The 72,089-nt window shown below is 42.0% G+C and overlaps 1 protein-coding gene across 2 annotated transcripts; it reads left to right on the top strand.

The window, feature by feature from the left end:
- The first annotated feature begins 15,906 nt into the window (after positions 1-15,906).
- LOC101931762 (rap1 GTPase-GDP dissociation stimulator 1-like) lies at positions 15,907-71,531 on the top strand. 2 transcript variants are annotated; one of them, XM_005293952.5, is made up of 14 exons: positions 15,907-16,212; positions 34,225-34,329; positions 40,306-40,428; positions 40,599-40,724; positions 43,747-43,875; positions 45,348-45,473; positions 46,846-46,989; positions 49,110-49,241; positions 54,284-54,418; positions 58,655-58,780; positions 64,852-64,991; positions 66,129-66,255; positions 68,299-68,427; positions 70,519-71,531. In XM_005293952.5, the coding sequence occupies exons 1-14, from the start codon at positions 16,209-16,211 to the stop codon at positions 70,668-70,670; spliced, it is 1,698 nt and encodes a 565-aa protein (XP_005294009.1). In that variant the 5' UTR covers positions 15,907-16,208; the 3' UTR covers positions 70,671-71,531. The 2 variants fall into 2 exon arrangements, with proteins under 2 accessions (XP_005294009.1, XP_065407863.1); XM_065551791.1 differs by lacking the exon at positions 58,655-58,780.
- Positions 71,532-72,089: the final 558 nt, after the last annotated feature.

The raw sequence follows: 72,089 nt of genomic DNA, 5'->3' as shown, positions 1-72,089 counted from the left end.
GAGCCAGATTAAAATGTCTGAAGGGCCCGATACGGACCCCGGGCCCTAGTTTGCCCACCCCTGTGCTATAGTAATACAAATAATAAATAAGCATCATGAAGGATTCCAAATGGAATCAATTTAATCAACAAGGTGCTTAAATATGTGCCTAACTTTAATCTTAGGTTAGGCATGTGTTGAATTGAGGCCTTAATGTTCACACAGCACTTTGAAGATAATAAAGTTCTAGTACCTTGTCTACATACGAAAGTTTTACCAGTTACACCAATTCTGCAGTTACACTAGAATAGCTCCCGTGTGGGCACTTGTGGTATGAGTTACTTTACTGAGCTTAGCTTAAACCCCTTTCCTAGTTATATGCCAATTTAGTGACTGTTTGGAAATTTGAATTGAAACTGAAACATTAATACTTTAAAAGAATATACAGTGTATGATAAAATACATGTATCTGAAAAAGTATAATAGATTTGAAAAGTATGAACATAGACTAGCTTCCTTATACAGCTGTTTTTTATGACAGTGCATTCATTTCGGTGATGTTGGTGATTGATGATTTTTAAGCGAAGTCTAAATGAGCTCTCCCTGACAGCTAGTGATGAGCTGGGGCTGGGGGGAAAGGCTCCAGGACCAGATTGTATTTACATTCACACCTAATCTACCTAGGTATCCAGCAAACAGAGCTGTGTTGCCCAAGTGATAGATTTTGGTTGGGGTGGGGGTGAAATGTTGTTGTTCTTATTGTATGAGTACAGGGCAGTAGAACTGTACTTAGCCTGTGCTGATTGAGGGCATCAAGAGAGAGGGTGGGGACCTGTCCCTCTCCACTGTTTAAAGACAGAGCTGATTAGGCTCCATAGATAGTCTTTTGTTCTGTTAAGTGACCACTGCAGCTGAAATCCCTGATAATCAGGTCTAAGTGCTTAGTTGTGCTGTGGGGTCAGTGTTTCTGTGGAAGAGACAGCCCAGACTGCACTAACAGCGAGATTTCTCCCCTCCCCGCCCCCCCCCCCCCAGAGCTCAGCTGAAATCACTGAGAGCTGGGTGGAACCTCAAGAGACCAACTCGCAGCGGTCACAGTGGCAGGTGGCAACAGAAGGTGACTGCGCAGGGCCATTGGCAACAGAGTGGTGGAGTGAACGGTGGCAACAAATAGCAGTGGCCAGAGCGAACAGTGAGCAGCTGGAGGAATGAGCAAGATGCCTTCTTGCCCCCCACCTGGGAGGTGTACTCACGTGAAAGCACCTTTGAACTCTGAGTCTCCACTGACCAAGGACAACACCGATGAGTGGGGTGCGATGGAGGGAAAAGTGTGGGGGTACGTTAAATAAACATTTGTTTGTTGGACTATATTTTAGTGACTTTGCTCCAGAATGCTAGATTTGTGACTGGGAATCGAAACCTATATAAATATGTTTCCTAATAGGCCAAGATTTTTAAAATGCATTATTTGCCAAACTTATTCTTATCAAACTGTCTGTACTGGGCTATCTTGATTATCACTTCAAAAGTTTTTTTTCTCCTAATTAATTGGCCTCTCAGAGTTGGTAAGACAACTCCCACCTGTTTATGCTCTCTGTATGTGTGTATATATATATCTCCTCAATATATGTTCCATTCTATATGCATCCGAAGAAGTGGACTGTAGTCCACGAAAGCTTATGCTCTAATAAATTTGTTAGTCTCTAAGGTGCCACAAGTACTCCTGTTCTTTTTGCGGATACAGGCTAACACGGCTGCTACTCTGAAACCTGTCATTATGCAAGGCACTGCATTTAGCTGTATGGAGTGGAAATCCATCAACCTCGTGAAAAAACTCGTACAGATACAGACAGACATCATCTTCCTTTCCAAATGCAAGCAGATGGACGTCATACCAAAAGGACTAAAGGTAAAAAATCCATTACAATCTACATATCACACAGACTATGCTGAGAGACTGTGTCACACACTGTCAAAGAAACTGCGAAACCACCTGATCAGCATCCTATACAGCAAACAGGGAAAGATTAAGAATGAGCTCTCAGAACTGGATACTCTCATAAGAAACCAACCTTCCACACAAAATTCCTCATGGATAGACTTTACAAAAACTAGACAAGCCATTTACAAGACAAACTTTGCCTCTCTACAAAGGAAAAAGAACACTAAACTATCTAAACTGCTACATGCCACAAGCAGCCACAACAGTAGTTCCCTTAACCCATCCAGCAATATTGTTAATCTTTCCAGCTATACTCTTAGCCCAGCAGAAGAGTCTGTCCTATCTCGGGGCCTCTCCTTTTGTCCCTCCAGACCCATGAATATGATACAGTTCTGCGGTGACCTAGAATCCTACTTTCGACGTCTCCGACTCAAAGAATATTTCCAACATACCTCTGAACAGCATACTAACCCACAGAATCCCCCCTACCAGCACTACAAAAAAAAAAAAAAAAAAAAAAAAGGATTCTGCGTGGACTCCTCCGGACGGTCGAAACAACAGACTGGATTTCTACATAGATTGCTTCCGTCAACGTGCAAAGGCTGAAATTGTGGAAAAGCAACATCACTTGCCACATAACCTCAGCAATGCTGAACACAATGCCATCTACAGCCTCAGAAACAACCCTGACATCATAATCAAAAAGGCTGACAAAGGAGGTGCTGTCGTCATCATGAATAAATTGGAATATGACCAAGAGGCTGCTAGACAGCTCTCTAACACCACATTCTACAGGCCATTATCCTCTGATCCCACTGAGGATTACCTAAAGAAACTACACCATCTGCTAAAAAAACTCCCTGACAAAGCACAGGAACAAATCTGTACAGACACATGCCTAGAACCCCGACCAGGGGTATTCTATTTGCTACCCAAGATCCATAAACCTGGATATCCTGGACGCCCCATCATCTCAGGCATTGGCACCCTAACATCAGGCTTGTCTGGTTATGTAGACTCTCTCCTCAGACCCTACGCTACCAGCACTCCCAGCTATCTTCGAGACACCACTGACTTCCTGAGGAAACTACAATTCATCGGTGATCTTCCAGAAAACACCATCCTGGCCACTATGGACGTAGAAGCCCTCTACACCAATATTCCACACAAAGATGGACTACAAGCTATCAGGAACAGTATCCCTGATAATGTCACAGCTAACCTGGTGGCTGAACTTTGTGATTTTGTCCTCACCCACAACTATTTCACATTTGGGGACAATATATACCTTCAAGTCAGCGGCACTGCTATGGGTACCTGCATGGCCCCACAATATGCCAACATTTTTATGGCTGACTTAGAACAACGCTTCCTTAGCTTTCGTCCCCTAACGCCCCTACTCTACTTGCACTACATTGATGACATCTTCATCATCTGGACCCATGGAAAAGAAGCCCTTGAGGAATTTCACCATGATTTCAATAATTTCCATCCCACCATCAACCTCAGCCTAGATCAATCCACACAAGCGGTCCATTTCCTGGACACTACTGTGCTAATAAGCGATGGTCACATAAATACCACCCTATACCGGAAACCTACTGACCGCTACACTTACCTACATGCCTCCAGCTTCCATCCAGGACACACCACACGATCCATTGTCTACAGCCAAGCTCTAAGATATAACCGCATTTGCTCCAATCCCTCGGATAGAGACAAGCACCTACAAGATCTCTATCAAGCATTCTTAAAACTACAATACCCACCTGCTGAAGTGAAAAAACAGATTGACAGAGCCAGACGAGTACCCAGAAGTCGCCTCCTACAAGACAGGCCCAACAAAGAAAATAACAGAACACCACTAGCTGTCACCTTCAGCCCCCAACTAAAACCTCTCCAGCGCATCATCAGAGATCTACAACCTATCCTGAAAGATATCCTATCTCCTAGAACTGGAAGGGACCTTGAAAGGTCATTAAGTCCAGCTCCCTGCCTTCACTAGCAGGACCAAGTACTGATTTTGCCCCAGCTCCCTAAGTGGCCCCCTCAAGGATTGAACTCACATTGAACCCTGGGTTTAGCAGGCCAATGCTCAAACCACTGAGCTATCCCTCCCCCCGAGAGATCCTTTGTGAGAGAGATCCTTTACTCTCACAGATCTTGGGAGACAGACCTGTCCTCGCTTACAGACAACCCCCCAACCTAGCGCAAATACTCACCAGCAACCACACATCACTGAACAAAACCACTAACCCAGGAACCTATCCTTGTAACAAACCCCGATGCCAACTCTGTCCACATATCTATTCAAGTGACATCATCATAGGACCTAATCACATCAGCCATACCATCAGGGGCTCGTTCACCTGCACATCTACCAATGTGATATATGCCATCATGTGCCAGCAATGCCCCTCTGCCATGTACATTGGCCAAACCGGACAGTCTCTACGCAAAAGAATTAATGGACACAAATCTGACATCAGGAATCAAAATACTCAAAAACCAGTGGGAGAACACTTTAACCTGTCTGGTCATTCAGTGACAGACCTGCGGGTGGCTATATTACAACAGAAAAACTTCAAAAACAGACTCCAACGAGAGACTGCTGAGCTGGAATTGATATGCAAACTAGACACAATCAACTCCGGATTGAATAAGGACTGGGAATGGCTGAGCCATTACAAACATTGAATCTATCTCCCCTTGTAAGTATTCTCACACTTCTTATCAAACTGTCTGTACTGGGCTATCTTGATTATCACTTCAAAAGTTTTTTTTCTCCTAATTAATTGGCCTCTCAGAGTTGGTAAGACAACTCTCACCTGTTTATGCTCTCTGTATGTGTGTATATATATCTCCTCAATATATGTTCCATTCTATATGCATCTGAAGAAGTGGGCTGTAGTCCACGAAAGCTTATGCTCTAATAAATTTGTTAGTCTCTAAGGTGCCACAAGTACTCCTGTTCTTTTTGCGGATACAGACTAACACGGCTGCTACTCTGAAACCTGTCATTATTTGCCACGGTTGTTATCTCACATCGTCGCTATTTTGAGAGGTCATTATGTTGGGGAGTTTCTGTACTAAACATTTTTATTATTATAATTCATTTTTACGTAAGAATGGTCATACTGGGTCAGACCAATGGTCCATATAGCCCAGTATCCTGTCTTCCGGCAGTGGTCAAGGCCAGGTGCTTCAGAGGGAATGAACAGAACAGGGAATCATCAAGTGATCCATCCCCTATTGCCCATTCCCAGCTTCTGCCCATGCCCATTCAAACAGGCGAGGGACACTCAGAGCATGGTGTTGCATCCCTCCCCATCCTAGCTAATAGTCACTGATGGACCTATTCTCCAGGAATTTATCTAGTTCTTTTTTTTAATCCTGTTATAGTTTTGATCTTCACAGCATCCCCTGGCAAAGAGTTCCACGGGTTGACTTATGTTGTGTGAAGAAGTACTTCCTTTTGTTTTTTTAAAACCTGCTGCCTATTAATTTCATTGGGTGACTGCTACTTCTTGTGTTATGTGAAGGATTAAATAAGATTTCCTTATTCACTTTCTTCACACCAGTCAAGATTTTATAGACCTATATCATATTCCCCCTTAGTCGTCTCTTTTCTAAGCTGAAAATTCCCAGTCATTTTAATCTCTCCTCCTGTTTCATACCCCTAATCATTTTAGTTGCCCATCTCTGTACCTTTTCCAATTCCAATATATCTTTTTTGGGATAGGGTGACCAGATCTGCACACAGTATTCAAAGTGTGCACATACCATGGATTAACATAGAGGCAATATGATATTTTCTGTCTTATTATCTATCCCTTTCTTAATGATACCCAACATTCTGTTTGCTTTTTTGACTGCCGCTGCACATTGAGTGGATGTTTTCAGAGAACCATCCACAGTGACTCCAAGATGTCTTTCTTGAGTGTTAACAGCTAATTCAGACTCCATCATTTTGTATGTACAGTTGAGATTGTTTTCCAATGTGCATTACTTTGCATTTATCAACATTGAATTTCATCTGCCATTTTGTTGCACCGTCACCCAGTTTTATGAGATCCCTTTGTAACTCTTCACAGTCTGCCTGGGACTTAACTATCTTGAATAGTTTTGTATCATCTGCAAATTTTGCCACCTCACTGTTTACCCATTTTTCCAGATCATTTATGAATATGTTGAACAGTAATGGTCCCAGTACTGACCCCTCAGATACCACTATTTATCTCTCTCCATTCTGAAAACTGATAATTTATTCCTACCCTTTGTTTCCCATCTTTTAACCAGTTATTGATCCATAAGAGGACTTCCCTCTTATCCCATGAGGGCTTACTTTTCAAAAGTCAATTTAAATTAAATAGATTTTTTTTTAATTTGTATTTTTTTTAGAAATCTAGACTTGTTATGTGTTTTGGTGTAACTTGCATTATCCTTATGTTAAATTTGCATTATCCTAACAAAAGGTTTACTTTATTCATATCATTCACCTCTTGCAAAAAAGCTTACGAAGAAGGAAAGCTTCCCAATGCTATAATTGGTAAAAGTGGAGGAGCTTGGTTTGTCAAACCGATCAGCAAAGCCAATGCTGACAAACTACGTGAAAAGGCTGCAAAACACCAGGCCTCTGGAGTGTATCAACATGCAGAAAGCCTTATAAGCCCACTTTCAAAGCCAATTTTAGAAGTACTTAATGAGGCTGTTAAGAATGCTGGAGACACAACACAGTTCATGCGAACAAACATGGCTGTGGCATCCTACTTTCTATTTAAGCAAGAGATACCACACACTGGAGGCCAATGTTAAGTGCATTGTCACTTGGTTCATCCTGAAGTTGAACACTGGTTCCGAACAAGACCAGCAAATGCTCACTATCTTTCTGCAAGAAACTCAACTGACTGGCTAGAAGCATGCGGCGCTACAGTGAAAGACTCAACAGTTGAAAAAGTGAAGAACTCTCTCACGACATTCAAAAAATTTGCATACATGGCTGATGAATGCACTGATGCAAATGGGCATCAAGTATTAAGTCATTGTGTACGTTATCTTGATGTCAGGGGTAGACCAGTAGATGCATTTCTAGATGTTCAAGTTATAGAAGACACATCGGCTGCATCTGTGACAATCCACATCTTAGAAGAGTTAAATGCTTGTCAATTAGACCCCAAACAGATGGCTGCTTGTGCATTTGATGGAGCTGCAAACTTCTCTGGAAGACATGGTGGAGTACAAGCTTTGCTCAGAGAGAAAGTGTAACCCTAATCTCTCCTATACACACTGCAGAGGCCATCTACTCCAACTAGCATGAGCTGAAGAATCTTCAAAAGACATTAAAAAAGCTATAAATGTAATGTCTTCATTATATTCTTTTTTCAGCAAGAGTCCAAAAAGACTGAATATCTTGGAAAATGTAGAAAATACACTGGGACTGAAGTTCAAATTAGTCCAACCTGGGAAAACCCGCTGGCTTTCTCATGAGCGATCCTTGGCTGTTGTCTTAAAATTACTCCAGCCATTATTACTGGCTTTGGAAAGTATCTACCAAGATGGGATGGATCTAAGTAGTGAGGCTGGTGGATTACTTTTGCTACTATGTTCAGAGAAGACTACTGCCATTCTCTCTCTCGTAAGTCTACTGTTGAAACCACTTGGGTCATTAAACAATGCCATCCAGGCATCTGCTACAACAGTAATAGATCTTTGTCCATCAATAAAAGCTACATTTGGATCAGAGATCTATACATTGAAAAAGTACTGGAAGAACCAAAGACTTCAGTCCAGAAGTTGACTAATGAAGGCATATAAATGAATCCTTAAGTGAAGAAGACAAGAAGTGTTTGTTAAGACAACTGAAAAATACACAGACTTGATTCTTTAAAAATCTACAACAGCGACTTCTAGATTCTACTCAACCTCTACGTAGGTTTTACAGATGCTTGTCCCATAAAAAACCAACAGTTGAGTGAAGTGAGGCACTACCAGCAATGGGGCTGCCATGTGATTAGGACAGAATAGAGAATTTGAACACAGAGTGGAATATTATACGATGAATGAATGAAGATTTGACTTCAGCTTCTTTTTTATCATCAGCTTTGCTTTGCTTGACCCGATCTTTGTGTTCTGTTTCCTGGGATGAAAGAAGTAGGAATTCATCTCTTGCTACTCCCAGTCACAACAGCTACAGTTGAGCATTCTTTTTCATCATTGAATAGAATTTTGTGTTCTGAAAGAAGTCGCCTTCTGCCTGATCATGTGAATGAACTAATGAGCATATCAACTGAAAGAATGGAAGTACCGGACACACAAGAAGTCACCAAAGATGAACGCATTGCATTCAAGAAGTTCATTAACGGAGTTGTGCAAAATTATAACCAGAAACCAAGAAGGATGTAGATGTAGTGCTTCATAGTAGTGCTTCATATATATAGTAAAATCTGTCCTGGGAATTTTACATCCATACCACATGCAGAGGTCTTTACAGTACACACCGTAGAGTAATACTTCTTTTGCTTAAGGGACTGGTCAATATCCTTCAGGATTGTCACTAATTGCAGTTACCAAATATTTCTTCCACAGAAAACTCAGTGGAAGGAAGGTAGAAAACTTCAGGAAGTTTCTCTTGGGGAGTTTTCTGGGAAGCATCCACTTATGTAAAAAAGGTTTGGAGACCGTAGATTTGTCAGGAGTGATGTCTCCCCACTCCACAAAGCTCAGGACCAATGGTGGAAAGGATTCTCCCTCTTGCTTTGAGTAATAAATAAAATACTGTAACAGATCCATGGTAATCTAGCACTTCACAGCTGTCTGTGTGCTGCACATTATGACATTCAAAATTTTATAGTGGCAGTAGGGAAGAGAAATCTGATCTTTCTGCTCCATAACAAAGTGCTCTACTACTTCAAGTAAAGGAGAAGCTCCATTAGCTGTTAGCAATACAAGGCATATGACATAGATGAGCAGCTCTTATTCCGTTCAGTATATAGCAGGGGTGTGCAGAATACACTCATTTTCCCAGTTCATCACAATTCTGTACTTTGGACTTCTATAGCATCTGAGGGCTTCAAACTGCTCAACAGATACTAATCAGTTAGGCCTCACAATGCTCCACTGAGGTAGGCAAGTAGTGTCCCAATTTTAAAGTTGGATACACTGAAATACAGAGAGGCTCCCAAGGTTTTCCAAAGCCACACAGCAAGTCAGAAGCACAGCTGTGAATAGAATCCATGTAGTGAATATTCTTAGAATAAGCTTGAAGGCAATATATTCTCGGCTACTTTAAGAAACCGCCAGAGAATTTATGATAAAACCCAGTACAGGCTCACATCACCTTAGAATTATATAGTCTCTTTCATGGTCACAAACTACTTTACAGCTTGAGGTCCATATATGTATGGCCTTTGCACGAAAAACAAAAACCCTATTGAAGTCAATGGGAATTTCACCTGGGATTAATAGTGCGTGAGTGATCTTGTGTCTCTACTTTAATGATCCCTTTCCCTAGTGCTGGAATGCAGCCTCATGAGGGCTAGAATCAGAGCAGCCATTCTGCCGCATCAGCACTACTCAACAAGGTTTTAGGGAAGGGAAGAATAATTGTCCAAATCCATAGCAAGAGCAATGTAGTCCCTGTATTGCACAGGAATTTGGCCAGCATGCTGAGACTAATGATGCTTATGGCTTTGAGAAAGCTGCACTGAGCTCCTCCAGTGACACTCCCGCAGCCCCAATCAAAGGAGGCTAAGAATAATGTTTTGACAAGTCTGAGAAATGTTAGCATGTGGGCCTTGTGAAAATGATTCACGCAGGAAAAGAAAAACGGTAGCATAACACAGATACCACTGGCTTGAATCCTTATGTACAAACTTCCTAACTAGAGCTAAATTCAACCCGGATCACACGCTATTATGCATATTTCTGTTAGTCACTTGTTCGCCCTCCAGGAGTACTCTCTTTCTTAGCAGCATGGTGAGTCTTCTTCATCTGCATCTTCTCAGAAAGGGAGTTTCTTATTGGCCCCAAAAAGCATAACTTCAGCTCCTCCAGGCCTTTGCTTGTCATCTTAGAACTGCAGATAAGCACCTTATAAATTTCTCCGTCAGCTCATAAAAAGCATGAGGGGAGGAAAAGAGAGGATAATAGTTCTTTTTTAAGTTGTGGAAATAAGATAGCAGGCTGACTGGAAAGGGGTATGTGGTGCTTTTCCATTGTAGCCAGGCACTTTTATTCTGTACTAAAGAGCATAAAAATCAGTGCATATATATTTTTATTATAGCAGCAGCACACTAAATTCACACAAAAACTAAACAGGGCATAAAATGTGCTAGTTAAAGCGTTGCAGTAAGGGAAACTGAGGAAAGACAAACCATCAGAAAGCAAGGGCACTTGACAATCATTATCCAGTAGTAGTAGTAGTAGTAGTACAGTTGAGATCAAGACCCAAATGTGCTAGGCACCGTAGAAATACTTAGCAAGAGACAGATCTTGCTGCTAACATCTTAAATTCTAAATAGGCAAGATAAAGTAGAGGAACATAGAAACAAAAGAGGTGAAGTAACTTGCTGGAGGTCACACAGCAGGTGAGTGGCAGAGGCAGGAATAGAATCCAGTGCCAATCCAGTGCCACACAGCAGCATAGCTTCAAGGGTTTGGAATGCCAAACTATGAGCCCTGCCTAGCTGTATTTTTCTTTTCTTTTTTTAATGTAAGTAGAAGTTTCCACATGGCTCAGACCCACAGAAAATGGATCTTTGGCGGGGGAGGGGGTGGAAGGGAGGATTAGAAACGGGAGAGAAATCAGCCAGCAGAAAGAATTTTTACCCCGTGTCTCTAGTTGGCATGTTTTTATTTGTAGTACATTCTCAACACTTCCTTGATTAATGAATTTCCTCTCCATCAGACTAACAAAAGGTTAAAAAGAATAAGAAGTCAGCCCTTACTTTTCTCATGGGATATCCATGAACTTATTATTTGAGCAATTTGATTCCCACAAGGGACATTTTGCTTAGAGATGTTCTCTAAGGTTCCAATCCAGTTTATACAAAGTACATGCCTGGTCTCATTGTGTCAGTGACTGGGACTGGGGCACATCATGCCCAGTGGTTAGAGCAGAAATCAGGACTCGGAGCTCAAGCTTAGGACCAGGTTACCTGGAATGAGGCAAGGTGGGGGCGGGGCTCTAGAGGACTTAAACAAGGCTGGAGCAGGGCTGGGAGCAAGCAGGCACATGCACCATTACAGCCATGGGCAAATGCTTTGAGTAGCTGCTGCACTGCTGCTATTGTTGGGCTTAAGATTCTCTCTATTGGCTACAGCCCCTGTTTAGAAGAGTCAATCAGGCAGCCTATTACAGGCCAGATTTGCTTGTAAGGTGGCCTGGAGACTGACTCGCTGTGCAAAATGCCCTGCTTCCAGACTGGCTGTGCTGCATGCCCTGATTCCTGACATATTAAAGTCAATGGGATTACTCACTTGCTTACAGTTACACATGGGTTTAAGTGCTATGCTGGATCAGGACATAAACAGGTACAAAACAAAACCATAAACCAAATCCAGTGTGGTGCTTTGTGCAGAAAGCCTGCCGTTTACAAAGAAAAAAAAATGGAATATACGAAAACCATATTGCTCAAAATGATCTACTGCACACTACAGGAAAACATTGTTCCAGAGAAAGATAAGTACTATACACTTACAAATAGGAGATTTGCCAGAGTAAGAATTCCTGGATTTGGCCCAGAAGATTGTTTACTATAGTGCATGGTTTAAAAAAAATATAATAATGTACTTCTAAACTGTAGATAAGACTTGTAGTTTAGGACATCACCTTCAGTAGATGAATAGCCTTGTTGTTTACATTAGAAAATCATAACTGTTTGCCATAAATCATTTTGTAAAGAGATTTATTTAAACCAAAGCAAACACCTTTGTACCCTCTTATTTCAGTTTAAGATGGCTTATTTTGATTTAGCATTCATGACTAATTGACTTTAGTTAAACCAAAAGAAGCCCCTCTTAAACTGAAATAAGAGTGTTTGTACACTCTTTTGCATCAGATCAGTTTAGAATAACAGCTTTAGTTCAACCAGTGCAAGAGTCTCATATAGACAAGCCCATGGTGGGCTCCTTATATTACTGTATGTGCTTTTGTGAGTTATTTACACAAATGAATAGCATCCCTAGTTATAGATATTACTTAAAACTAGTGATCATTTCATTTATACAGCCTGTTTCTGAAAAGGATCTCTAAGCACATTATGAGCATTAATCTAGACTCTTCATTTTCATGCTTCAGGAGATAAACTGATTGCCAGTTGCAGGCAGAAAGTCATTTATTAATAAGTAATTTCCTTAGAGAATGTTCTAAGGGCTAATGCAGTAGGCTTGCTTTCCTGTGTCCTGTGGAGGTGTGGGAGGATTGTGCATATCAGACGCACAATCTCTCCCAGAGCTCCACATGGGGTAGTACATCTCTGCACCACCTCCAGCACACTGCGGTGCTTTTCAGACACAACTGGGTCCTATAAAATCCTTCAGGGTGAAATTCTAACCCTGACTGAAGTCAATGGGAATTTTACCATTGACTTCAGTGGGGCCAGGATTTCACCTCTAGTTTTCTAGAGCATCACATCTTAACTCAAATTCCCTTGTAAGTAAGTGTGTTAAAGCATGATCCTGAACCCTGCTTCTAGCCTCTACCATTCTCACCCTCTGTTCTAACGCCTCCGCTTTCCCTTCTGTTTTACTTAGATTTATTTTAAACTCAGTTATGGAAACGGCATGCTTTGCAAGTGATGGTTTCTAGTCTTAAAATATTCAATTGCCCCCCAAATAATTGCATCTATTGGAGCCATGAACAAATTAGAGTGTCCTTTTCAAAGGTATTCAAAGAAGAAGAAGAAATCTGATATCCTTCAAAGGAGGTACTGTATGTTACCCAGTGTAGAGGAGGCCTTTGGTAACATTCTTTTTGTTTCCTAGTTTTCCCTTTTCGTATTAAAACAGGTGTCCAATTTTGTCTGAAATGAGGCTATTTTACTTACAATCATATAATAGAATGCATCACTTTTTTCTCCCTTTAGAAAGTTCCAAATGCATTTGTTGACCAATTTATGCGGGGGTGATATACATCAATCACATTATCAATATGTTAGTCACACCACATATTAATATGCATTGAGTGCACAATATTATATTGTATAGATATTTCTAGCAATTACATGTCCAATTCACTTCACCTCTGTGCTTCTGTTTCCTCTCCCATCCTTTGTCTGTCTTGGCAATTTAGGGTGTAAGCTTTTCAAGAGCAGGGACTGTTTCTCACTATGTCTGTTCAGCCCCTAGCACAATGGGGCCCCAATCTCCTTTGGGGGAGTTAGGTGCTACTATCATATAGTTATTATGCAGTATGTCCAATTCAGTGTGTGGCTATAGAGAGCAATATTAGAGTTGTAATATAATTTTAGATTGGCTCTGTTCTGGCAATCTGGATTCCCATCCTGTCTTATTTTGCAGTAATCTTTGTAGCTGATTTGTTTGCACATAGAACCACAGTTAATTTGGCACAGGATTTCCAGACCTGGCTGCTTGAGTGCTTTGTGCAGTTCTATGAACCTCTTTGTCCCATTGATATTCACTGCATCTTGGTGTGATACTGAAGATGAGATCATCAGATGTACTTTCCCCTTTGCTACAGCCATATAACCATATACTTTATTTCGCTGTTCTTGTTGTGTGCAACCTTTTGCAAAGAAAAACTAATCTTACTTTCTAAAGATATCTCTGGGCCTGACCCAATGCTCATTGAAATCCATGGCAAGATTTCCACTGGATGTTGGATGAGGCCCCTATGTAGGCTGGATACTACTGGCATGCTCAATGCTATAAAACCACCACCTGTATTGTGACTCTCTGTATTGGACTGTGCCTCTGTGCTGGTTTTGCACTTGAATTTTGTCACTCTTTGGCCTATGTAGTTTATTGTGGCTGTCTGTGAAATGCCAGTATTTATCCCTCTCACTTGCATTTATTCTGAAATTCTACTACCTCTGCACATGTTTGCAGCATGTGGCAATTCTAGTTTGGATTTTGTCAGCAGCCTAGACCCAATATCCAGATCTTTGATGCCCAGCACCATGCAGTTATGTATCAATTCATTATGCACACTTCCACATTTGCACACGGCAGCAGGCTCTCTGCATTTTGTGACATACTCATCTACAGCACTGACTGTTCTCAGTCTCTTTTAATACGTCATGCGTATCCATAATATTCTGAGTGCTTGGAAACATTTCTCCAGTACATTGATGCCTATGGAACATGCTGTTTTTTCTGCGTCTGCCAGCATGACATGCTGATAAATATGTAAGCAGCTTTCCCCATTATTGGATGTAATGGAGCTTAGGACCTTTATTTTCCAGTACACTTACAACTTCATAAACATCCCATTGTGACTGAAAAAATATCCATTTACCAGTCAGCTTGCCCTCCTGGCCCATGTGGAGTGGAGAACCTTTTTTTAAACTTATCAATAGACACTCTTTAACAAGTCCAGACTTCCTGTTCCTTTACTGGATTTCCAAGCTTGAAGCTGGTTAAAATAATACCCATTGTCTGTAGGATCGAGTGATTTAAATACAATAAACAACTCAGTGGTCCTAGCACCATGATTCAACATAAAGTATCAGTAAGGCTAAGATTTAGTCAGTCATGGACAGGTCACAGGCAATAAACTAAAATTCACAGCTGTGACCTGTCCATGACTTGTACTATAAATACCCATGACTAAATCTTAGGTACTCTGGGGAGGCCCTGGGTGCCTCTGCTGCTCCTCTGGGGGCCTGGGTGCTGCTACTGCTCAGGGGCACCCAAGCAGCTGGTCTGGCTTCAGGCCCGCCCCAGCTGCTCAGGCAGCACTGGGGTCAGCTGCAGAAGTCACAGAGGTCCCGGAAAGTCACAGAATCCGTGACTTCCATGACCTCTGTAACAGACTTGCAGCCTTAAGTATCGGTAACAAACATAATTGAGCATTGTGCTACTATAACCAACACTAACATTTAATGCCTGCCAGGTGGTACCACACATGGCAGTTCAATCTACTTTCTGGTATAATCTTTAGAGTGTTAACATACAGTTTTTCCCTTAAACGCATACTAAGCCACAGCTCAGGGTTTGTACCTGGTTACAACTGTCCCCAGTGAGCCAAATTTCACTTCATTTGTTCAGCTGTTAGAGTCTTGCCTCGCAAAATAAAGTAGGGCTGGTTGAAAAATGCAGGGAAAAAAGTGAATTTTTAAAACTATTCATTGAAAAATAGCAACATTTTGTCTTTTAATTGCAAAACATTTCAGAAAATGTTCTAGCAAAAAAATACAGTTTGGACAGGGCAGTTTCATGTTTTGACAAGATGTTTATGAAAAAAATATACAACTTTTTGTAGAATGTATATGAAGAGTAAACTATTATCAACTGAGTTCAAATACTTAGGACCAGGCTTTTGAAAGAACACAGCACACAACAGCTCTAAATACACAGACAGGGACGACTCCAGGCATCAGGGCTCCAAGGGCGTGCCTGGGGCGGCAAGCTGTGGGGGGCCGCCTGCCGGTCGCTGTGAGGATGGCAGTCAGGCTGCCTTCGGCAGCATGCCTGCGGGAGGTCCGCCGGTCCCGCGGTTTCAGCAGAAATTCGGCGGCGGGTACTCCGAAGGCGCATGACCAGCGGACCTCCCGCAGGCATGCCACTGAAAGCCGCCTGACTGCCATGCTTGGGGCGGCAAAATACATAGAGCCGCCTCTGTACACAGACCAGATTTTCAAGAATGCTCAACACTGAGTAACTTCTGGGTGCTGAGCACTTTTTAAAACTGCCAGAGTGCTAAGGTGCCAAATGGGATCTGGGCTTTTTTTAAAACTTGGCCCTTATTTAGCTCAATTGTCACGCCCCTAAATGAGAGCAGAGGCAGATTCAACAGAAATTATTTTAAGTTCCTAAAGGTTCTCTGCTGGCATAGTAATTACTGTGTTTCCATTTCTGTTAATGACATCTAAGAACTGGAAACACAAGCAGTGGTGGGGGATTAAGTAATTAGGGAGTATTAGATGCATTTGAAGATCAGGGTCATAGAAAAAGAGGAGAGAGAGAGAGAAAGAGCTGTGGGCTGCTTGTCTGCCTGACAGCTATAAAATATTCTTCTTATCCACAGCTTGGAAGCTGTAAAGGACAGAGCTTCACGCTACAGATTGGCTATTCTTTATTGTTTCCAGTTTGGAGATCTGTGTTTTTTATGGGTGAGTGAAGCTTATGCTAAATATAGATAGAAATGATATTTAATACATGATGTTTAATTTTCTTCTTCACACAGGAATTGCAAAAATGTTTGGGATTTTATATATAAGATTGCCTTGGGATTATTTAATTATGGAAGGTTGATATTCCAGTACATGCATTACTAAAGTGACCTGAAATCTTTTGTGTCGCATATCAAACATTCTTGGAATAAAACAAGTCCCAAAAGAATGCAAACAATAAGGTCTATTTGAATATTAACAAGCTGCAAGAAGGCATAAATTTCATACGGACTTACCAAGTCACACCAATTTGTAAGAACAAAATAAAATACAGCATAGCAGTTTGAGGAGGGAGGTTAACTGCTTCATTGCCCATTGGATGCACAGAACAAGATACATCAAGCAAAGTAGCTTGTATATTAATGGATCTAGATATGTGTTGTCAAGTGCCATGAGGGGGAAGTGCTGAATTTAAATAGTCTGGTCTTAAGTGTGGGTCAACAGGTCTCAGCAACTGGCTAGGTAAAGGAGGAGGGTAAATCCTAACTTTGAACTGTCCAGCTTTGTGAAAGGGGTCACATTTATAGTAGAGTTAAAATATATTTGAGATTTAAATTCTGCTCTTCTAATGATCACTAAAAAATACCAGCAAGCGCTAATCAAATATTAAGGGCCAGATTCTGTCACCCTAAATCACATTATAGTAATTTACTTTTCAATTAGACCTAATGACATCAATGGGACTAATCTCAGAGTCAACATGAGTAAATGTGAAAGAAGCTGTCCCTAAATGGATTATGACAACTGAGCTGTTGTTGAGAACAATTACCTTAATAAATATAAATAATAAAACAAAGTAATTTAAAAATAAACTATAAGCTCTTCCCCTGTAGCATTCAAAGCATTGCACACACACATTAAAATACAATTAAACAACATAAGAGCCAGATATTATAATAATAATAATGATAATAATTAATAATATCCTATATAGGGTAAACCAGTATAATACAAGCTTCTTTGCACTTGGTTCTAGCCTAAAGGGTAAATGCTAGAGATGGTTGAATTAGAGCTTTTTTTTATTTATGCATTCTTCATCAATTAGTCCCATTTTCTGTATTCAGTGAATATTTCAAAAGAATAAACTGCATATTATGTGTTGCTTGCAAATTGTTCACTTCTCCTCTTTTGTAATTGCTAATCACAGTATGCAATAGGTCACATGACATTGTTTCTGGTCCCTGGTTAGATTAACAAAACTCTGAACAGCAGAATAGCAAATAGAAAATAACACCCCACTTCTGGTATGGATTTGTGAACCTTTCATTTTTTGAAAGAAACATTCATTCTTTTGAAACAGTTTAATACTCATTTTTTCAGCACTATTGCAATCTAATCTAGATGATGCTGGCAATTCTTTACATGTGTGGCTCTCAGATTCCACAGTATCTGACCATATACTGTTTACTTCTTCAACAGCATTACATTAACACACCAATCCCACAGGGAAATCCCATAGCTGCTGCCTTTGGGTCAAGATTTTTTCAGAGATTGGGGGGAGGGTGTCAGATGTGCTTAATAGATTGGAGTCAACAAAGCTTGTTGTTGCCTGTGCCTGAGGGAATGTCAGCTCCCCTGAAGTCAATAAAGTTATACTGATTTAAGGCAGCTGAGAATCTGGCCAGTTCCTATTGAATGAGGATGCTCAGCACCTTGCAGGACCTAGGGCCAGATTAAGTTACAGGGAATTTAGGTTTCAGAGTGGTAGCCATGTTAGTCTGTATCAGCAAAAAGAATGAGTACTTGTGGCACCGTAGAGACTAACAAATTTAGGCCACTTTACTCCTGAGTGACAGCATCCACATATAGGGGGGTTAATGTGCTTTAAATTGTTCTCATTGACTTAACACCTTTTAGTCGATTCACCTTAGTTGTCCTAAATGTCCCCATGTAGACAAGCCCTAAGTCTTGTGTAACTAAAACTTGTCAAGGTCCCAGGCCCAGCAGCCCCTCAATCTGCTGGTCATCATGTGATTTATTTTTTAAACTGGGTTATCTTTCTTTCATCACATTCACTGATAGAACTTGAAAGACTTTCATTGACAGACTCTTATTTTTTTCTGTGCTAATCAAAGTTATCTTCATCTTCTTTAAATATAGTTCCTGTGGTTTACTCAATAGTGAATGGGTATTGTAAAAACACTGTTTTACGACACTTTTATGTTGCATTAACACTCTTCTGCTTAGATACCCTAATATCCAAAATACGTGTTCTATATTTATCTAGACCATTTAATAATATATAATAATCCATTCATCCAGGACTCAGTCCAGCAAAATCATAAGCATGTGCCTAACTTTAACCAGGTGGGCAGTCCCATTGATTTCAGTGCTTTGCTAGAAGAGCAAAGGCAGAATAGTCCCAATCGCTATTATTGAAAATATGTTGGGTCAAATCCTTCTTCTGGTTATCACTGATGTAAAGCTGAAGAAACTCCAGTCATTTGAACAAAGACAGCATCTTCCTGGTACCCTGGGCCTACCCAGAAATGCAGCTATTACAATAAAATATCCTCATGTGTCAAAAAGTGGACTGTCAATTCTGCCTATAGTGGATGCTTATTCATAGTTACTCCGACTTTACATTGGTGTAAATAAGAGCAGAATTTAGCAGCATGGTTCTCGTATAGATGGATCTCAAAATACTTTACAAACCACATACAGACCAGAATTCCTTTGTCCACCATGGAAATGGGTGTGATTATATGACAACTCTTTTACAGCAGTCAGAAACACAACTGTTTCGGAAACGTGTCTGATTATAATAGTATAATACCGGAAAGGGTCCCTAAGTGTCCCTTTATGCCAACTGGCAAAGGGAACACCCTGCACTCTCTTGTCAGAATATTTAGCCAAACAGTGCCTTGTAAGGTATCGTAAGCAAACTGGTGACATGCTGGTAATGAGTATCATTTTGTGATTATATATACAAGTTATGTATAAAGAGTTATGCTGGAAATAGGTTATGGAGGCAACTGATAAACAAGCCTGCCCCAGACAAAGGAATGTAGCTTTACCTGTCTGCATGGATCAAGCTAACGGGTGGCTAAGAAAAACAGCATGGCTTCATTACAAGCAAAGGAAAATAGTACATTTGTACCTAAGGTAGATAAAGTGATCAAGCCAAATCGAGAAAGCAAATTGAGCTGAGGATGAAGAGCTATGAAAAAGGAAGAAAAGGGACTCTATCTGTCTCTTGGGGGACACAGGGGACAGCTCTCTTTGAGTCTGGGAGAAGTGGATCCTCCTAGCTGAGGGGCTGGATATGCTGATGACTTGATGTAAGTGAGAAAGGTGCTTAGGCAAAGATTGTGGCTTGCTGAAGTTAAGTTTTAGACCCTAGAAAGCATGTTATTTTTGGTTTGTTTGTAACCATACCTGTCTCTTTCTCTTGCTAAGTATCACTTAGTATTACTTAAATCTGTCCATTTAAAATAAACTTGTGCTTAGTTTTACTATAAACTATCTCTGTGCTGAGTATTAAAGTAAAACGTTTAGGTGAGGGCCCACAAGCTGGTGTGTGCATTGTCTCTTTAGAGGCAGCAGACTTGGTTAATTTTCTGTGAGTGTCACAGTGAGAGGGACTGGACACTGCAGAGAGATAGATGTCTCTGGGGAACTTGGGATTCACTGAATGTTAGCTACAAGGCAGAATCTTAAGGAGTTTGCTGGTGAGACAGACGGACTGGTGTGGCAGGGAGCTGTCACACAGCTTAAGCTCCAGCAAAGCTTTCTAGCGGAGGCAGACAGGTAACACAATGGCTTATGGTTCTGGGCTCCCTGAGGAGAGTGTCACAGGGACCCACACAAGTAATTTAAAATGTAACACAGTACTATGAGTAAATACCCACTACTGTCAGAAGAGGTAGCCCACATCTGAGAAGGGAGGGTATTTCACTGTAAGAGCTGCATTTCTGGCAATGTTAGGAGTATTGGAGAGATTCTCCTTGTTTGACCTGTTAACTGAAATAAAAAATATTTTGCATACCTGAAGTATCATATTCTACCTAAACTATTTTATCATTCTTGAGTCACTTCAATTTTTAAAAAAAATGCCTGTGTGTTTATGATTTTTAAAGAAAGAAAAAAAATGTAGACAGAAAATACCCAATATCCTGAAGAAACAAAAAAGGCCAGACAGTTGCATTTCTCACAGTATTGTATGAGCTCCAAGACAGCCCTTTTGTAGAGATTCATATTATTCTGTCTCCAAGCTCTAATAGCTAGAGAAATCAGATGAAGAAAGGCTAGTAGTTTATCCTATCCTATCATCAGTTTACCAATAGACAACTTGTTTACTGTCAGTTTTTGGAGGCACCGTCAGTAAGACATACAGAAATGGACCTTGTCCAAACACTCGAACAAAAGGAAAGGTGAATGATGCCATATCAGAGCATTGAGGAAGGGTATGTGTCAAAGCAGAACCTTTGCCACTCCATCCTCCAACCCCCAATTATCTGATCAGCTTTGTTCACATAAAAAGGGAAACCACCTTGACCTGAGGAAAGTGTAAGGAATGTAGTTTTCTCCCTATTTTGAGGCCTTTTAATTTTGTAAGAGAAACCCAAAAACCCGTCCCAGCAGGCAAAAGCATTTTCAGTCATTTTAATTGTTAGTCCTTTCTTGTTTCTTCTCTTAACATGTATCAGTCAGCAGGGCAGGAAGTTGAGTTGATGTGCAATGCCAATACAGTGCATTATTGAGTCAAAAGACACTCTGAGAAGGACAGTACCATCATCCGTCACAGATTATCTCAAGTACAGAGAGGGGCCCAAGTCTCAAAATTAACTCCCTCAGGGTTTTGGGCACTGACACTAAATGTTCAGATAAATCCACTGAACAGGGAGGTCTGGGTCACAAAGTTTAGATCTGGATTTGGATCTGAATCTGAGTTAAAAACTACAGGAAAGATCAGTTTTGTACTGTACTGTAGTCAGAGGAGTTTCTTTAGGGAGAAGGTTGGGTGGCTCACAGCTGTCCAGGACGGATGCAGAATGCAGAACTATTTTTGTGGACCCTAAAGAAATAGAGGGGTTTCCTATATTTTAGTTCTCAACAAGTGAGAGATGTTTAAAAGAACATTTAGACTCTGCAGGCCTTTGGGCCATTAGATTTTAAGCATTTCTAAATAGCTCAGGTTTGGGGGAAAAAATGTTCAGTGGCTTTTTTTTAACTATTCGGTATGGAGGGGTCAAATTTTGTGACCCTACCAGTCATCTTTGCAACTTTCCAAACACCCAATGGCCAAACCTCATTTAAATATCAGAAGTTAAGTGCTTGACAGATTGTCAGAAGTTGCTTGTTGTTTGAATTCACCAGCAAATAAAAACAAAACTGCAGTTAGTCTGCTTGGACCTCCCCATACAATTACAGGCAGAGAGCAAGAGATGCAACATTTTAGGGCTGGCATCCTGGTTCCAATTCCTTAGCTAAGTCCTCTGTAGTCACCTGCTGCCTTGGGAGGTTGGGGGGGGGGGGGGAGTGATCCTGGATGAGCCAAAGGTGGGAGGATTCAAAGAGAACTCAGTGTGTCCTAGCGATTCCCAGCGAACAGATTGGTCTGTAGGGGACTGCTCTAGCTGGAGTAATTTAGAGCAGCCCCAGTCAGGCAGAGGATCTGGTGAGTGGAAAAGTATCCTAGATTCATCTTTCATCCCATGCACATATACACAGGTCATGCACTCATCCCAAAACCTTGCAGGGCTCATTTGGCCACAAGGCTGCAAATTAGGGATTCCTCTCTCCAAGACAGCACAATTTATTGTACTTTTTTTTTCAAAGCATTTTTTAAAAGTTTACTAGCCTCCATGTTTATACGAGTGAAAGGGAGAGCACAGTCATTCTTTTAAATGCCTTCCACACTGAAAAACAATAGTCACTCTTCAGAAAAAACAAATAACCTTCTCCCACATCTATTTCTTAATATGGGTAATGCAGGGAGTAGCAAGAATTTGCTTGCTTGGTATAATCCTGAAAATGTACTTCTATTTGCAAATTCTTTATGGCTACAGACAAGGTATGAGTAACTTACAACACTGTCCAGAGAAACTACAAAAAAGGAAGGTCTGGTGAGAAATTAACAGTTATTTCCCTGTAGAATTTTGGATACTAGCTTTAAATCCCTTCCAAAGTGCTTTTTAATCTGCTGATACTGGTTTAGAATTCTAGTCACCCTTGAGTGCAACGACGGCACAAGACATATAGTCTAACATGGATATAAGTGGCTTTTCACAGAGACAGAGATAATGGTTTATCTGACTTGAGACAATTTTCCAGTTACGGGTTTAAAAGTCTGAAAAGATGGCAAATCTGTTCCTTCTTTACTGTATTTTATGCTCCAAGATAAGATACTTATACTGGAAACAACATAAATCAGCCAATCCTGAGACATTGTCATGCTTTTGCAAAGATGGAATATAATCAATCATTTACTAAAGGCTAGCTCCTAATACTTTTATGCATATTTTGTAGCACCATATGCCACAAGTAGAGTCTCGCTGAAGTCAATGGAGCAAATTCTGCCACCCTTTATTTCAATTAGACTGTTCACAGGGTAATACATTATTTCTCATGTGCAAGGTTGGACTATTTGGCCTCATGTTTTAGTTAGTTAGTTCCATATGCACACATGCCAATCACCAATATTTGTTCATATCTGATTTTTATCCCTCTGTTTCATTACCAAATAAATACCTGATCTTTCTCCTAGGGAAGGAGGACTGGAGCCTTGCATTTCTTCCACTGAGTATGCAGGCAGGTTTGTTATTGTAGAGTAACTCATGAGAGTTGAAGAGGAAAAGTGCTATGAGAAAACAAAAGCTTATAATGAGCGGCATGGCTTTTGAAGATATATAGGAGACTAAAACAAGACTTGTCAAATTGTTTTTGACTGTGCCCATAGTAAGACCCTACAGCTATTTTTCCAGCATTATGAACTTACCATGTGCTTTCTTAACCTGAAGCAGAACTCCTAGCGTAGCATGAGCATATGCTCCCATCTACTATACAGTATGCTCTTTAGATTAACTAGAGAGCATTTATATTCCCAGTTTTAGAAAACTCTTCTCAAAAATTAAAGATTAGCAGATGAAGGGTTTAGTTTAGTGTATAAAATTGCTGGTGAGGGGGGGAAAGACCAGTTTAAAAAAAAAAAAAAAACTAGACAGATAGAGTGGATCCTTGGCTGACATAAATTGGGGTAGTCCATTGAAATGAATGGGGCTATGCTGATGTACATCAGCTGAAGATCTGCCACATTAAAAAAGGCAAATAAAGGATTCATTAAACCATTTCCTTCTCTATCTCCCAACATTTAAGAACTAGGTTCTGTTTCTCCTGCTAGAACTTGAGAGATCATTGGATGGAAGCTAAAGCTAGACTAATTCAGACTAGAAATTAGGCACATATTTTGATGAGGGTAATAACCACTGGAACAAGTTACTTAGTGATGTGGTGGATTCTCTCTCAACTGAAGTCTTTAAAGCAAGATTTGGATGCCTTTCTAAAAGAAACATTACAGCTAAGACTGAACCTATGGGCTTGATGCAGGAACCACTTGGTTTAACTCTATGGCCTTTGTTATGCAGGATGCTAGATTCTGTGATCATAATGGTCATGTCTGACATTCAAATTTATTAATCTACCAGCCATCACTATTTTTCCTGTGTTCCTTGCAGTGCAGCTGCTGCCGCTGCCACTCAGACGATCGCAAAACGCCACATAACACACACTAACACCGTGTAGCTCCTTGTACCTGTTCTACTGGTTATACCACACAGAGGTGTGAGCCTGCTACTGCACCTGAGTTGATAGTTGTGACCCTTTGGCTTAGTCACAGGCTCATGCTTTCACACCCAGACATGCGAGGTCCAGTCCCTGCAGATGACCCATCCAGGGGCATGGTTAATCAGCTTGCTCCCTCATAGCCCATTTCACACACCCTGCCCCCAGCTCAGTCACAACTAGAACTGACGGAACAGATTTCTGTTGATAAATGTTGTTTGGACTGAAACATTGTGTAGGAATGTGCTGATTCCATCAAACCTTTGACAGAAGCCAGGTGGGCTGCCTCACCAGCCTGCTTTTCTGCCAGCTCCCTAGTAGCCTAGGCACCGAAACAGATTGCCCTGTTTTGCCGGAAATTCTGCAATGTCAACCTTTGATTGTGATGTGGAACTTCCTTTTACCAGACAGCTTAAGTCATAACCTGTATCTGTGCCATTGTGATCTGCTCTCAATGATAGGGCTGTGAGTGTGTGTATGTGTGTGTGGGGGGGGGAGTTCTGCCACATGACTCCCCTTCAGGATCAAACAAAGGAAGATGAGTCTGATCAGTCCTACACTGATTACACTCAAATAAAGCTCTAGTAAGTAGTAAACAATTTGGTGGTGCGGGGGGGAGGAGGGGGAGATGGATAGCAGCATCTAAAAAGGAGCATTTGGTTTTTCAAATATCTGTTTTAAAAGTTTTCTTCTGCAAGTCAATCTTTCTTGAATGTAGCTTTTAATATACCACATTTTATTCTCTTCCTTATAGTGGTTATTTTAATTCCATAACACAATGGATTTTAACCAGATGGAATATTTTCAAGGACTACAAGTGTCATTGTGCATACGGTGTTATTTGACTGATCTAGTCCCTAAAGGAATAACAAAGCACCTGGATTTTTAATTACCACTCTACCAGTCTACATGAATAGCCCAGGATAATGTTGATTCTATTACATGCTATTTTTAAAATCACCTCCTTTGCATTGATATGGTTTTCTGCCTTTTCACTTTCAAATATTAGATTTATTTTGGAATTTCTTAGTACAGCTAAGATATCATTGCCATGATTAGAGATGAAACAGATTGTCTTATGGGGTTGGGAATCTTTAAAAGGGAAAATCATAGGAGGTACCAGATCACTCACTCTGACCCCAATCTGCCTCAATATTTTTATCAGCATTTATAACCCTGCCTGTTAACTACATTTTAAGAAACCTAACCTAAAGACTGCACAACAGTCAGGGTTGCTCATGTGACATGTCTTAAAGCTGCATTCTGGAATCACTTAACTCAAATGAAATCCCCTTTTTTAAATATATATATAATATTCCTGTTACTTTCATGTGCATAGTCCTACAGAGAGAGACTGCTTCACTAAGTTCTTACGGCAAGTCAGAAGACATGGTTCTTCTTATCAACTTCCCTATTCCAGCAGTTCTTGCTGTGTTTGCACCACTAAGCAATGCTATAAATTCACAAGTTGCTTTGCTTTGACACTGGTTATGTCTATGTTGGTTATGTCTATGTTGCCCTTTGCATGTGGTTTCTGGGAAAGCTAAGTGCTCAGACAAAATCACAATAGGTCTTTTAACTATAAAACCTCTCCAATACAGATCAATGCCTACAGTGTGTTACTCAGGATAAATAAGGAACATTGAACAGAAAGAGAGATTGATCAAAGAAATCCTTTTGGGAATCTGGCCCTTTTTAATAGCACAATTACTATAAAATACCAAAGCATAAAATTCTCATAGCCCAAACGGCCAGTGAAAGCTCTTGAGTGTGTTTGTGTGTGGTAGAGGGCAGCATGCTGACAGAGAAGCAGAGCATTTGATCACAGTAGAGCCCTGATTAGGGAGCCTTTAAAGGCAGACAAGCAGCCAGCCAATGGCATAGGAGCCAGCAAACAGAGCTGGAAGCAGGGGAGTTTTAGTGGGAGTTTCTAAGGGGAGTTTGCAGGAGGGAGTGTGTGGTGTTTTGTGTGTGTCTTCTTTTTCTCTTTGATAGGCATTTAGGAGGGAAGGCTATGACTGCTACATAGACAGCAGTGGTAGCTGTGATGGGTTGGGTCACAGAAAGTCCCTGGGGACTGCCACCTGATGTGTTGAGACTACCTCTGAGCCCATTTTCCCTTCAGTACTCTATCTTGTTGAGCCAGATACACTAGCCTGCTGCAAACACAGACCCAGGTCCGAACCACGGCCCCCGAAAGCTGCAGACTTAACTGAAAACAGCTTAAGAAGTTCTCCTGTCTCCAGCACTCAGATACCCAATTCCCAGTGGGTTCCAAACCCCAAATAAATCCGTTTTACTCTGTATAAAGCTTTATACAGAGTAAACTCTAAATTGTTCGTCCTCTCTAACACTGATAGAGAGATATGCACAGGTGTTTGCTACCCCAGGTATTAATTACTTGCTCTGGGTTAATAAGCAAAAAGTGATTTTATTAAGTATAACACATAGGATTTAAGTGGTTCTGTCTGTTATTATTTGGAACAAAGTAAATTACCAAGCAAAATAAAACAAAAAAATGCAAGTCTAAACCTAATACAGTAGGAAACTAAATACAGGTAAATCTCACCTCAGAGCTGGAAAATGAACAAGGGGCACAGCAGGCAGTAACAGAAGGTGGGGGGGCAAGGAAGAAGAGAAGAGCAGCTAGTCCTACAAGAAGAGGAGGAAATCAATGGAGATAGAGGATGACTCACAGAAGATTGCAAATGAGAACAAAAGACAGGATGGCTTGCAGCCAAAAAGAACAGCCTTGGGAAGGCTGAGAATCGCACCAACACCAGGAAGAGGCAGGTTTACATGACTGGGGACTCCCTACTAAGGCCTGTCATCAGAGCAGATCCAGAGAAAGAAAGGAGTGCTGTTTGCCAGGAGCTAAGATACAGGATGTGGACCTGAGGCTGAAGAGGACCCTAATGGAAGCTGGAAAGAGTCCACTGATGTTCCTTCATGTGGGAACAAATGATACGGCTACATTCTCCTGTATTACATCAAGAGAGACTATGCGAAGCTGGGAAAAACACTTAAAGAAATAGAGGCTGAGGTGATCTTCAATGGGAATCTACCTGTCCCTAGAGGAGGAGAATGAAGATTAGACAAGATGATGATGATGATCAACAGATGGCTCAGGCAATGGTGCTATAAGGAGGGCTTTGTGATATTAGACCACTAGAAAGCATTCACAGCAGAGGTCTGTTCTCATGGGATGGACTCCACCTGAATACAGAGGGAAATAGACTTTTGGGATGGAGGTAGCACAACTGATTAAAAGAGCTTTAAACTAGGAATTTGCACAAGTTTCTTGCAACCATCTTCCCAATCTCCATGCCTGAGTCTCATGTTGAGGGGAAGGAAAATAAAATAAGAGATGATAGCAATGGAGAGAGGAACAGAAGGTAGGAGAATTGATGTCAAGAGGAAAGATAGCACTAGCACCAATGATACTAACAATCAGGCAAGCAACACTGGCAGTGGAATGACTGTACCAAATCTGGCAAGGAATCCAGGTGAAGCCAAGCACAAACAACTTAGATGTCTGTACACCAATGCAAGGAGACTAGAGTAACAAAATGGAGGAACTAGAACTACTGATGCAGAAAGTGAAACCAGATACTACTATAGGGATAGCAAACATGGTGGAACAGTAGTTATTACTGGAGCACAGGTATTGAAGGGAATGTATTGTTCAGGAAAGACAGAAATAAAGGTAAAGGTGGTGGAGTAGCATTGTATATTAATGATGAGGTAGACTAAAGAAATTAGAAGTGATGGATTGGATAAAATGGAATCTGTTTGCCAACCATTTGGGGGAAGAAAGGTTACAGAAGCTTTACTTGGATAGTGCTTGGGGTTGGCTACCGATCCCCCAAGATCCAATTTGGGTATGGATAGAGATCTCTTTAATATTTTATTGAATGAATAATATTGGGGATTGTGGGAGATTAATGTCCCAGCTATAAATTGGAAGACAAGTGCTACTAATAATGGTAGTCCAGATATTCTTGGATGTGATAGATGAAAGATTTCTTCAACAAATATCCACTAACCCATGATGCCATTTTAGATTTAGTATTGATAAGTAAAAGGACCTCAGACAAACTGACTGCAGAGAACAGCCTTGGTTAGGGTGATCATGAGCTAATTCAGTTTAAACTAAATGAAAAGATAAACAAAAAATAGATCTGCAATGAAGGTCCTTGATTTTTTTTTTAAAGCAAACTTTAAAAAAAATTGAGGGACTTAGTTAGGGAAGTGGACTGGACTGAAGAACTCAAGGATATGAATGTTCAGAAAGCTTGGAATTCCTTAGTTTCTGCAACTTTGAAATAATCTGAAGCCTGCATCCCAAGCAGGGGGGAGAGAATCACAGGGAAGGGTTGCAGACCAAACTGGATGAGCAAGCATCTCAAATAGGCTCTTAAGAGAAAGCAGAAATCTTCCATTCCTTGTAAGCTAGGAAGGATCAGCAAGGAAAGCCACCTCTTGGAGGTCAAAGTGTAGGGATAAAGTGATCTGCCAAAAGCCAGAGTTGGACCTTGCAAAGGAAATTAAAAACTGAAATTTAAAAGATTCTATAGTCCTATAAATACAAGGAAAGAAGGAATGGGACCCTAAGCACTGAGGAAAGGGTGGAGACTAAAGATAATCTAGGCATGGCCCAACACCTAAATGAATGCTTTGCATCAGTTTTTAATAAGGGTAATGAGGAGCTTAGGGCTAGTGGCAGGGTGTCCAATGGAAATGAGGATATGGAAGTACAAATTACCACATCTGAGGTGGAAGTCAAACTCAAACAGCTTAATGGGTCCAAATCAGGGGGCCTGGATAATCTCCATCCAAGAATATTAAATGAACTGGCACATGAAATTGCAAGCCCAATAGCAAGGATTTTTAATTCATCTGTAAAGTTATGGGTCAGACCCTAAATGGAAGAATTTCTAAAATAGTACCTATTTTTAAGAAAGGAAAAAAATGATCCAGGAAACTACAGGCCCGTTAGTTTGACCTCAGTTGTATTCAAAGTCTTGGAAGAAATGTTGAAAGCAAAAGTAGTTAAGGACCTAGAGGCAAATGGTAACTGAGATAAAATACAACATTGTACAAAAGGTGCCAGACCAACATGATCACTTTCGTTAATAAGATAACTGGTTTTGTTTGTTTGTTTGTTTGTTTTTTTAGATTGGAGCTACTGTATTTCCTATCTACCTGGATTTCAGTAAGGCATTTGATACATTTCCACATGGGAATTTATTAGTTAAATTGGAGAAGATGGGGAATAATACGAGAATTAAAAGTGCAGATAAGAAACTGGTTAAAAGGGAAACTAATTCATAGAAGTGTAGGACTGGAAGGGACATCCATAGCCATTTGTTTCAATGCTGAATCACCCTGACAGTTAAGAAGTTTTTCCTAATGTCCAACCTAAACCTCCCTTGCTGCAATTTAAGTCCAGTGCTTCTTGTCCTATCTCAGAAGTTAATGAGAATTTTTCACCCTCTTCCTTGAAACAACCTTTTATGTACTTGAAGACTTATGTCCCCCCTCAGTGTTCTCCAAACTAAACAAACCCATTTTTTTTTCAATCTTTCCTCATAGCTCTAGACCTTTAATAATTTTTGTTGCTCTCCTCTGGACTTTCTCCAATTTGCACACATCTTTCCTGAAATGTGGCATCCTGAATTGGACACAATTCTCCAGCTTAGGGCTTATTAGCCTGGAGTAGAGTGGAAGAATTACTTCTCGTGTCTTGCTTACAACACTCCTGCTAACACATCTGTAGCGAGGTGGTCACCCGCTCCTGCCTGGAAGATCTTAAAAGCTAGCCTGGGAGCCTTAGACTGAGCTGACTGGGGGAAGTGGCTGCAGCTGGGGCCACGCCCCAAACAGACTCAGCTGGCCCTATAAAGGCAGGGAAGCCAGGGGCAGACAGACAGCTCTCTCTGTGTAGAGAGAGAAGGGCCTGGCTGCAAGGGAGCTGAGCAGGGTACTGGGAGTGGAGCAGGGCGGGGGGAAGGCTAGAGGAGCTGGGGAGCTCCAGCCTGGAAAACCCCCCAGGTTGCGGGCCTAGCTGAGGGCCTAAGACCAGTACCAGGGCTGCAGAGGGGCAGCCCAGCTATTGAGAGAGGCAGCAGGTCCAGCCCAACCTTGCTTGTGATGAGTGGCATATACTGCAGTCTGCCCCAGGGAGTGGGGCTAGATGGTGACTGGCAGTAGCCTTATACTGAGCCAAGGTGGGGAAAAAAGGGTTGGGGGTTCCCTAGGGTTACCATATTTTGAGCCTCCAAAAGGAGGACAGTCCATGGGGTCCCGGCCCAGCCCCGCCCATGCTCCAACTCCGCCCCTTCCCCTGCTTCCCGCGAACATTTGATTTGCGGGAAGCCTGAAGCAGGTAAGGGGGGTGTGGGGGGAGGAGGCGCGGCCCAGTCTGGCCCCCCCCGGCATCTCCAGCCTGGGTTGGCTCGGGCCCTGGGGGGCCGGCCCCGGGCCCGGCCCCCAGCCGAGCACCCCTGGCCCACCCAGCACCGCCCGGCCCCCCCGGCCCAGCACCGCCCGGCCCCCCCGGCCCAGCACCGCCCGGCCCCGCATGTCCCAATTTTCCCGGACATGTCCGGCTTTTTGGGATTTCCCCCCAGACGGGGATTTGGAGCCCAAAAAGCCGGACATGTCCGGGAAAATCTGGACGTATGGTAACCCTAGGGTTCCCCTGGGAGGGGGAGACCCAAAACTGTGGGGGGTACTACCAGAGGGCAGCACCCAGAGAAAGGGGCACCGGGGTCCTGGGAGGGACACGGGGCCAGTGGCAAAAGCAGGACACCGGCCCGCAGAGGGCGCTCCACTGGACTGAGCTAATTCCCAGAGACAACCAGCAGGAGGCGCTGCAGTGGTGAGTCCCAACCCTGTCACAACATCCTAGAATGATGTGGTTTTTTTTGTTTTGTGTTTTGCAACAGTGTTACACTGTTGACTTGTATTTAGCTTGTGCTCCACTATAATCCTGATCCCTTTCCACAGTACTCCGTCCTAGGCAGTCATTCCCCATTTTCCCATTTTGTACAAAGGTGAATTTTCAGGCTGGAGGGAGTGGAGTTCCTTTGGTCTTGGGACCAATCTCTATCTTATTTAACATTTTTATTAATGACCTTAGCACAAAAAGTCAGTGTGCTAATAACATACGTGGATGACACAAAATTGGGAGTATTGCCAATACAGAGTAGGACAGGAATATCATACAGAAAGATCTGGAGGACCAAGAAAACTGGAGTAATTAAAAATGGGATGAAATTTAATAGTGCAAAGTGGTGTTAGTCCCTAAGTGCATAAGAATTTTTGCTATATGCTGGAGACATATCAACTGGAAGTGACAGAGGTGGAGAAAGACCTGGGTGTATTGGTTGATCACAGGATGACTATGAGCAGCCACTGTGATGCAGCTATGAAAAAGGTTAATTAAATCCTAAAATGCATCAGGTGAGATTTCCAGTAGAAATAGGGAAATGTTATTGACATTACACAAGGCACTGGTGAGTGTTTATCTGGCATACTGTGTGCTATTCTGAACCCCCATGTTAAGAAACATTAATTCAAACTGGAACAGGTGCAGAAAAGGGTTACTTGGATGATCAGAGGAATGGAAAACTGCCTTATGAGAAGAGACTCAAGGAGCTTGGCGTGTTAGCCTAACAAAATGAAGGTTGAGGGGAGATGATTGCTCTTTATAAATACATCAGCGGGATTAATACCAGGGAGGGAGAGGGGATATTTAAGTTAAATGCCAATGTTGACACAAGAACAAATGGCTATAAACTACCATCAACAGGTCCGAGGCTTGAAATTAGATGAAGGTTTCTAACCATCAAAGGAATGGCGTTCTGGAACAGCCTTCCAAGGGAAGCAGTGAGGGCAAAAAACCTAACTGGTTTCAAGACTGAATTTGATAAGTTTATGGCAAGGATAGTATGATTGCTTACAATGGCATGTGGTCCATCTGCAAAAATCTTCAGTGGCCAGAAATAGGACACTAGATAGGGAGGTCTCCGAGTTACTACAGAGAATTCTTTCCCAGGTATATGGCTGATGGGTCCTGCTGACATGTTCTGGGTTCAACTGATCACCATAGTTAAGGTTAGGAAGGAATTTCCCCCCAGGTCAGATTTGCAGAGGCCCTGGGTTTTTTTGCCTTCCTCTACAATATGGTGCCTGGCCACTTGCTGGTTTAAACTAGAGCAAGTCACGATTCTCTGTAACTTGAAGTCTTTAAACCATTATTTGAGGACTTCAGTAACTCAGCCAGAGGTTAGGGGTCTATTTCAGGAATGGGTGAGGTTCTGTGGCCTGCAAAGTGCAGGAAGTCACACTAGATTATCAGAATGGTTCCTTCTGGCCTTAAAGTCTAATTGCTTTTTTTCCATTTCAACCAAAAACAACTTTTGCCCCATAGGCAATAATAACCTTCAATATTGCTCCACTCCCTCTAACAACAACAAACCGCACAAGACACCTGTTATTTTGCTGGAGAAAAACAGCTCCTGCACTGCATGCACACCATCATTTAGAAAAACTCACCTCACTTAATAGACAGACCCAGGGAGAGAGAGAAAATAGCAAAAATGTCATGAGCATCACTACAATAACAAAAATGGGAATGATGAATTATCACTACTAGGAAAATGCAGAAAAATGTCTAGGCTGAATATTTGCAAGTGTTTTTGTGGAAAAACAAACTTCTTAGTGACTAGTTTGTGGAGTAAAAATTATTTTATTGCAGCTCTGCTAACAAAGGCTCTGCACACTTCAGTGTAATTTCTGTAGTCTGTATCCTATGAACCTGGGCCATAAATCATCAAGCAAGTACATTTTATGCTTAGTCTAGCACCCCACCAAATCACTGGGAGTGGCATACATTCTTTATGGGTTAGTGGAAATATATCAGGGTCACTACTCTCACTTAAAGAAGCTTGAATGATTTTCTTAAAAGCACAGATCCTTGTTTCAAAATCTTCACCTCCCCTTCACTGTTCATTCAAAACCAAAAATAACCCCCTCCCTCAAAAAAAGTCTAAAAATGTGTGCATCCTTTTTAATCTCTTCTAGGAATGGGCAACACCTGAGATACTTTTGTTATTGGCTCTGCCAACTTTCCTCAGATGCATGAACATTTTATTAAACTGAAACCATGAGTGAATTGTTCAGGGTCTAATTTTATTCTAGTACCAAAAGGTCATGTTTGAGGAGGAGGAAGAGGTGCTGGGGGGGGGGGGGGGGGGAATGGTTCTGATTTTTTTGCCCCTCTGTCTAGTCATTTCTCTTTCTGAAAACTTTTCAAAGTATTCTTATTTAAAAAAAAAATTAGTACAGTGGGGCAAATTTGTGTGTGTGTGATATTTATATATAATATGTTGCATATCTATGCAAGGCAGTATTTTCTTGTATACTTGACCTTGCAACTGCAAGTTGTGGCCCTAGTTGGCATGGGAATTCTGAACTCAAGTAGGATTAACTAGTGGGCTCATTTTGTATGTCCGTAATACCAGTTGGGATTCCCTCAGAGACCTTTTCCACTCAACTGATCCAGAACATGTTGCCAGCTTTCTGGGATCCAACAATTCAGTTCAGCTCCAGCTAGTCACTTAGGTTACTTGAATAGCCAAGTAACAGCTCTAGGCCCACACTTGGCAGGCCCAGACACTGGGGATTTAGGTATAGTTGATACCACAATTCCAAATCATATCACACACTACACCGTTTATGTACACTTTTTTCCTAGCTACTAACATCTATACTTCTTGAATCTAATTGGTTTGGACACTGTATTGGTCCTTACATGATCCATCATATATGTTCTCACCTTAGTGACACTTCAAGCTTATCAGTTCAGTGTGTTCTGGCTTATCTCAGCAAGCCCCAAAATACTATCTTCAAATCAAGCTATAGGCAAGCTTACTAATGCCCAGCAAGATCTATGCCTACACTACCGAGAGTGCCTTTCCACCTCAGACATTTCATAGCAATTCTGTTATCTGAGATCTGGTGCAAACGAAGATTTGGGCCACTCTTTTCGATGCAATATGTTGTGGGTGTTTTATTAAACATTCACACAAAAAAGAGTGCCTATACACTTCATGAAATGGAATCATGGAGATCTGGTAATATCTTTGTTTCCTCTTTAAACAGAGTCCCTAAATCAACACCTGGAGTGTCTCAAACTCTTTGGAGATGAAACTGAAGGTCAGATCCTTGAAAGTCTAGATGGGATTCTTCTGGCTCTTGCCGAAAACAGTTAAGTATGCCTCCGAACCATTTTTGATTGCCTAGCCACACCAGCAAACTTCCTGTGGCCTTTTCACATATCATGACTATATCTATTAGATAAGGAGATCCCACCACCCAAAACAACAGAGAACAGGGCATTTTAGGAGTGAAGTCTCTGCTGCAAACAGGCTAATGGATAAATTAATTTGTCCTACTGTACCAGGAGAGTGCTTTAAGGCAGCAATATAAAAAACAATATCAGGCTCCTAGCTAATGGACCCATAAATTCAGTTTTACTGGGTTAGAAAATAAAATCTAGAGCTGGTCAGAAACTTGAACTTCCATTCCATGGGAAATTCTGACATTTTGAGGGAAAAAAATAACTCCAAATTGGAAAGAACCAAAACTTTGAAATTAATTAAATTCTGAACATTTAAATTTTGGGGATATTGAAAAATATAGTTTTGGCAACATTGGTTCATTTTCACTTTAACATTGAACTTTTAAATATTTGTTTTCTCAAGGAAGAGGGATTGGAGAGGCAGCAGAGTAGGGTGAGGTGAGGTGTACAAGACTTCCAGATCTTCAGAAGTGCTCTGCAAGTGCGTGTATTTTGGCACTGATCTATCCTCCCTTACCTTGTCAGCATGCTGATGGCAGAAGTTGGCTGGGTTCCCTCAGAAGTAGCCATGGATAGGACCCAGAGGGAATTAAAGCATTTCTGAGCTCTATCTAGCTGTTTCTCATGCTATGAGTACTTAATTTCCTCCTCCCTGATTGTCGCACAGAAATTCAAGAGTCTGCATAGGACAGATGTTCCCACACCAGCATAACCCCGTAGAGCCCCAGCAGATGGGTTTCTAGGGGATTCCCAGGGAGTTGTGTGGGGAGATATTTGAGGGTTGCTGGTTAGATCTGTCAATGGCGGGGACGATCCAGCCTTGAGTATTTAGCTTCTCAGTGGAAATGTCCTATTAGTCCTCAAAGGGTACTTGAAACTAATGAATTGTAAGCCAGCTGCTTGAACTGAGGTTCTTTATTGGAAGATGGACAACTGTAGAACGCAACAGAGGGTCCTGTGGCACCTTTGAGACTAACAGAAGTACTGGGAGCATAAGCTTTCGTGGGTCAGAACCTCACTTCTTCAGATGCAGAACCTTAAGATTAAATGAGAGCTGGGGGGGGGGGGTGTTAAGCAGAGGAGAAATAATTGGGTTAGCCTTAAAACAAACAACTACATTCCCTTCTAAGCAGAGATTTACAAAAGGGAGTTATATCCGCTGATTCAGAACTATAGCCATTAGCTACAGTGTAGTTAAGATGATATGAAAAGACTTATTGAAGCTGCTGGCCTGTTCCCTATTCCATTTAAATAAATCATTTGAGCAATGTCTGATTTTAGCTACCTGTGATCCAGAAATACAGCAGCAATTCAACTGCATTCAACTTTACAAAGTTGGAAGTTCTGTTACTACTGTAACAAATTTCAGTCTACAGTTTGATCACATTGTACACTTCCACTCTGTTCCTCATTGTTCGTGGTGTGTGGTTGGTCGTTTCGGTCACAAGTTATTATTTTTTGCTCCCTGATTGGATTAGTGAATCATTTTAAACAGGAAAATAATGAACAAACTTCAGTGGCACAGCTATGGGCACCCACATGGCCCCACAATATGCCAACATTTTTATGGCTAACCTGGAACAACTCTTCCTCAGCTCTCGTCCACTCACACCCCTTCTCTACCTATGCTACATTGATGACATCTTCATCATCTGGACCCATGGAAAGGAGACTCTGGAAGAATTCCACCATGATTTCAACAGCTTCCACCCCACCATCAATGTCAGCCCGGACCAATCTACACGGGAGGTCCACTTCCTAGACACCATGATACAAATAAGTGACGGTCACGTTAACACCACCCAATACTGAAAACCCACCGCTATGCCTACCTTCATGCATCCAGCTTCCATCCCGGACACACCACACAATCCATCGTCTACAGCCAAGCGCTGATGTACAACTGCATTTGCTCCAACCCCTCAGATGGAGACCAACACCTACAAGATCTTCACCAAGCAGTCTCAAAACTAAGATACCCACACAGGAAATAAAGAAACAAATCAACAGAGCCAGATGTGTACCCAGAAGCCTCCTGCTGCAAGACAAGCCCAAGAAAGAAACCAACAGAACTCCAGTGACCATCACCTACAGTCCTCAGCTTAAACCTCTCCAACGCATCATCAGTGATCTACAACCCATCCTGGACAATGATCCTCGCTTTCACAGACCTTGGGAGGCAGGCCAGTCCTTGCCCACAGACAACCCACTAACCTTAAGCATATTCTCACCAGCAACCACACACCACACCCATAGTAACTCTAACTCGGGAACCAATCCATGCAACAAACCTCAATGCCAACTCTGTTCACATATCTACACCAGCGACACCATTACAGGACCTAACCAGATCAGCTACAACATCACTGGTTCATTCACCTGCATGTCCACCAATGTTACATATGCCATCATGTGCCAGCAATGCCCTGCTGCTACGTACATCGGCCAAACTGGACAGTCCCTACATAAAAGGATAAATGGATACAAGTCAGATATTCAGAATGGCAATATACAAAAACCTGTAGGAGAACACTTCAACCTCCCTGGACACACACAATAGCAGATTTAAAGGTAGCCATCCTACAGCAAAAAAACTTCAGGACCAGACTCCAAAGAGAAACTGCTGAGCTTTAGTTCATTTGCAAATTTGACACAATCAGCTCAGGATTAAACAAAGACTATGAATGGCTAGCCAACTACAAAAGCAGTTTCTCTTCCCTTGGTGTTCACACCTCAACTGCTAGAAGAGGGCCTCATCCTCCCTGACTGAACTAACCTCATTATCTCTAGACTGATTCTTGCCTGCATATTTATACCTGCCTCTGGAAATTTCTATTACATGCGTCTGACGAAGTGGGTATTCACCCATGAAAGCTTATGCTCCAATACGTCTGTTAGTCTATAAGGTATCACAGGACTCTTAGTCTGGATCTGTAAAAAGCAACAAACACAGCTACCCCTCTGAAACTTCTGCTAGGAATTTTCATATGAATAAACATCTGTGCTAAAATTCCTGAAATAGTTTGGATTTGTGACCATCTTCAGGAATAAACCATGATGAATATTACAGTAGAATTTCAGCGTTATATACATCAGAGTTACAAACGGATCAGTCAACCACAAACCTCATTTGGAACTGGAAGAACACAATCAGGCAGCAGCAGGACCCCCCCCTCCACCCCCCGCCAAAAAAAAAAAAATCACACATACAGTACTGTAGTAAATGTAAATTACTAACAAAATAAAGGGAAAGCAGCTTTTTTTTCTTTTCTGCATAGCAAAGTTTCAAAGCTTTATTAAGTCAATGTTCAGTTGTAAAGAACCATAATGTTTTGTTCAGAGTTATGAACATTTCAGGGTTATGAACAATCACCATTCCCCAGGTACTTTATTTAAAAACCACACATCCTTTCATCTCACCATCTGCTCATCCCCACTTTTCAGACTCCCAAAGAAAAGATGAGGAAACCGAAAAGATGAAAACAGTAGGCTGTTGCAGACTAGAAGAGGAATGTTATAAAAGCCAACCTAATTTGAAGCCACCTTTCTACTGGACATCTGGGAAACACTGTTCTTTCTTTATCATCAAGGGGTCAGCTCACACTCGTTCACCCTGGGTTTAAATATTAAAGCTGCAGACAGAGACAGTCATCTATACTATACAAGCTAGATCTCACTTTCCATTCTCTGAAGCATTGTCAACCTATTAGTGTTAATTCCAGAGGCTGCTGTGTAGAAAAGTCTGGCAGTCCCAACCTATCCCCAGAGCCCTTTGCTTCTCCCAAGTATGTTGCATGAAAAATAAAATAAAACCACGCACCTTTGAAGATTCAGTAAATAGGCCTGTCTAAGGGCTAATTTCTTATTATTTGCTGCTTCACTTATGTTTTGCTGAGGTGGTGGTGGGTTGGTTTTACCTGTCAGCATTCGCTTGGCACTAGTTGCTTCTCCTTCAGAGCTTGGGGATTTATTCAGTTGCCATGGCAATGTGGCCTGCATTTGAAGGTTAGACAGTGTGCTTTTGTACAACACACGTGCATTTGACAGCTCTTGAAAGAAACCCACTAATCATATTTTCAGAACTTTATTCTACCTCCTCATTTAATTTATTTCAGACATCGACCCTTGAGGAACCTCAAGAATAAATGTTCAAGTGAATTTCAACTATTCTTGTGCTCTCTCCCCCTCCCCCACCTGCAGAGAGGATGTCATAAGAGCTCTTATGCCTACTCAATGGGATGCAAGGATCCCTCTGTTCTGGAGTGGATCTTGCCCAGTACTGCCAGCCGTCTTCATTACTTGTCCACAAGTAAAAGGTTGCAGGACTGGACTCATCACTGTTAGAAATGCACAAGAGATTCTCTAGGTCATTTTCCTGCATAACAAAGACTTGCATAATTTGGCACAGATGGTATTTTCTGCACACAGGGGCACAGGCCTGGAAAAACAGAAGATGTTGTATTTAAGGATTCAGGTATATTAGAACAGTAGCACCCAACTGTCAGCACAGGCATTTGCTTTGGCACCAAATTCCTCAATCAAAAATACTATTATGCAAATGCTGATTGGAGCTCAATATTTAAAGTTGTGCTGAGTTTTGTACACAAGCCTCTTGTAATCTTATTCTTAATCTAAGAAGAAAATCGTGTTAGCTGTTTGCAGCAATATTTAGCTTATGTTATTTGCAACTTTTTGCAAACATGTTAGTTTTACTTATTATAGTGTATGCTGTTACTTAGAGTTTCATTAGAAGAAATTGTGCTTTTAGAAAAGTGTCCAAAAAAACCTCAGATTACATGTTTCCTTTCTTCAGTATCCAGAAACATGTGATCATTTTAGATTTTTAGAGCAACAATAGAAAGTCTTTTGAAAGTAAGAGGTGAATCACAAACACCATGCTAGACCATGATAGTGAGATGCCTATCATCAGAGCTAATAACAGCTGTTATATTGTTGTAGTTCAAGCAAAGTAATAAAATGTTTAGAAATGCCTAGCACGATTTCAGTCTTTAAATGTCACTTGTGTATGATAATGGCCTATTTGCCAGAGTTGGGGCTTGTTTGTTTATTTAAAAATAAAATAAAAGTTTGGTGGTCAATTCATTTTAGCAGATAAAAATCTTTTATTTTTTAAAGTTTCTTTATTACTATCTACATACAACATGGAATTATTCCAGGATAGCGTACGAAGGAAGTTGTCTTTTCATGATGGAAGGTATGCATGACTGACTATAGCATAAGGCAACCCATTACACTAGGGAAAATATTTTTATGACCAGGCTGAGTCCCACTTTTTCTATTGAAGTTTTAGCCTCCTTCAGCCAGTGTCAAAGCATAAAAAGACTTATATCAGCCAGTGCTCAAAGAGTAGCATTTCTTACAGCCCTTTGTCAAAAGACCAGCCTTCCCTCTCCCACCACTCTCCCCAGCTGACATGAGTCTGTGTTTGTTTATATATCCATCCTCCAGAAGACCCCGTGTCCTGATGACAATTAGACATGAGTCAGCAGGAATTCCTGTTGTGGGGTAGGTGTATAATGTCAGTCCTAATTGCTAGGAGCAGCTAGCTATACAGCTGCTGGATGACAGGCCAGACACCATCCACCGTTCATTTCTCACAGTCAGAGAAGAGGGAAATGTTTCCCTCTTAGGTCTGACACATAGGGTCCCATTCAGCAAGGTTCTTAAGCACTTACCTGACTTTGAACAAATGAGTAGTCCTAGTGACAGCATATGCTTAAAGTTAGGCAGGCACCTAAGTACCTTGCTGAATCAGGACCTTGATTCCAACACTGCCTAGACCTCTACAGAAACCATGAAGGCAAATACAGTAAATAAATCAAATTAATTGCTGCTACTGTTAACTTTCTTTATCATTGCAGAGCAAAGATCCTCCAGCCTACTCACAGACACTGGGATTTTCCCAACTTTAGCTCAAATTCTCAAAGGCAATCCAAACTGTGCAGTAAAGGCAGCCCAGGTGATTGCAGAGATAGCAAAGAATGGTACGTAAAGTGGGTAAAGTGTTCCTATGAATAATGTTAAACCCATTATCCTGTATACCTTCAATCTACTTATCTGTTTTATGGATGCTAATTATTGGCCTTGCAGTTGATGTATTGGTTTTATTTCAACAAGGCAAGTTCCTAGCAGCTTCTCTCCTCTGTCTGTGCAGAGGAAATGAAGAAGCCATGTATCGATGCAGGTTTGGTTCTAGCTTTGGTACCTCTGCTGGAAAGCACGGACCAAGAGACATTGCTTCATGCTGGGAGGGCCATTGGCCGCATCTGCTATGAAAACAGTAAGTACTCAATTTGCTGAAGGAGTGCTGTACATTCTGGCTATAGTAGCAAAGTTGTGGGGTTTTTTTTAACATGGGCTTTTTACTTAGACTGAGGCTAACATGCTTTATATGTAGTGCTATGCGCCAGTGGTGCTAGTTCAGTTTCCAATTGCTTCTATAATAGACACATACTAGCAAACACAGCATGGTTTTGACAACAAGGGGACTATAATTAAGGGGTTAGATTCACTTTTGGATAACTTTTTTTTACTCATTGTAATTACAGTAAGTTAATACCAACCCCCCAGCCAAATCATTTAAGTAGCTTTCACTTAGGAACAGCATGTTTTATTAAACTGCCTCTTACTAAGTTGCAATTATTATTTGTATTACAATAGTGCCTAGAGACCCCAAGTGAGATCAGGGCCCCATTGTGCTAAGCATTGTACATGCATACAATAAGAGACACTTCCTGCCCCAAAAAGGTTAGTCTAAATAGACAAGACAAAGGGAGGAAGGGAAACAAAGATGAACTGACTTGATCAAGATCACACAGGAAGTCAGTAGCAGAGAACTCGGGTCTTCTGATTCCGCATCCATTGCTTTACCTACTGAACTGCACTGCCTCTCATGGTAAAACGGGTTTATAAAAACAATGCTGTTCCACTGTTAGGAAAATTTGCCATAGGGAACAATCTGGGCATATATTGTGGCATCTTTGATTTATTTTGATGAAACCCAAAACAGAATGCAACATGTTGGGAATTAAAATATTGTAGATAAGGCAGGTTGGATGCTTCAGAAGTGGAATACTTACAATTATCTGAGTCTGTCAGAAATCCCATAAATAAGTGGGAAAATAACAGTGTATATTTAGAGCCAGATTCTCACCTCTTGTAAACTGATGCAGCTCCATTGACTTCAGTGGAGCTATGCTGACATACACTAGCCGAGGATCTGGCTTCTCAGACATAAAAACACCATACAGAGAGGTGCTAAGCTGAAGTGCTGTTATATGTCCTAAGACTCTTTGGCACTGGAACAGCACAGATTACATCTCCATCTGAAAGAACAGCCGTTTAAACAATATGAAAGCATAATGCTGTCTTCCTTCTAGAGAACATACTGTAATGGTACATGTTTAGAACCTTTATCTTTCATAAAGGCATCTTCTCAGAAACAACCACAATTATTCTAGAATGCAAAGAGCTAAGTTTTGGCAGTGTCACAAACTTCATGTAAGATACAGGGTTGCACTGCCCCAGGAGCACACCTGGAACTAGACTGTGAACCAGTCACAATCTGGTTGCTAGTTCTCATCCTGCTCCAGTGGGTAAAGTAACCTGAACCACCTCTAAGCCTGACACTCTAGTTCATTTGTACTGACTGATACACTGAGGGACCTACCTAAGATTCTGCCTGTTCCCGCTCCCATACACCTGCATGAGGGCCAGGCATACATTTTTAACAGTGCAGGTAGTTAACCATTGGAACAATTTACCAAGGTATGACGGGATGTGACTCACCATATCCCTCCTTGCCATTTTGGAGATTAGCTCTTTAGGTCGGTACACCCTCTCCCGATGGTGCCTTGCCCGCTGTCACTTCTGCTCTCTGACCCATGTCACTCCAGGGACTATGGCATCCTCTTCATGACACAGCCCTCTGGCCATGTCACCATCTGTGCTCCCCCCTTCTGCAGATTAGTACTGCAGTCCAACTGTCCAGCCAATTCCAGTGGCAAGGATCCAGGCCCGCCAACTACTCCTGGTCCCAGCCCAAGGACCCTGTCAATGATAGCCATATTGTGTGTCTCCTTAATTCCCCTATGACTGCTATGCTTCCCTCAGCCTCTTCACTTGGTATCCCAGCACCTCACCTTAGGGCCTTCAGACACTGCTCTCTATCCAAAGTACTGGCATGCCTTCCTCTTGCTAGGAACACAAACTTCCCTCCTTGAGCTCTATGCAGCTACTGATCCTGCACAACCCTGCAGCTCTTCTTATATTGGCTACTCCTCACAGCCTCTCTCCTATTGGCTGCTTCCCTGTGCAGCCTCCAAGGCCTCTATTAACCCCCCTACATGCCCATGTGGGGCAGATACTCCATCACACAAGGGTTGTAGTGGATTCTACAGCACTGACCATTTTAAATTGAAGAGTGGATGTTTTCCTACAAGATATGCTCTAGGAATTATTTTGAGGAATTTCTACAGCCTGTGTTATAAAGAAATTCAGACAAGATGATGGTCACAATGCCTTCTGGCCTTGAAATCTATGAATCTGTAATGGTCCTGAGAAGTTTGTTCTGAATCTTGTGCTGCTGCAGCTTTACCTGCCTGCTCCACAATTGAGGGCTATAGACACTATCCACAATGAGGTAAGCCGTCAATTAAATGATGACATCCTTAAAGCACTGCAAAACCTCCTCTTAGTCTTCATTTTAGTCATCTCCTATGTTACGCTGTTATATCATCTCTCATTGACATGTTCACTCCCGCTAACACCTCTTTTATAATGGCCTAACTGCTCAGCTCCCAAAAAGCAGTTTTATCATGAGGGTAGAGTTTAAGGATGCAGTTCTGGTCTTGTAATTTCACAGCAGAATTCTTCATTTTCCATCCACATGCAGAACTTCTATTGGATATATATTAACCTGAATTGGCAAGGTAAAACTCTTGTTAGTTTGGAAGGATAATGGAGTCAAGATCATGTGATATAAGGCCAGAATGGATGGACTAGTGTAATCAAAGTTTGATCTCCCTGAATTAATTCCTGTTTAACTAGAGCATTTTTTTTTTTAAATCTTATCTTAAATTTAATATTTCCAGTGATAGATTATCTACCACAACCCAAATTGTTCCTATGGTTAATTACCCTCGGTTAAAATTTGCACCTTATTTCTAGTCTGTATCTTGTAGCAACATTTTGTTTTAATTCTTACTTTAGTGATACCTCCTCCATGCCCTAGTTAATATAATGATGGATTAATCCAAGATGAAATTCCTGTTGCCTTTCATTTCTATGCTTTTGATTTCCAGGTGACCTTCAGGAGCAGCTGGTGAAGGCAGGAGTGATCACATCACTGGTCAGGATATTAACTGATTACCCAGACAGTGAGCCACTTGTCCGTGTCAATCTGTTGGCCTTATGCAACCTTGCAAACCTAGGTGGGCATTAAAACACTCCCAAATTTGCAACTGTATTGGTTTCCTTTCTCATGCTACCACTGGCTTGTTCTTAGTCAGTGTTTCCACAAGTAGGGTTGGCCATAGTAGGCAAATGTTTTGACTTAGTATCAGACAAAGTCACTGCACTTCCCTGTATAGAGATTAGAAACCTGCGGTTGGGATAAATGCAAGACTGTCTTTATTTCTTGTTACACAGAGGTTTACCTCCTTGCTATGTGCCCCCTTATGGCCAATCTAAATAGACTCTCTAACCGTTCATAACTAAACACCAGAACCTGTAGCAGTTGCTGACCAGCCACACACAAATAATTAAGATTAATACATGTCCTAGCCTCTTCCCAGAGAAAATTAATGTGTCATGTCCTTAGCTGGTGTAAACTGACGTAGCTATACTGACTTCAATCACAGTGTATATGATAGTACTTCCTTCTTATTTAAAATGTGTTGCAACTTAATGAAATTAAGTATCTTTGTTCGTGTATCTCATACAGGACAAGGGACACTAGGAATTTTTGATGCACCTTCTCTCTCTACCATTCATCATTTTATAGGTCTTAATAAAATGGCTTGATTCTTTTCTCATTTACACTGGTTTAAAAATGGTGTAGCTCCATTAACTTGAAACAGAGTTGCTCCTGATTTATACAAGGTTAGTGAGAGAAGAATCAGGTGTGAAGTCTTTCTTTTCTCTTACTATGGAAATCCTGTGATGGTGGTGAGAACCTCAAATTTGGTTTGGGGGGAAGAAAAGTCTCTAGCCCTCATGGTTGCGGATACAAATCTTAAAACAAAACCCCTAAAGGCTCACAAAACAGAAGACAAAAAATTCTCATGACTTTTAAGCCAATCTCATGATTTTTGGGGAAGGGTTGACTCTTTGTTTCTGAACTCTTAATGTTGGCAATACTGCATTCTGGACATATTCTATTTCAGCCAAGTCCTTTATACATATTTTCTGAAATTGTTAAATGTTCTATATCTCTTGGCATTATGGTACATATATATGTCAAAAGCTTTTGAAAAACTTTCCACAAAAGCTCTATAAGTGCCCATCCTGAACAGGTTGATTAGATTCTTGCTGGGATACTTTCTTTTGCATAGAAAATGTTCTGGAAAAGTGGTACATGCTGTCATACCACAAGATGAATTCATCACTGTTTATAAAGCTATTGAATGCAATGGAGTTAGGATAGCAATTGCTTGACCATTATTAAAAAGGCATAGCCACAGGAATTACACAACTGGATTAGACAGCAGAAGAAAAATTAGGCAGATTGTTTCATACATGTAACATCTAATCATTTGAGGGGATTTAAGGGAAAAAACAAATTAGCAAGGCAACTAGATTCAAAGTAGCATCCACTCATCTCTCTAGGGACAGAGGTTTTTTTTAAACAGTATTACTTTTAGGTGTGAAAACATACAAAATCATGCCATTATTATCCACACAGAGATAGCTAAGGAGGCTCTAAGCAAGACAAAGGTTGCTGAACATCTAGTGAAGCAGCTGAGAAGGGCAGAGAACCATCAGAGGATAGAAACCATCATTGAGGTTCTACAGATGCTAGCAGAGAATGGTAAGGGTTCTCTTATCTTGTCGACTAGGCTCCTTAGTATACAGGATACTAGCATAGTGGCTACAATGAACACTCTGGGGTTTTCAGTGGCATTCCATTACTGGAGGCAGGGACATAAGCCCCTCCTCACAGAAATGATGGGTGAAATCCTGGCCAGATTGATGTCAATGGAAAAATTCCATTGACTTCAGTGGGGCTAGGATTTCACACATCATTTTAAAATGTGGATCTTTGGGACAGTGGAGGAGGAAATGAGCCTGAATAAAATATATGGTAAGGGAGTGGTGTAAAATGAACCATTTGATAACTTTGTGTATGATACACACAGCCTCCATACTGTATGGGAATGCAGAAGATTACTGGGACCTCAGAACAATGACTGGGAGCTGATCCTAAAGATACTTTAAAAATTGTAATGGGTATAAATGGAGATAAAAGCAGCCCATTTATTAAAACAATCATAATCGGCAGTGGTTGACTAATGAGGCCAGTCTACTTCAGTGAATCAAATGATAGTTAATGCTAAATCAATAATTTCATGAAAATGGTATTTCCATGAAATATTTCTAATTCCAAATGTTTACCTTTGTGTATTTATTTATAATTAAAGAAATATACAGCCGGGTTTCACAGGAACAGTCCCCTGTCTTCATATGATGTCCAAGGAACTTCTTTGAGGTGCCTGAAATGGCCCAGTTTTTCATTTCCTCCATCAAAATATTTGTGGGGTTTTATTTATGTTTGTTCAAGACATTACTATATGACATAATTTGTTCAGGGTTTATCAGCACCAGGAAGTCTAGTGGAATGAGTGGCCAAACAGCATTCCCCACACTGGAGTGAAAAGAGTAATAGCTAGAGAAGTTATCAAAGCTGTTCGTTTTGTTCAAACTCAATATTAACACCACTGGGAAAAAATCCCCCACTCTGAGAAATATGGCCATGGTGCTGCCAAGTTGCAAGCTGGCAACACCAACACACACCTATTAAAGTATACTTTTGTCTTTCACATTAGTATTTTGCAATTCTTAAAAGATATCACTCTAGTTATAAAGTATGTGACAAAGAACATCTGAAATGTAATTTTTAAAAGCACAAAACATTGTAAATTGCAATAGAAATTCCACAGTTGCCTCATCCTCTCCCCCTCCCCTTGCTCAAAAAAATTACAATGATCTATCTAAAAGGTGTATTTATTCTGAGTGTGGTGTTTTCCAGTGGCATCCCTGTTTATGAACAAGAGTCCCACAAGTTACTGCACCTGGAAACATCCTGACTTAAATTTACTGGGGATTTAGCCTCCTTGCATTCACTTTTTATGCAGTGACCCAAAGAGAAGCCATTAATATGCATGTTCTCCTGACCTCTGCAGATGCTTTGAAAGTGCAAATGGTAGAGGCGGGTGTGCATGAGGCACTGTCAGAGATCCTGCTGAGGCTCCAGGGCAGTTCACAGGCTGAAGATCTGTGCAGTGTGAAGGCTGCGTCAAATCTCATTGTGTCTCTGCTTCTTGGAGGTAAGATGCATGGAGAAGTAGTAGAAAGTCCCATTAGCAGCAGGGATTGCCATCTGCTCCTGTGCTTTCATTTCCTTTCTGCAGGCACAGCTGCAGCCTGTTGTTTCAAGATTCCTTGGGGGAATTCTTCTCAACAGCCATTCTATTTTTTTTCCCACTTACACTATGATTGTAATGCTCATGTTGCCATATTTTCCTCCAAGCATATACACATTTTGCCTCAGGCATTTAATACCACTATGCCTGCTCCTAGGCGGAGGCTAGAAATGCAATAGAATAGGGTACTGCCTTCTTAATTGTGGCTTTGTGTGTCAGTCCAGTCCATCTAGTGCTGGGTTTCTCCAACTTTGTGATAACCTGGCTCCTCTGGGTAGCCAGAAATACAGTCCTCCCCAAAAGTAAGAAAAGCTCAGATATAGGACCAAACTATACTTCTTGAGTTAACCTCCAATGTTAAAGGGCCAGATCTTTAGCTGCTGTAAACTAGTGTAGCTCCACAATCTGGCCAATAATGTGAAGTGAGGGACTAAAAATACTACTGTTGTAGCACAGACAGTGCCTACATCAGTCTCCACAGACTAAGCTCTGCTGCTGACTAATGCAGTCATAGGTCTATATGAAGACCCTGTATCTGCCCCCTTTCTCATGGAGACATTTCACAGTATGATGGGTCCTTTCAAGTAAACTGACTTCTGACATGGCAATCTGATAGACTGGTGTTCTCAATTTTCCCCTCAATACACCTTAACTCACTCAGTACATTTAAATACCCATTATGTATTCTTCATTTATTATTCAAAAATGGAGCAAGTATTTCAGCCATCTGAATTCATGAAGGAAGGAAACATAAGAATTTAAAATTGCTTTGTATTACGTTTCTATGTAATGAAAATGGAGAACACTGACCTTCTAGAATATACATTTTGCTGCCCCAGACCTCTCATTTCCTCAGTCACACTGCTGCACTGTGAGAAGGGACAGAGTCCAGCAGCCACTTTTGAAAACAGAGAGCATAAAATGTCATAGAAGACATCTGAGATGCTGCTTTAGATCTGTGAGACACATAGAATCCATTCTCAACCATAAGGTATAGCAGAAAAATGTTAGCAGCTATCTCTGCTGATCCTAATTGTAATTTGGTTCAGATGGCCTTGTATGGTTGACAGCTTTGCAGCATTTGGGGCTACGTGAATTAAAGAATAACTGCACAGAATCATGCATTTACATTGCATCCTTGGCCAAAATCTCAAGGTAACTTACAATTTAATTAAACTTTTCTTAAAAGTTATGAAGCTGTGGCAAACATTTCTCTGAGTTAAACACTACAGTATATTTGGATTTCTCAGTATAAAGAACTAGTTCCAGATTACTAATCACAGATCTATGGCTTTCATTCTTAAAATTGCATTTAGCCTATGCAGATCTCAACGAGTAACATAGTGACACGGAACACTTGGAAACACAGTAGACACATACTATTCCCTCAATCCCCACTTGTAAATCCTATGAGATTTCCATGCATGGATTACACGTGTGTGTACACACACACACACACACACACACACACACACACACACACCTTTACATGATCTAGCCTTTATCTGAACTGTGATAACATTGCCACTTAAGATTCCATCCTGCAAGGTACTGATTTCATGAGAAGATGAAGGCACTTAGCACTCTGCAGGATAGATTTATACAGGCAGCAGTTCAACACAGAGTGAACGAACGGCTCTGTTCCTCCAAATCTTCATATACAATTGCTATTGTATTATGCCTCTGCTTGGGAGAAACCCACTAGTGGACTACCACAAGACTGAATAACTTCACACCTTCTGAAGAGGATGTTCCTTTCATGCAAGACTGGAGCATATAGCTAAAAATAGTGTGGGGAATCTTGCATAAGGCTACTAGCCATATATTGAGTGTGTGGATTAGTGTAAGACGTCTGGAACGATCAATTTTATAACCTTCACTTCACCTTCCTGCCAACTCTGGTGTTCTGTTAGAGGAAACAATCGTCTATAAACTTCTGAAACCTTGAGCAGTACTATTCTATAATAGATGCAAAGTAGAACTTAGATGTACTTTTAGGCTTCTCTTCATTTATTGTGTCATAGATGAATCCATGCAGAAGATGTTTGCTAATGGATGTGGCATTATCTACCAGAAGGTTGGTACCTGGCTTGCATCCAATCACCCCCAGCTGCAGCTGACAGGAGCACTGGCTGTTGCTAACTTTGCCAGGAATGGTAAGATTGCTTATTCATTACCCATCAAAGTGACCAAGATAGGTGGTATTGTTTGTTTCTTATTAGGGCTGGCCTACACTAGGAGGGGGGATCGATCCAAGATACGCAACTTCAGCTACGTGAATAGCGTAGCTGAAGTAGAAGTATCTTAGATCAAATTACCTGGGGTCCAGATGACACGGGATCCATGGCTGCGGCTTCCCCATCGACTGCGCTACCGCCGCTTGCTCTAGTGGAGTTCCGGAGTCGACGGTGAGTGCATTCGGGGATCGATATATCGCGTCTTAACGAGACTCGATATATCGATCCGGATAAATCAATTGCTACCCACCGATACGGTGGGTAGTGAAGACCTACCCTTAGAAAGTGTAATACTATTAGATTTCATGGGGCGCGCGTGCACACACACACACATCGCCATCGAATAGGAAAACAAGTGTGTGTGTGTGTGTGTATCTTTACATTATGGATGCTAATCATTTCAATGTCATTGTGTGGGCAAGTCTCCAGCCTCACTCCTACTCAGTTAATATAGCTCCTGTTCTAAAGCATCTTCCACTATTCCAGTCCTGAACCCCAGCACCCTCACAAATGTCAAAGCACCTCAGTCGTGACCTGCAGTTTCATTTGCTGACTCACTTCAATCAATGGAAATGAACTATGCAAATGAATTGGAGGGAGGAAGTGCTGACTGGCTGAATAATCTCTGATGCCCTAATGCTCCTCAGCCTGCAGCACCAAATGGACCCTGTGAGGAAAGCAGGTTTTTCTGGGGTTCCACTTTTCCAGTTGTCACCAAAACAGATAGACTTCTTCTTACTGATACCTGGAACTTTCCCTGAAACTAGAAATTAAGCAGGAGTCGTCTTGAAAAGTTCTCAAAATGCCATTGAGTGGACCATTAGGCCTCATTTCACTCAGTCACTTGCTATTACTAGAGGGTTGAACGCTTTGCTTCTGTTGGTCAAGGTCATTGCACATACTAGAGACTTCATGCAACCTTCCCCTCCTGCTCCTATTTTAGGGACTCCATGCATCTCATCCACTCTCTCCTCCCCGATGCCAGGGGCTCTGTGTGCACCCCACTTCCCCTTCATTTTGATGTAGGATAAAACTTTCAAAATCACCAAGTGATGCAGGTTCCTAAGTGTGTAAGGCCCATTTCCAAAAGAGACTTACTTGCTCTGGAACATTTTACCCATAGTCATTTCAGAAGAAAAATTGAGTGGCTTGAAACTAGGGATGAAATTTCAAGGGAGACCATTTTGTCACACTACGTACCCTCAGTGTAAAGAAAGCAACAGTGATTGCTAAGGACTATAAGCAGAGGAACATAAAGTGGCATTGCCTACAGGATAGGAAATGAACTGCACTTATATTGATAGCACTGTTAAAAGGACATGGTTTAGAGGCACCTTGAGTCTAACAGCTAGGCCTTGGACACTGCCGTCCATAGAAAAACTCTCAGTTAACACAGTGGGGCTTTTATAACCCAACTCAAAGCCAGATGAATTCCTACATTTTGTGGGTAAAATATTTGATCAGTTCTACTGGAAGAGCTAATGGAGTTGCCCAGTCATTTTAACAAATGACACAGCCCCATCCTTAACTCTTTTTCTGTTCTCACACACACCCACCCACACACACCAGCTTGAGTTCTTGATTGCATTTTACCTAGCAGTGAATATTGTACATTATTGCTCATTGGAAATGTCCTCTCTGCCTTTAAAAACTTGCTAACATTGATTTAATATGTTTGGCTGAATGACTTTTTATTTTAACTCCTTCTCCCGCTGTGCCATCCCCTCGACCCCCCACATTAGACATTCTGGGTAGAAGAAGAAGAAGTGAATAATCCCTGTCTGGCCTCAGTCTGTGCTGCTGATATATGCACAGTCTTTAATCTAAGTAAAGAAATCCTGTGACTATCTGATTGTAGTGCTAAGGGACCTCTGATGAGGCAGGGAAAAAAGATGACAGCTTTTGCAGCTGAGAAAATAGCTGTTCCTAGCCAGTTTTAACTGTGAGCCATTAAATTGAAGGTGCATGCAAGGCTGCCACCATACAGGCAAAAATCCACAGAAAGAAAGAGCCTCTTGGGAGCTTTGCAACAGTCAAAGAAAGCTGGTCACTAAAGGGATTGTGGCTGTTTGCATATTACTAGAGGAGGAAGGGTATTGTCATTCTCTCTCTCTCTCTCTCTAGTTCAGTGGAAGTGAGACTATTTCAGTATAGACTTGAGCCTATTAAAAAACCTCACACTACATATTTTACCTGTAACATTCTGTCAAACAAAACCCTTGACTTATTTCCAGAAAGCATACATGGCCACCCAAAGAGACTTGTGAATTTTCTCAGGCCTCTGATCTCAAAATACCCAGGATCTTGCAGGGGAGCATGTCTGAGAAATCACAGACAAAATGTCACCATTAAAAGCTGCATTAATGAATGGAAATTGAAAGATTTTTCTTGAATAAAATTTGCAAAATCAGAAGGAATGTCAGTTTTCACAAGTACACGTTTAAATGTCACAAGTATTTGACAAGTTTCAACTGAGATATGTAACAAAGGAAAAAGCATAGTTTAGCTGAAATGCAATGGTAATGATGATGCTAGAGACACACATCAAAAAGGAACCTATGAAAAGAACCTTGCATCCCTCAGCACAGATCAGGAAGAGATAGATATTGCAGCAGAAAAGGCACTGAACAATTCTATGGTTTAGAACAGCGGTGGGCAAACTTTTTGGCCCGAGGGCCACATCTGGGTATGGAACTTGTATGACGGGCCATGAATGCTCAAGAAATTGGGGTTTGGGGTGTGGGAGGGGGTGAGGGCTCTGGGGGTGCAAGCTCTGGGGTAGGGCCAAAAATTAGGAGTTCAGGGTGCAGGAGAGGGCTCTGGGCTGAGCAGAGGGTTAGGGTGCGAGGAGGGGGTGAGTGCTTTGGGGGTGGGGCTGGGGATGAGGGGTTGGGGGTGCAGGATGGTGTTCCGGGCTGGGACCAAGGGCTTCAGAGGGCAGGAGGGGGATCAGGACTGGAGCAGGAGGTTGGGGTGCAGGAGGGGGTCAGGGGTGCAGGCTCCGGGCAGTGCTTACCTTAAGCAGCTCCCAGAAGCAGAGGCATGTCCTCCCTCCAGCTCCTACGTGTAGGGGCAGCCAGGCAGCTCTGCACACTGTTCCATACACAGGCACCGCGCCTGCAGTTCCCATTGGCCATGGTTCCAGGCAGCATGCGGAGCCCCCTGGCTGTCCTTACGTGTAGGAGCTGGAGGGGGGACATGCTGGTGCTTCCAAGAGCTGTGCAGCACCACAGCACGTACAGAGCAAAATAGGGGGCACTCAGAGCCCCTGGCAGGGGAAGAGAGAGTGGGTGGGATGCATGGAGTCCCTAAAATAGGAGCAGGAGGGAAAGGTTGCATGAAGCCTCTAGTATGTTTGGATGTGGCCCCCAGGCTGTAGTTTGCCTACCCTGGTTTAGAAGCAGTTAAATAAGGGCAATCAGTTGCAGGGAGATAAATTCTGAACAAAAAAATCAGTTGAAATAATGTTGTTGACTGTATAATGGATTTAAATCAGGGGTGGGCAAACTATGGTACGGGGGCCACATCCAGCCCTCCAGCCTGTTTAAACCAGCCTTCAAGCTTCTGGGGAGGGGGGTCTGGGGTTTGCCCTGCTTCTGCACTCCAGCTGGGGAGCAGAGTCCAAGGCTGCTCCACATGCTCATGCCGAATCTCCCGCAAGCAGCGGCATGTCCCCTCTCCAGCTCCTAGACTTAGGGGCAGCGTGCACTGCCCCTGCCGCAAGCGCCACCCCCGCAGCTCCCATTGGCTGGGAACTGCAGCTAATAGGAGCTGCAGGGGCGGTGCCTGCAGTTGGCGCAGCGTGCAGAGCCACCTGACCACACCTCTGCATAGGAGCCAGAGGGGGGACATGCCACTGCTTCCAGGAGCTGCTTCAGGTAAGCGCTGCCCAGAACCTGCACCCCGACCCCCTCCCATGCCCCAATCCCCTGCTCCAGCCTTGATCCCTCTCCCAAACCCCTGCCCCAGCCTGGAGTCCCTCCTGAACTCATTTCTGGCCCCACTCCAGAATCTGCACCCCTAGCCAGAGCCCTCATGCCCCCCTTGCCCCCAAACCCCTGCCACAGCCCTGAAACCCCTCCTGCCCTCTGAACCCCTTGGTCCCAGCCTGGAGCACATCCTACACCCCAAATCCCTCATCCCCAGCCTCACCCCAGGCCCAACGTGTGTGGTTAACCCTTACTGGGCCAGTGCAGAGTTAGGTATACCCCGTTGCAGTGTAATACACAGAAAACAAAGACAGAAGAGTTTCATGATAGGTACATCACTAAGGAGGGTATTTTGGAGAACATGCAATACAAAGCAGGGATTTCTTGGGACTGATTATTTTGCTTCGACTCTCACCAGAGTTAAACAGGTAACTAGTTAATAAATGCAAGATCAGAATTTGGTCCCTTACACTGAAGAGGCTAAAGTAACTATGGAACCAATTCTCCTCTCACACCTGTTAATCAGCAGTAATTCCACTGAAGTTGGTGGAGTTATAGCGGTGTAAAATCAGTGTAAGTGCGATCAGATTCACACTTGATGGGCCAGATCCTCAGTCCCCCAAGATCTCTTGGTGCCTCTAAAGTGGCACTGAATGACATTAAAGCTGCCCTAATGAGGCAGCAAATGATTCTACCATCATGGAACTGGGGCTTGTTGTAGGGTAAATTGGGGCCTACAGGCAGTGAGTCCGAAGCCCTAGCAGACCATTTTAGCTGCCATAAGTTAACTTGCACTGGAAGCAAGCTCAGGGCAGGTGTAAAGGTAACTTAAGGTCACCTTTGCTGAGCATGAGGGCAAGTTCTGTGCAGCTGAGGATTGCTATTGCTCTTGCTAAAAGGTGATCCCTGTTGAACCACAAAACATCCAGGCCAATAGTTTCTGGTGTTCCCCAGTGGAACACTGCTGGGCATAACAACTATCACTGTGGCTCATCTCTCCTCCTGAATGCTTGTTTTCCCCTCTTTCTTAAGATGGCAACTGCGTACGGATGGTGCAGCTGGGAGTGGTACTTCAGCTTTTGGACCTTTTAGAGCAACACGTGGACAATGGGGACGTTTCTGTTCAACATGCTGCACTGAGTGCCCTTCGAAACCTTGCTATCCCAGGTACAGAGCTGGTAGACAATCTCCTATCCATAAACAACTGGTGTTCATGGAGGGACAGGTCAATACCTAGTGTAGATCCACTGAAGTCACAGATTCTGGTGCATTTTCAGAGTCTGACAGGTATCTGAGCTTTTCTTCCTGCAAAATAATTCATGCATGTGAATAACTGACTGGGACTACTCATGTGCAGAAAGTTAAGGAACCTGAAATTATTCACAGGGATCTTATTACTCACTACTGAAATGGCTTAACATTGCACACAAACACTATATAACAGGACAGGAAATGAAGAACAGTAGATACACTTTAAGCAGTGTAGGAGGCAGGAAGGAATTATATCACATTATATCTTCAAGGGATTTTAAAAACTGCTCCTCTCCTCCTTTGAAACCAATACTAATTTAGAATGAGTTAAAATTTGACCTATATGTTGCACTGCAGAGTTTCTGCTCTTGAGATCATTAATAAATACGTCAGGACATTGGTTCTATGCCTCATCTCATGTCAAATGCAGCTCTGCTGTCTGGGAGTGCAACTGAGAGCAGGAATTAATTTGTCTGAACACTTCTAACAGTACAGTGCCACCCAAAATGATGTTGGGGCATTGATTTAGCACTGGCTCAGAGGAAAAAGTGCCAACTCCAGAGCCACCAGTACTGTACTACTATCTGCAGCAACAGGGTGTCCTTGGAGGTCCCCTCTCTGAATGCTAAACTGACCAGGTTGTTTAACTTATCTGAGCACAAAATTGTGACTTTCTATGATAAAAATGTCCAAGAGTTTGTCAAAATAAAGCAAAATTAGTCCCATGGAATATAGTTGTATCCTTCTCCTATTGACTAGTAGCTAGATCTTGTGACTCTTCTTCACTGCCTCCTTTTAATATTTGGTAAATGGTCTCTCTCTGAAGAAAACATGTTTAATTTCAGAAGTTCATTCATTTCTCTCAATACTCATGTTTAAAGTTGGGTACCCTGGCGAACTGGGCAGGGCCTGTGTGTTGATTAAACTAGAGTGATAAAGTTGGCCATAATCTGTGTGTGAGTATTTTTTTTTAAATGCAATGTACTTCATAGCACAGTCCCTGTCAATTGTTCTAAACTGGTGATATTCATTTGAAAGGTGAAGAGGAGAAATTTTCTAAAATTTTCTAATGCAACATCTTGCATAAATCAGCGTGTGTGTGTGTGTGTATATACAGCCCAACATACAGGTGTTTCTTGGTGCTAAAAGCGTTCAACAATTTTATGGCATATTTAACTACAGCTGGTTTTTAATCAAAATCAAAGTGTTTAAAAATGTTTCTGACAATTTTGTTAAGAAAAAAATAAAATGAAGCTTTTCAATAATGTTGAAACATCCCATTTTGACATTCTTGGAACTCACTGTTTCAGTTTTTGAAACAACTTTCCAAAACAAATTTTTACGAGTTTTAAAGGATCAAAAATCCAAATTAAATGTTTTGATAAAAATACTGTTTTGGGAAATTTCATTATTTGCTTTTGATCAATTTTGGAACAGATTTTTTTTTTAAATAATGGAATTTCCCATAAAATGGAAAATCCAGTTCCACCCAGATATGGTTTAAACCATATTTCCTTCATTTAAGAACAATCTGGCATTGCATGACAAATATAGCTATTACTGCAAAGTAGCTTTAGTTACAAGTGCATAACAGAGTCAAGTGCACAAGATGTCCATGCTACGCAGGCATATAAATTCCAGACAAGTCATATATCTACCCTCCTACATGGAAGCTCTTATGTGGGGGTGCAGGAGCACAGAGAAGGATGAATGTTTAAAGCAAAGAAAGGTGCTTTATTAGTCATAACCTGGAAGTAACAGATGGTTGAGCACTACTTCCCATTTCAGGGAAGCCTTCTAGCACAGAAATGCTGAGATAATACCCATGCTTATATACAGCAAAAATGAATAAGCTATTCTACAGACATCACATTCTACTGATGGTCCGACTGTGCCTTTGCACGTGAACTAACCTAAAGTTTCTGCTCTCCAATTCCTGGAGCTCCTTAGCGCTGACCTTCCACTGTCTCTCTGCTTGACTTTAACCAGGAACCTGTTCCCTTCCATGGCCAAGCCTTAGGATCATGTGCACAGGCCCTGGTTTGGCAATGACAGTACTTATCCTGCATCTGCTTTTTAAAAAGCTCCTTCCCAGGATCTTGTGGCACCTTTCCTCACTGCTGCACTACATACAGTAGCACAAGGCGGACTCTTTACAAGCAAACAGTCTGACCTTGGAATACAAACACTGCTGCTACAGTCCCTGGGAGGAAATTTAACAGCTGTTTAACAATGCAGAGCAATACTACACAACACTTTAAGCCGGGAAGGGGGAAATAATACCTTATCCAGCTGAAACAGTGAGGGTAATTTAGGTAGGCAGGATGTAATTACATACATTAGAATGTAGGGTGAGATTTTCAAAACTTCAAAAACTCTAATTGACTTTATTCTTGTACTATGTGCTGTGGGATCTTTAATGATCACAAGTAGCAAGGATATTGATTAATCTCTCATCTGAAAGATAGCTCTTCCAGTGCTCAGTTCTCCTTAACAGCAGTCTGGGACATTGGTATGATACAAATTCAAGAGGAAGAACCCCCTCCAGTGAATCCCCAATCCCACTTTCTGTAGTATAGTACCTAAATGTTCCTTGGAGATTTCTTAACCAAGCAGTGAATGACCCAAACCTTGCATAGTTTATAGGATCTATCAAGATGTAGTTTAATTCCTCCTGTATCCTTCCTTGCTAGGATAGACCAAATGCCAGCGAATCTTAATGGCTTGTGTGGTTGTACTTTAATGTGTTGAACTATGTGTTATCAGATATTTGTGCATTGATCATGAGTCTAATTTAATTTTGGTAATCTTCGTTGTTCAAATATCTATTACAAACATATCATGATCTTTTGAAGTATGAGTTTCTTCTGGGAAACTAACAAGCTGTGCATCAGAACATGAAAAGGAAAAAAAAATCATAGATGAGGGCTATATAAAGAAATCTATCAGTTACCAGAGGCTGCATGAAAGGAACTAATGAAAGCAACTGGAGAATTTTAAAAGAAAGAAAATCCACACACTGTGATTTACTTAAAAGGAGCAGTAATGTGCGGAACACAGCACTTATAAATTCTGTGAAATCCTATTCTCCTCCCAGGTCTTTGCTAGCCATCGCCACTAAAGCAAACCTCAGAATATGGAAATTATCAGCAGAGCTCCCATACTCATGACATGCTCCCCTTCAGCATTAATACTGCACAGGCTACACCTTTAAAGGGGCATAAGATAAAACTGCCAGGGAATTCAAAGAGAACATAAGATGGAAATCAATTAGACATGTTCTAAAACTTACGGATAGGCACAAGAGGTGTTGTTAATTGATTCAAACTGAGTAGTACAGAGGGGGGTTTCCTGGCGAATTCTACTACAATCAAGAGACTGGGGTTTGAGCTTGTGCTACTGGAACCAAAGGAAATTACAAACAAGGTAATTAACCGTTAGTGTCTGTTTCTCAGCATGCCTGCAAGGTCGGTAAGGGAAAGGACAGAAGGATTCTTGCCTGATGCAGTTGCCCCAGGAAAGACAAAAACATGCAGAAGGGGAGGATAAAATTACTTTGGAGAAAGTCTTTGGTAGCTGAGTTAAGCAGCATTCAGGCTTTTTCCAGAGAAGCTTCTGATCATTACCGGGAATTACTGCACTAAAGAGTGGTGCAGAGAAACAGGATTAGGAAGGGAAGGAGAGCACAGAAGCAATGGTATCAGCAACAGAAGTATCTGGTGTCTCAAATACAAAGGCACGTCACCCTCCAAACAAACTGAGGTCAATTATTTTTGCTGCATCTCTTTTTGGATAGGGATAAACAAAGAGGACCATCTTCTGAACCCTGGCCCACATTCCAACAGGTTTGAAAAAGCAGTGAGTGAGTGAGTGAATGTGTTTTCACAAGAACACTGTTCCTGTGATATGTGTAGTTCAGTATAAGACCAAAAGGTTTGGACAATTCTGATCTTTATTTGAACCAAATTGAACCATTACAGGCTTACCCCTTGTCAGTGTTCAGTAACCACAGAAAAAGCAACTGTTACACTGTGAGTTGAATATATCTAACTTGTCTAGATACTTGTATGGTCTTCATCATTGTAGTATTTGAGCTACAAGTTCATGTTCTCCAAAATGATCAAGTTCTCTCTTTCTGGTTCCATTTTCTAGTTGCTAACAAGGTTCAGATGCTGGAGGAAGGTGTAGCAGAGCGGATCCAGATGCTTTTGAGATCAGAGATGGCTCCTGTGCAGTTTAAACTTCTTGGAACACTGCGAATGTTAATAGATGGTCAAGGTAGAGAATTGCTGAGCACAGACTAATGTCCCCTTGAAATGTTTTGCAAGCTACAAGTGAAAGGGAAAATACACTTTGGAAATGTGAAAAGACAATGGGCCAAATGCTTGGCAGATAACTCCACTAAACCAGCAGAGTTAAAACAGCAGAGAATTTTGTCCAGTATGTCAAGTCTACTAGAGCAAAAAACTCAAGCATCTTGACAGCAATTGATGAGATATGGAGAGGCCTGAACAAAGAAGTTGCAAAAATCTAAGTGAGAGATAACTAAGGCCTGAACAAGAGATTTTAATGGAGTTACGCCAGCATAAAATTAGTATAATGGTAGGGAGAATCAGGCCAAAGATTCATAATCTGACAGTTTAAAGTGAGTGAACTGTAGAATTGGGGAATATAAAGGATCAAGATGTGGAGTGGGGACAAAGGTTTCTAGCACTCTAAAACATTTCTGTACAGTCCTGATTCTTACAGATTTATCCTACATCCTGGCTGCATATCTTAAAAAGCCCTGAATCTCTTTTGGGCATTGTAACAGGAGGATACCGTGTGAATAAATTCTATGTTTGGAAGCCCAAAGCCTACAGTTGGCTACACAGATGGGCATGAAGTATGACAACACTCATTTACTCATCTAATTGCCACTTTGAGAACCAAGATGCAGGAATGGGTGCTCAGCTTAGGCATCCAAGTTTGAAAATTGTGCTCTCCATTTACCATAATACAGTGATTCATCCTGACACAAAACAGACAATATCACGGCATGAGAAAGCAAATCCCGTGCTTTTGTGATGCAATATCTTAGTTATTTCAGCGCACATGAGCAGCTAACCTAGAACAATATTCCTCATAGACTTGTGCATCAGGTTTAAGGACCAGAACAAGAAAAAAAAATCCAGAAAACTGAGTGATGGGTTCCCATTTCAGAACTGTCACATATTGCTGGCACACGCAGAGTAAGGTCTTAACTCATATGTGGGGAAAACATAGACCTGATTCACTACTGCCTCACATAAAGTACCACAGTTGGTTTGGCAGCAATTTGCATTCATTTTGGAAATGAATACACCAGGTACAAGGCAATGGAGAATCAGTCCTAGAATCTGTGTGATCAGTACAAAAATCTTTCATTCAATAGAAAGTTTCCATTTACATCTCACCACAGTAGATGGATGACATTACAAACTACAAGGAAGCTTAGCATAATAAAACTATTTTTCCTTCTCATGCTTTGGAGAGAGTTACTAAAATATGCAGTCTGTCATGATTATTTGAAGAATGTTAAAGGTGACAACTTCAGAGTTGAGAAGACAGGCATCAGATGATACTTTCTGGAAATTAAGAAACATTAGGATAAATCCTGAATTACAAAAAGCTAAGAGGCCGCTTCTGCTCTTGCTCACACTGGTTGTACGCCAATAAGATTCCAGTGACTTCAGTTCAATTATTTTAGATTTACATTGGTATAAGTGAGATCAGAAATTGGCCCCAATGAGACAGCAATAGCTAAAACAAGAATCCTCTTCTGAATTTGAAATAATGTAGCATGTTCTAGTGTAGAGTAGGAAAAATCTAAAATGCTACGTAAGTTTTATCCTTCCATGGTAGTAAGTGCAGAAGCTGCCCGTCTTTAATTGCCTTATGTTCTATTTACCCATGAGCCAACATTGACCTTAATTAACACCACATGAAACACTCTCATGCACATGTGTCTACTAACAAGTTCCTACTAAATTAGTTAATTGCATTATCTAGTGTAAATTCATTACTCTGACAATTGCTGGGCATGCTGATGCTGGCAGAATTGAGAAAGGCATGTTTTTCTCTAATTATAGCAATCTAGATGCCTTTGTGCTTATCACAGTCAGCATCACCCCAGAAAAAAAGAGGTATTTCCCAACAGTGACTCGTTTCCCGAATGTATTGCTGATGGAGACACACTGACAGATTTATGCACCTAGCTACATGGCCACAGTAGCTTTTTAAGCAATAGCTGGATGTTAGGAAGTAGGCACAATTCACACAAGGCCCACATTCCATAAATTGAAGATATAAAGATGTCTCTCCTTCTAAATGGTGTCCAATTAGAGTTGGGCTTAGAGTGCTTTATTGCCAGCAGAATCAACAGAAAGTCCAACTGGATAAGAAACTGGGTCAGACCCTTTGCCTCGAGCAAGGCTTTTAAACTGGTTTTACTTGCCAATATGGCACCTCTTAGAGGAAAGCTGTCTGGACTCTAACTGGACTGCTCTGATCTCGTGAGACAAACACAAGCAGTTTTGGCCTCGAAACCACTGCTATTCTCTCATGTGAGGTGACTTGCGGTGGTAAGTGAAAATCTGTCATTCTGCTGGGTGAAGAGATCCTTACTCAGAAAAACAGTGAAAGGGGGATTTTTGGACAGGTCCAGAAGCTCTGAGAACCAGTTTTGCTGTGTTTATGCTTCCACTCTGACTTTGTCCTGTCCACCCTTCCTCAGTATTCTGGGGCTGAGAGAAAATGGAAGAAAAATATAAAATGCCCTCCCTCCCCACACCCCTAGCATGTTTTTAAGTGTGTGGATCTGGAGTAGATGCTAAAGTAATCTTATGCTCCTATTGGACTCTTTTTAGTAGGCCTGGCAAACACTACAGCCTGTACCAAATGAACCCTGTTCAAGACATAAAAGGCATATTTCATGCCCAGATGAAGCAGGGAACATTGCAGGGCAAGAAGGAACATCTCTTAATCCTGAATTTCTTAGGTGTGTACATCATGGCCCCATGGCAACCAAAAAAGTCAACCAACATTACCCTCACTCCTGAAAAGCTAAAATAAATAAATCAGTCTTTAAAGTCAACTGAATCGCAAACTACAAGCTAGAGCTAAAGCTTAAACACGATAGAAAAGGACAGGTCTGTTCTATGACCACTCTGGCTGGTGCGTAGAGAGGAGTTGAGGGAGTGTGAGGGGAGGTTGGGTATCTATATCCTGTGGCTATGGGGCACAGGGGATTGTGCACCCCTCCCCAACTATTAATTACTGCACTAAATGCTTCTGTGGCCATGTGGATGGGCACTCTACTCCTACAGTGAGGCTTAGGAGAGGTGACACAAGTTGCATCTCATCTCTTGCTCCTACCTCATCTCCTAAAAATATACATTGAAAGGACACCTCCAGGTTTAACTCTGGCATTTATTTGTGGAGTCCTAAGATCTTATCCTACAAAAGTACTGAATGCCCTCAACTTCTATTGCGGGCAATGGGGACTGAGGCACTAAACGTCTGCCTGATGGCGCTCAGACCTTCACAGGAGTGGATCCCTAGACAGCATCATATTTAGTTAGAACGAAACACTTTATATGCCTTAGTCCCCCTTTTGTCAGCACCTTTTCTTGCACTGAGTAGCACTTTCCAGATTCTAACTATTTTTAATCAGTAGCACTTTGTAACAATGTGGCTTTAATTAAGTTAAATTGCAATAATGTTCCTGTGGAACTATGTGTGTTACAACTATATGGATATCAAAGGAGTTCATCAGGATCATGCATAACCTCTCTTTTGCTGTTGTCAGAACTTTTTAAGGGTTGTGGCAGCAATTTTCTTCAGAAGCACTAGGCTTCATGAGTTACTGCAGATGATTAGAGGCTCATTTTGTTATAAAGAGGATCATCAAGTGAGTTGTTTCTATATGACACCCACAAAGATTAGAATTCCTGACATCTTGGTAGCTCATGAGAAGACTCCGGTCTGATGAGGGATGGGTGAATAGGTTCAGACAAAATAAGAACCTCCTGCAAACATTGTTCAAAATTTGAATTAAGTCTGACATTAAAATGTTCTTCTGAGGTTTGAGAAAGTTTATTTAATTTTTCTCCTAAGTAACTTTGAATTTCCAGGTGCTTCTGAAGTTTTAGGTAAAACTGGTGAGGAATCTTTGAACAATTTCTCCCCCCCTCCTCCCCTCCCCCTTCCAAAAGTGCTGATTTATCAAAACCTAAACTTTTTTTTGCAAAAGCATAAGTTTTGATAAAAATTTTGTCCAGAAGTTTTCTTAGGTCCTGGATGGATGGTTATGGACAAATGACAGCCCACCTACTCACAGAAAAGCCAATAGCCCCGTGGTTAAGACTCTCACCTGGGATGGCACCCAGGTTCAGGTTCCTACTCTTGCCTGATTTGGAGCAGGGTCTTGAATTGGGTTTTCCACATCCCATAGGTGTGCCCTAATTACCAGTTATTGGTTATTCTGGGGTCTGGACAGACCCCAGGGTTGCCAATTTTGGTTGGACATATTCCTGGAGATTTATTCATGACAATCTTTAATTCCTGGAGTCTCCTAGACCAGTGGTTCTCAAACTTTAACAACCCGAGGACCCCCATTTTGATTTAAATGTTTTTTTGGACCTCCAAGCCCCCCCACTTCCCCCAAGGCCCCACCCCACATCTCCTCTTACCCACCTCTTTCTGCCCTCTCCCCCCAGTGTGCCCTGTCCCAGCACCTCCTGCATACCGCTGAACAGCTGAGAGAAGTTGATCAGCAGGGCCCACAGACCCCCTGGAGTGCCCTCACAGACCCCCAGAGGTCCACAGACCCCAGTTTGAAAAACGCTGTCCTAGACAATCTTGGAGGATTGGCAACTCTAGTTCTGGCTGTGTTTCTCTCTGATCTTTTTTGCAAAAAATTTAAAGGGGCTCTATTTTGTGCCAATGCTGAACAAAAACAAAATTTCAAAACTTCAAAATTTTGCATAAGATGGAATTGTTTTCCAGCAAGCCCTCCTTTCTTCTTGGGTGTATTATGACAGCATCCAAAAGTCATATTCTGGATATGGTCCTAGTTATATTTTAAGCTCTTTAGGGCACAGACCATCTTTTCATTTGTACAGCGACTAACACAGAGTAGTTCTAGTCCATGACTAGGACTTCTAGGCACTACCACAATACAAGTAACCATTGTGCTAGAGACATTGGACTATAGTATGAGACCGTCCCTGCTCTGAAGAGCATACAGTCAAAGTTAGGACAACACTTAAGAAGTGAGTACAAGAAACAGTCAGAGGGAATGGGGGAAGAGAAGACAAGGGCAGCTACCTTATGCCTTCTATAAAAGGCAATGTTAATAGTAATTTTCATTTCAAGGGATCTCAAAACACGAGATGTGAATTAAGTATTGCTGCAGCTCAGGCAGTAGATACAGATTAGATCTGTTTTACAGGTAGATAGACATGGGTACAGGAGCAGCAGAAACTCCCTAAAAGTGGGAGGCCCACAGATGCCTGAATCATGGCCCTGCCTCACCCCTTCCCTGAGGTCCTGCCCTCACAGTGCCCCTCCTTCCAAGCAGGGCCAGCTCCAGGTTTTTTGCTGCCCCAAGCAAAAAAAAAAAAAAAAGGTCAGAGTGCCGCCCCTTGAAAAGGGCCGCCCCATGCTGGTGGCTAGAGCCGGCCCTACTTCCAAGACCTTGTGCCTCGCTTGCTCCTCTCCACCCTTTCCCTCCCGTCACTCAACCTTACAGCCAGTAAGAAGTGGGAGGGCCTCCCACTTTTTAAAGTGATGGAGCCATGACCACCCTGCCCCTCCCGTTCTATACTGCTCCTACCCCTCCCGTTCTATACTGCTGCATGGATATCTTAAGTAACTGGCCCAGGGTTGCACAGTAAGTCAGGAGCTAGGCCAGAAGCCCAGCTGCCATAAATCAGTGTAGCCTCATTGACTACAATGAAGTAACCCAGTTTTATAGTAACTGGGATTTTGCCCAAGTGCCAAGCCTCCTAGACTACAATGAAGTAACCCAGTTTTATAGTAACTGGGATTTTGCCCAAGTGCCAGGCTTCCTAACTCTCATTCCCCTGTTCTAACACGCAACAACTTTTTCATTTCTTGGAACTTCTTATGTCTGACTGACGTGTACTGTAGTCCCAAACAGCTTGTTTAAGAGTGTGGTACCATGCAGACCAACCATCAGTATCCTTCAGTAGGGCAAGTGAGGACATCAGCAGAACTAGACATCTGCAAGGATTCTCTTTTAGACTGCATCCTCTGTACTACAGGCTCTGAGTAAAAACTTGGACATGCCATTCTTCTCTTTTCAGCTGACACTGCAGAGATGCTGGGACAGGACCCCCTGCTGATCAACAGACTTGTGCAATGGTGCGATGCCCAGCAGCACGCTGGTGTTCGTGGGGAAGCAAACCGATTGCTGGCATCGCTCTTGCGGCACAGCAGATCCCAAGTATGAAATTACTGGTATATATATATTTTTTTTAATTGTCAGGAGTGCTTACTGCCAGGCTGGCATCCTTGTTGCTGTGTGCTTGCTGACAGCACACACAGCAGCAATGCAAGCTTTTCCATACCACCCCTCCAACATGCCTCAGATGGATGGACCCCTTTCTGGGGTAGGAGAGTAGATCGCCCTTCATAACCACAGTCCTTTTTGCTGACACTACCCCTAAGGGAGTCACCTAGTGCATTTGTGGTGGCTGTTTTGTGATATGGACACCTGTCAATTGGAATGGACTTAATTCACCACATTAATTTCAGACATCAGCTGGTAATAACTTTGTCACTTAGCAAGCTGGGCTGGATTTGAATCAGCAACCTAGAAGAGAAAAATAGGAACTGGTATTCAGTTACGGTAACTCCTCCATCAAGCATCCTAGGTACAATCTTCTTTTTCAGAATGATTTTACCATGTTCAAACATGAAACCAATATTAAAAAACAAAATAAAACACAGTTAAACAGTTGAAAAAACCCATCTGTGTCATATACCAAAATCTCTTTCAGAAATACTACTGAGTTCACTTAGGCTGCCTAGCCCTTGATTCAGGGAGGGATGAATATAGATTTTCTGATGACAATATGCTGTTGATATGTTAGCAAAGGCTTTGTTGCTTATGCTAAGGCTATTCTGATTGATTATACAGAAGCCTCTCAACTGCTGCTTTATTTTGAGAGGATGTAAAATGGAGTTATAATTTGCATAAAGTTGGATAAAGCAAAATTGAGTCACTACTAATTTAGAAGCTTTAATAATTAAAAGTTTGACCATGATGAACCACAAGAGTAAAAGAAAAAGGAAGTACCTCTTAACATTGATGTTTCAGCTAAATAAATTCAAGGTGGCTTTCAAGCTCAGGTGAATGACTAATGCAGACAAAAAATTCTCTCTTTGGCAGTGCAGGCAAAATACAACAAATGTATCCGGATTAGCACTTCAGTGATGGCAGGGGAATCATTTCCAATCGATTCAGAGACTTTCAGGGGTGAACCGTGATTTCCTTTTGTCACCTTAGTGTTATTTGTATCTCAGCTTTTGATTTGTGGTCCTTTCACCTGACCCATTTCTTTTGTTTGACTGACAACAGGAAGTGGTCAAAGCCATCCAGCAGGCACAAGGAGTGAAGCACCTGGTTTCCATGACAACAAGCGAACATGTTATCATGCAGAATGAAGCTCTGATTGCACTGGCCATAGCATCTGCAATTAATTTAGGTATCCTCCCTCTCCCAGAGCATTGGCCTGAGTACCATTTAAGATATTATTATTATTAATACAAGTGTTTTATAGCCCTGCTAATTTGCACAGTGATTTACAGAATTTATGTAAGGTATATTCCTAGCCTTGAAAAGCTTACCGTCTATTTTACAGTCAAAAGTACAGAAGACAGAGGGACTGGGGATTACCAGTGAGAAGCAGGAACAAGGGATTTCTTGAAGAGGTTGGTTTTGGAAGGGATTTGAAGAATAGAAGATGCTTGATAGATGAGGACAAGAAGTTATTTGATACCTGTGGGGCAGTGTGTTAGAAGGTATGAAACCAAGATCATGACAAAGGGAGAATCAGGAAGAGTAGAAAGGAAGCAAGAATTTTAAACAAGGGAAAGGAGTGTAGAGATGTTGGTGGAGTCAAAATTATATAGGGCCTTCATTCTTAAACAACAGGCAAGATGATTCAAGGAGAAACCAACGTCAAGGTAGATAGGAAGAGGAATGTAGCAGCGGCATTTTGGATAGACTTGAGAAAGTAGAAATGACAAAATAGGCTAAAGGATCCTACAGAAGCTCTGAATGAAAGAAATGAAAATACCATCCTCATTACAATTAATAGGTTGGATTCCTAGCAGCGCTGAGCACTCATGGCTCCTGTCAGCTTCAACTGGATTTGCAGTTGCTCAGCACCTTTGAAAATGGTGCTGGATATTTATTAAGCTTGGTGCTGCATATATAGGACATAAAAGACACTATCCTGAAGGTCACAGTCTAATCTGAAGAACAACAATTATTGCATTTAAGACCCAGCTACAAGAAGCCAATATTAATGCTAAGCTCCATCCACGGACTAAAGCCAGAAAGGAATGTAGTCTTAGACATGCTGCCAGCATTGGTCAAGTCAGAAAAAGATCTATATACAGAAGATTAAGTCAGTTACCCACGACTCTGAGAATGTGAGGGACGGTGTCAAGGCTGGATCCCCACTTTGAACTTTAGGGTACAAATGTAGGGGCCTGCATGAAAACTTCTAAGCTTAACTACCAGCTTAGCTCTGGTTTGGCTGCCACCATTTCAATGGATTCCATTCCTGGGAAACCTTGAAAAACCTTCACCAAATCCCTGGTGAATACAAATCCAAACCCCTTGGATCTTAAAACAAGGAGAAATTAACTATTCCCCTCCTTCCTCCCACCAACTCCTGGTGAATCAAGATCCAAACCCCTTGGATCTTGAACAAGGAAAAATCAATCAGGTTCTTAAAAAGAAGGTTTTTAATTAAAGAAAAGGGTAAAAATCATCTCTGTAAAATCAGTATGGAAATTAACCTTACAGGGTAATCAAACTTAAAGAGCTCAGAGGACTCCCCTCTAGTCTTAGGTTCAAAGTACAGCAAACAAAGATAAACACTCTGGTAAAAGGTACATTTACAAGTTGAGAAAACAAAGGAAAACTAACATGCCTTGCCTGGCTATTTACTTACAAGTTTGAAATAGGAGAGACTTGTTTAGAAAGATGTGGAGAACCTGGATTGATGTCTGGTCCCTCTCAGTCCCAAGAACGAACACACTCCCAAACAAAGAACACAAACAACAGCCTTCCCCCCCCCAAGATTTGAAAGTATCTTGTCCCCTTATTGGTCCTTTAGGTCAGATGCCAGCCAGGTTACCTGAGCTTCTTAACCCTTTACAGGGAAAAGGATTTTGGAGTCTCTGGCCAGGAGCGGTTTTATAGTACTGTACACAGGACAGCTATTACCCTTCCCTTTATAGTTATGACAGACGGCTAGTAAAGATTGATGTGTATGAATTAAGCCATGATGTAGAAAATTTACTACCTATGGCTGAGCAGTTTTATGGGCCTGATACTCTGAGGTGCTGGGGGGTGCTCAGCACTTCACTGGATCAGGCCTTATATCTGCATTAAGGCAAGTCAGCCATTTTCTATTTACTTTGGACAGACCTTCATTTTTCATATGCAAGTTACCTAAGAAGTTTTCATTTAAAAACATTAGAATTATTTCCATGATATCTTATTTTATTTTCAGAAGTCATCAAAGATTCACTTAAGGAGTCAAGGCTAGTTCAAAGCTTACATAAGCTTCTACAAGACGAGTGCACAGGTCCCGAGGTGAAATATAATTCAATGGGCCTCCTATGCAGCCTTCTTAATTCAGGTAATTTCACTTTGGCACTAAGAGCCCGTCCATTTCTGTTACTGTGAAATCACAAAAACTGTGTCACTGAAGTATTTTCAACCAGTTGTGAGGTTGCATCCAAACAACAAAGTAGCAGCAGCAAGACTCTGAGGTTTATTTCTTTCTGTCAGGTAAGGACCTGACACCCATTATTCCTCTTGTAGGATAATATCTTCCTGTGTGAGAAGTCCACTGAGGTCATTGGGACTACCTGTGATGGAGTCAAGGCAAAAGTCTAGAGCAAAGTAACACTGAGACACCTTCACGCTTCCTCAGTTTTGGGGCCAGCATGCACCAGCTCCCATACACATAGCAAAATATGTATGACTGCCTTGCAACCAATTAGCTTAAGGGGCTGTTACAGCAGACAGATATACTGGCTCGCTGACCCCACCCCCACCTCCTAGCCATGTTGTTCCCTACACAGAGGCTAGGGAGGGGTGTGGACAAAATTGCCATGCTGGCACCAGGCTGCCTAGAAATTCCTCTCCTGGGAGGAATCCCCAGCTGCCTGGTTAAGCTGGCTCTAAGTCTGTTATGTGCCAATGGACAGTCTGCCCAAATAGATCTGATTTTTTTCTCCACATTTTTCTAAAATGGTTCAGGGGAAACCTGAAAGTGGGTTCCAGATTTTTAAATATTTTTTTCTTTTTGAAAACCCAAGAATTTCTAAGTTTAAAAATCTATTGCCTGGGCAGACTTTTCCATTTATTATATCCCAACAGTCCTCAGACCACCCCATGGACCCAGACTGCTGAACCATAAACCAGGTAGGTCAGATCCTCAACTGGTATAAATCAACAAAGCTCCATTGATTTCAGTGGAGCTATGCTGGTTTACAGCAGCTGGGGATCTGACCCATAAAGATTTTTTTCAGTGGTCTATTTCATTAGCACGCTACAGACATCTTTTAACGTTGATGCTGAGAGTCAAATCTCCCTGGTATGAAATACTGAAGCAAAATATAAAGCACTCGGTGGAGGCAGGAGCATGTTTTTTGTAATACATTCTGAAAAATTATTTTATATCTAGTTCTTCTGGGAAGGTGAAGTAATAAAAGAAAAGATATTTAAACAGGGCAATTAGTTAACAGTTGCAAATAAGTTAACTTCTTTACAAAAATCATCATCCCAAGTGAGACTCGTAAGACGTTTGTATTTAAATAAAACTTAGCGGAGTTAACCTGCAGCTGCAATATAGTAACTCCTCACTTAATGCTGTAGTTATGTTCCTGAAAAATGCGACTAAGTGAAACGATGTTAAACAAATCAAATTTCACCATAAGAATTAATGTAAATAGGGGGGGTTAGGTTCCAAGGCAGCTTCCCCTACTCTGCAAGAACCAGAGGTGGCAGAGGCGGCGGCGGCGGCGGCGGGGGGGGGGGCGGTTCAACCTTCAGCTTGCCCACTCCACTCCTTCCCCCAAGCCCCCATCCTTGACCCACCTCTTCTCCTCCCCCCCCCTCCTCCTCCCCCTTTACTTCGCTTGCTGCGTCCTGGCTCCTCTCCCCTCCCTCCCCACCCTTCTAAAAGCCGCAAGCCAGCTGATTGCTGCAGGAGGGAGGGGGGAGGCGCGTCGAGTCTTCGCTCTTCCCCCCCTCCCTCCAAAACGCCCCAAGCCAGCTGATTGCCCTGGGCAGGAGGAGCGAGGACTTGGTGCGCAAGCTCCCTCTCCCTCCCAAACACGGCAAGCCAGCTGATTACCCTGGGCAGAAGGGGGGGGGGGAAGGAGCGAGGACTTGGCGCGCAGGCTCCCCCTCCCTCCAGAACGTGACAAGCCAGCTGATTGCCCCGGGCAGGAGGCAGGAGGGTGGGATGTGCTGGGGGGGGGGAGGGGGCCGTAGGGAGGCTGCGAGCTGTGGAGAAAGCAGGCAGCCAAACAACCTAAGAGTGGAGCATTGCACAACTTTAAATGCGTATGCTCCCTAACAGATCAGCAACGTAACAAGGAAACAACGTTAAGCGGGATGACTTTAAGTGAGGAGTTACTACAATGTAAGGACGTACAATAACTCCTTCAGAGTATGGACTAATGCATTCCATTAAAGTTTGTGTTTGATCTCCCTTCAGGTGATTTGAAACAAGAAGTAGAAGAGGACAACTTTAAAGAAACCTTGGAAAAACTTTGTAGCCATAGCAATGCAAATGTGGTCAAGCAGGCTGTAATGACTCTCCAGATACTGAGAGATGAGAGTCAAAACACCAGCTTCGTTTCTCCATAGCTGTTGGTGCTGCTTTCTCTGGCAGCTGGGGTATTTCAAGAAAATGTTATCTTTTACCAACAGCCACCATATTTATCACGTTGAAGTCCACTAAATGCTATTAAACACAGCGCAGGCTACAGCTCTCATTGACATGTAGGGCTTCATTTTCCAAATTGTACATGCAACACTGTATATCCATTTGTACATCTAGTTTGCACCCCCACCATGTTACTGCAGCTGCATGTACCCACAGGATGTACCAGGACCGTAGCTACACTACAGCAGGGACACCCCCTATGACAGGGACAGGGGCAAGGAGCTGCCTCCTCCCTCCATAGAAACTGCAATAAAGATCCTTCTTCCCCTCCCCCCTCAATCCCCTCAGGCCTAGCACTAGTGGCAAGATGTGCCCTTCAGCCCTCTGGAGAGACAGGTGCAGCAAGAGGGGTCCTCCTCCCCCCCAGTCTTACACCCTGGCTGCTGTGGTAATCTGTTGGGGAAGTGGGCCAGGACCACTGCAATTTTTTCTTCCCAACATGCAAAGAGTCCTCTGCTGAGGCAGTGTTGGCAGGAGGCCTCAGAGCTGAGAGTCTTGATATGCACACAGTGTGAGATGGATGGAGCAGTTCCCACTCTCTGGGCTTTCAGAATGTCTGCTGACTCATTAAAATTATTCTCATTTTAAAATAAGATCCCTTTATGCTGGTCTGGCAGAGTAAAGTGGAAGTAAGCTGTATTTACATTCCTTTAAAGGCTCCGTTACAGAACCAGAGTAGCTCTGATGGTCTCAGATTCTGTTTTCCTCCCTAATTACAGTGGCTTTCCTGATCATGATGCATGACCAAATGTCTTTTTAAGGAATAAATTTCAGTAACTGCATGTATATACTAGGTTGTGTTTTGTTTTAAATCTTCCATGGTTATGCGTATTGTTCCTGGGGAAAGGACTGTCCCCACACTCCTTGCAGTATGCTTCACTACATTACTGACTGCACCAACTGAGAGGGGCCTAGCATCTACAGCTGCATGAGATGCTCCAAGAGACACTGCAACATGTCAGACATTATAAGGTGACATGGGACAGATTCTGCCCCCCCCCCCCCACTTGCCAGATCAGAAGCATAAAGGGCCAGGTCTGTGCTGTAAGGGGCTGAGGAAGAACTCAGCTCCTGCACACTCTAGGGCTGCCATGAACAGACCTACCCTGGCCTTCTCTGAATCCCTGGCACAGGGGACACATCCAGGGTGAGAGGGAATCTCCACAGACCAGGTCATTATGAAGATTCTGGAGCATTTCATGGACAGCCTGCAAGAAACTGTTGTAAATTGGCACATCCCTCAGAGTAAATCAAACATTTGTACCCTAGAACAAACATTTGTGGAATATTTAGATTAAACCTTTACAAAGGCGTTAGTAAACTCCAGCTAATTAGCAATC

This window comes from Chrysemys picta, chromosome 7 (genome assembly GCF_011386835.1).
Source record: "Chrysemys picta bellii isolate R12L10 chromosome 7, ASM1138683v2, whole genome shotgun sequence".
Classification (NCBI taxonomy): domain Eukaryota; kingdom Metazoa; phylum Chordata; order Testudines; family Emydidae; genus Chrysemys; species Chrysemys picta.
The sequence above is the reverse complement of the archived record's forward strand: the minus strand, read 5'-3'. Positions and strand labels throughout refer to the sequence as shown.

Excerpts from the sequence above, each read along its gene's own strand:
- LOC101931762 (XM_005293952.5), top strand. Across the intron at positions 45,474-46,845 it reads ACAGATGCTAGCAGAGAATG|ATGCTTTGAAAGTGCAAATG; the intron begins GTAAGGGTTCTC and ends TGACCTCTGCAG. Across the intron at positions 58,781-64,851 it reads AATGTTAATAGATGGTCAAG|CTGACACTGCAGAGATGCTG; the intron begins GTAGAGAATTGC and ends TTCTCTTTTCAG.